Source organism: Zea mays, chromosome 5 (assembly GCF_902167145.1).
Source record: "Zea mays cultivar B73 chromosome 5, Zm-B73-REFERENCE-NAM-5.0, whole genome shotgun sequence".
NCBI lineage: Eukaryota > Viridiplantae > Streptophyta > Magnoliopsida > Poales > Poaceae > Zea > Zea mays.
Window position 1 is genome coordinate 137522255 of NC_050100.1, and position 72089 is coordinate 137594343.

Sequence of the window (72089 nt, forward strand, 5' to 3'; positions counted from 1 at the left end):
TCGATATGTTGGTCTTGTGTTGCAATTCCGCTTGAAGTTGATTTACTCGTGCTTCAAGATCCCCTATTGGATCATTGCTCCCGCTGCTACTATCCTCATGTCGAGGGGCAAGTTGATGTCGGGGCACACCGATTGGGCCAGTTGACTTGCGTGCTGTTTTCCTTGTGCGCGGCGGCATCTTTCTAAGGGGGAAAATTTTATTAGTATAATTCTTAGCATGATGCATGTGTAATTACAGAATCAACCTTAGTTGATTCAACCTTTTATACATTGCACTCTTCCTATCTGGTCTTTAAGATAAACTCTTCAAATACTTAGGTAAGAAAGGAAGAGAGTTTCTAGGTAAGACCTTTAGAAAATCCTTTTGAAGATGCCTCATAATATCTGCAAAGAAGGGCTACGCTCCGATACCAGCTGTGACAGAACCTCCCAAGTAATTAGGCCCACCTACAGTTGTCCTTGTCCAACGGACCTCAGACAACCCTGTAGGTGCCCCTGAACTACTTGACAAGTTCGGTATCTTCTTTCTTACCTTTCCAGGAACGTTTCACCCGTCTTGCAGACATTACAGAACATCGGAGATATCAAAATGCGGAAGGGATTACATAAACTTACATTTATTAAAAAGTAAGCTCAAGTTGTTTATTACAGACCAGAAATATAAACGAGTGCAGAGTAGTATTATTACATAACTGAGGGAGGCAAAAACTCCTCCTGATAAGTTTTTCATAAAAGTTTTCTTATGGAGGACCATGTCCTCCCGCATCTTCACTCTTGCTTTTCCCCATGGGGAACCACCTTGGTACAGAAGCAACAGAAATCTGCTACTTCCTCACCTAAAAACAACGAAGGGATAAACCCTGAGTATGGGATTACTCAGCAAGTCTTACCCGACTAAGGAAAAGACTCTCAAGGGTATGCTGGCTTAAGGGAGTCAAGGTAAGGCTTTTCAATAATCAAAGACTCTGTTTTGCAGAAATGCTTACTAAAGTGGATCCTTAAAAATCCAGTTTTATTTGTCAAGTTAAGTAGAATTACCTGTAACTAGAGTTCCTTCTACCCTAGTTCAATCACTGGTCCTGCACTAGCCAATTTCTTAACAAAAACCCATCATCTTTAGTGGATTGCTACGTGTAAGTCAGTGACCAAGTCTTCATAACCGCGAAGGTACGGCGATCCGAATCGATTATACTCAGCTGAGGATCTTCGATCACACGACATATGTAGCACTTAACCCTTGCATATGTCAACCCGCCACCGGGGTTCTTAAGACCAGATCAGGTTCACGCAAACCGAGAGCACAGAGACACCACCGTCCAGCCTCTTGCTACGGAGGGTACACGCTACTCTCGCCACCGCTCCACGCCCATTTCGTGTTATCTTATTCTGGCCTTAGTCTGCCCGAGGCAAGGCTTACCCATGACGAGGCATGTGACCAGTTAAATGGTCCTCGGTCATCAAGCCTACATCGACAAGGTCCTTAATCGACTCAGACGGAGACACTACACCGAGACTCTCTTCTCGTGCAAGTCACCCGCTCGGTCTCAGCTTAATCATTTCAACCCAAAAACTTGGTACCTGGCAGAGGTACATCTTTTCCGATGTTGAATCCATCACGGCCGTGATGGATTCACCATCAAGTTTTATTTTTGAAAACAACCCTCCCACTTTGCCAAACATCTTTTGTAAAACAAATTCTTTTGTTTTTCTAGAGTAATACTAAGCATAGTAAAACCTTTTTGTAAAAACAGGGTTTCAAGGAAGGTAATCAAGTTCAAGGAAGGTAATGGAGGAAGTGTTTAAGCATTCAACTCCTATTACCTAATGCAGCAAGCAAGTGAGAAAGATTTAAAAACATCAAGGGAGGTGGCAAATGCACCGGGGCTTGCCTTCGTTCGTAGGTGAGTCTGGCTCGGATCCACAAATATCAAAGTAGAAGCAGTTTCCTGCCTGAGAATCCGAGGGTGGTGGTGTCTTTTCTTCAGTGACTTCCACTTCTTCTTCACGTTCTAACATAACCATATATATACATATATAAGAATGAATGCCATGTAATGCTCATGAGAGTGCGAAGATAATAAAGATTTATTATCTAAGTCTTGAATACAACTTTCCTTCACGGAACTCCGAGAACTTAGGGTTTTCGGAGTCAGTAAAGGAGTTCAAAGGGCAGGGGGTAGGGGTTTTGGGTTCTAATTATCAAACAAGGTTCAAGTCAAACCAAACTCTACCCAAGGCTTCTAATTAATGTGGGGAGTTCATATAAAAATTTTGAACATTTTTGGCATTACTATTAATTCTCTAAAATTCCAGAACTATTTCTTTAAGCTATTTTAAATGCCCTAAAATTCCATGTTTAAACTAAAAATCATGAAACTATTTTTATTAAATTCTAGGGAAAATAATAAGCCTAGGAAAATTGGTTTCACAATTTTAGGAATTTTCTACCATTTTCTAGAGTTTTTCAAAGTTCTGTTGAAAAAGAAAAAGGAAAAACAGAAACAGGGCTGGGCCGATTCCAGCCTAGGTGGCCCAACACTAGAGGGAAAGCGCGCCCGCGCGCGCTGGCTGCTTTGCAAAAATACCCTCGGGGTTCTCACTAACTGGGATCCGGTCTTCCAATGTTTAACACAGTCGCTGACAGTTTGCATAAAAGTCCTCCCACTTCTATCTATTCTGGGTTTAAAGTCCCCGACGGTGCATGGCGCGGCAGAGCTCCGGCGAGCTCCTGGACCGGCCGATTGGGGCAAGGATAGGTACTACTGAGCGGTCTACAACAAATTCACGGCCTATCAATGGTTTCCCCCAATCAATTTCATATTTGGTGATCTATTTCGCTCTGCCCACGAGGACAGCGAAAGCTATAGACATTAGTTCGTGTTCCCAGTGATTGGTGGGCTTCTAGTTTAATTGGATGGTTTGGAGAGCATCACCAACATACAGGGACATGAGAACAACGCGCGAATTGGATGGTGCCTTACCAGAACGGACTGGCCACGGTGGAGTGGTGCTTTACGGTGGCGGAGACCAATTTGGGGGAAAAGGGGAATTCTCCGGCTATGGTGGGCAATCGAGGGGAAGAACGGGTGTGTGGGCTTCGTGATGACTTAACGCAGCTGCCCGGTGGCTCAATTTATAGGCAGCTTCGTCGGTGGCTCTTAATTTGGCCGGGCCGTGCGGGTGGCCGGAGATAAGGAAGAGCACTGTCGTTGCGACTTCGTGTCCCCCGCCGTGGCAATCTCACTGGCGTTGATGAGACAGCAGTAAGGAGTCACGATGATACGACGGGGTGCTCGGATACGTGGCATAAGGCCGTGCGACGACGGTTTACCGGCGAACCCATCGAACTTTCCACCGCGGCATACACAGTACGGTGGCCGGACTTGTTTATGGCTGGAGTTATCCACGGCGAGGATATTATGTGACCCAAAGTGCTATCCAACTTAGTCAAGCCCAAATCGCGGCAACAGCAGCACGAATCGCGGCGGCAGGTCACCGGCGGTGAGGACCGTTGCGCTGGCGATCTGATCCCCTTTGGTCTACTGTACCATCGCGAACTGCCATCAGTGCGCCTGACAGTCAATGTTTGGGCTCAATTTTCTCTCAAATTTCCATGGCAACCTATCCGAGGCTCTGTAGCAAATTTGTAGAGCTACAAACCAGCAACACTTCGACTATAGGGGTTGAACTCATTTGAGCACTGGATCAAGGTTGAATTCACACTCAAAGTTGACCCTGTTACACTGAAAAGCTGAATTTCAGAATGAAACCAGCCTGACAGTCAAGCTTTGAGCATAATTATCTCCAATATTTTCTCAACAACTATGCTCACACCCTTAAGCAAAGTTGTTCTCCTTAGTTTGGTCTACAATTTTGATGTGGTGACCTAGGGCAAACTCTTAATAATTTGGAAGATGTAGAGCTCCAAAGTTGAGCCAATATCACTAAAAATCAGACTTAATCATTTGAGAAAAAGTGTGGCTTTTTGCAGATAAGCCCAAAACTTAGGGTTTAGATTGAAAATTCACATATGAGTGACCCAAATGACTTAAGACACTTATTTAACTTGGTTTTTGCACTTTAGTCCAAAAGTGGACTAATTTTGCACATAGGCCCCTAGGGTTTGGATTTAGGGTTTTCCAGGGTTCCAATTAGGGTTTTAGGTATCCTAGGGGTATAAATATGATTCAAGTTCATTCTTGGGAACATTTTATGACTATTCCCCTAAAGCCTTTAGGTTTTCTCAACTTGGGTTATGTTTTACCCCTTTAATCCCTATTTAGGGTTAAGTTCCCTATCCAGGGTCCTATTTGCAAAATGCTATAACACACAACTTGTTTGAAATTTTTACCTAGTGAATGCACTCTAAGTGTATCAAACATGTGCAATTTCCAATGCTTATGATGCCATGCTCAAGTTTTAGTTACAGTAACACCAGGGGTGTTACACTGAACCAGTGAGTACCTCTGAAAATGACCCACATAATTGATGGTATTGGTTTATGATTAAAAGCCACTTCATTTTGACTGAGCCAAATAGACCAAAATAAAGCTGAGATTCCAGAGAGTAAAATTTTTTTGTATCCTGGACCCGTATTGCTTTCGCAAGACCCAATAATGTCATTAATGCTAACGGGCATGTCTATTTTTAAGGCATAGTAAATTATTCTCCATATGATGCTGGCCATATAGCAGTCAAAAAGAGATGATGAATACTCTCATTTCGGTTGCAAAAGCTACAAGTCAAGCTACCTTTCCAGGATCTTTTGGCTAGATTATCTTTAGTAAGGATCGCTCCCCGACATAAATTCCACAAAAAACTTTTATTTTCAAGGGGATCTTAAGATTCCAGAGCTTCTTATTCCGTTCGTCATTAGGATTATTCATCAAACAATGGTACATAGATTGGACAGAGAAAATTCAATTCTTATGACCATCCCATACAAATTTGTCGCTAGACAGATTCAAAATAACATTAGATAGCAAGTTTAACATGTTGTGCCATTCCATCAATTTAATCCCCCTAATTGTTCGGCGAAAAGATAAATTAAGATGCATAGCTAAAAAACGTCTACCACTAATGCTGATTTATTCCGCACTATATTAAAGAGATTCGGAAATTGCTCACAAAGAGGTCGACTGGTTAACCATTTATCCTTCCAAAATCTGGTAGTTTGACTATTCCTCACTTCGAAGCGCCCCCATCTAAGGAGTTGATCCTTAGTATTCATTAGACCTGACCAGAATTGAGAATAACCCGGTCTTTTAGATATTTGAGTAAGGGATTTAACTCCTAGGTATTTATTTTTAAGTAATTGTTGCCACATCACATCCTCATTGAGTAATTTGAAGAGTCATTTGCTGAGTAAGCTTATGTTTTTAACAGCCAGATTAGAGACACCTAATCCACCTATCGCTTTGGGTTGACAAACAATATTCCATCTAGCTAGCCTATACTTCCTTTTACTGACTCCTCCCTGCCAGAAGAATCTGGACCGAATATCATCCAATTTCTTCAAGACGTCTACCGGAATCTCGAAGAAAGACATCATAAAGATAGGAAGACTACTAAACACATAATTGAGTAAGACAAGTCGACCACCTGAAGATAGAAATTTGGCCGTCCAAGTACTAAGTCTCTTTTTAAATCGGTCAACAACACCTTGCCAGTCACTATTTCTCAATCTTCTATGAGTCATAGGAATCCCGATATATTTGAAAGGCATTGTCCCAATTCCACACCCAAATAAGTGAGAGTATTGCACTTCATATTCCTTAGCCAACCCATAGCAAAATAACTCACTTTTATGAAAATTTATTTTTAGTTCTGACATTTGCTAAAAAAGTGTCAAAAGAAGTTTACATGCTACTTCCTTATTTTGTCTCACATAATCACTTTTAGTATGTTTAATTTTAGAAATAATGTAGTCTATCATCTTTTCAATTCTTAATTTTTTATTTGGTATGTAGAATGAAATAAGCTGATCTATCACCATCACATTTTATATATGCCAATAATTAATAATAATATGAGAAATGTGTTTATTATATCAAATTTGTGGAATGTACTTAGATGCATCATCATATTTAGAATGCATTTATTTTTCAAACCAAACACGCCATTTATGTTTTCCACTTTATCTCCATTTATGTTTTCCACTTTATCTCACTAAGATTTTTGGCTTCTGTCTATCGCTAACTTTTAATTAAAATTTACTTAGTATTTTGAGAACATTTAAAGGAGTACACCAAGATTTCACGATGAGAACAGCGCCACCAACACCACCGTGTAATCCGTACGTCGTGCGTTACACGTAGAGATTTGTCTTTTTCTCCATGATTCTATAAAATAAACCATAAAGTTTACCTCTTGCATGAACAAGTCATTTAACCCCCACAATCTCTCACCCATATTCTTTCACATCATAAAATACATTAGCCCTTGTTCAGTTATTAATATTCCATGTGGATTGAAGTGTATTGGGTGGGATTGAGATCGATTTTGACTTCCTATGGATTTAATCCAACTCAATCCCACCCAATCCACATGGATTAACACAAAAACAAACAAGCCCTTGTAGAGAACACGAGCATCCCATCCTACTAACCTCCAACTCGCTAGTCGCCACCGCGCACCACCCATGACGTCGTCTTTACCTTCCCGTCAGCCAGCGCCTCGAATCGTTGCCAATTCTTCATCGTCATGTGTCTCTACATATAGTGGGGCAAGAACAGCTGAGGAGGAGGAGTAGGAGGCGCCGCTGGTGATGCATGGCTGGACAGCCGGGGACAGGAGAAGGAGACGCTTCAGATCCCAAATTTAGTTTTATATTGGTAACTTCGATGATAATATATGTTTAATGTAATATTTGTGCCATAATATTTTATAGAATATTTATGTGTCGTCGACAAGCATTGTACTGTGTCTATTATGGCCATGTTTGTTTCATATTTTTTTAGCTTCTGGCCACCAGAAGCTGTTGCAGACTGTCCAACATCCAACTTTTCACCAGAAGCCAATTGTGAAGGAGGTGAGATTGGAGCGGAACAATAGAAGATAGGAGATAGGAAATTCTTGCTTGCCTTATTAAAACAGCCGCCTGCTTTATATATAGCCAGGCCGACCTAACAAACTCCTATTTATTCTCTATACTTATCTTCCTATACAACTTCCTAACAACTTATCCCTATTTGCTAGCAGCGGACAGCTCTGATCTATTGCTGGTCGTGAGCTTATCTTCTAAACAAATCTCCTATTTTCTAGCTACTAGCAACTGCCAGCTATTCATGCTCCCTGATCTGTTGCTGGACGCGTGGCCGACGCTGATAGCGGTGACCCCACATGACATTTCTCCCTCCCTCGATGAGCAGCAGCTCGTCCTCGACCTGGAAGCTGGGGTAGCGCTCGATAAAAGCGTCGGCATCTTCCCACGTGGCTGATGCGGTGGGCTCTCCTTTCCAGTGAACCTGAAGCTAGCGGACACCCCAGGCCAAGAGGGAGCGTAGAACGTGATCTGGTTCTGGAACAACAGCCCCATTGTGGATTTGCGGTAGGGCCGATGGATTGGCCGGCGGCGTGCCCACGAATTTCTTCAAGAGTCCGACGTGGAATACGTCATGGAGGTGGGCGCGAGGTGGGAGCTCTAGGCGGTAGGCGACGTCGTTGATGATGGTGGTGATGCGGTACAGTTCGTAGAACCGTGGCTTGAGCTTCCCTGACGTGGGCATGTGAGGCAACACGGTGGTGCAGACGGAGCCACACCCAATCGCCCACGACATAGTGGACATCTCGGTGATGGTTGTCGTAGAAGCGCTTGTAGACGGCCTGGGCCTGCTCAAGACGGTGACGTATGTCAGCCAAGAACTCATCCCATTCCACCATGTGTTTGGCCATTGCAGCTACCCTCGTTTCGTCGGGCTCATACACGCGGATGGAGGGTGGGTCTCGGCCATAAACCACCCGGAACGGAGTATCGCTGAGCGCCGACTGGTAGGCAATGTTGTAGATGTACTCTGCCCAGGGAAGCTAGCCTAGCCACTGGCAAGGTCGATCCCCTGTGAAGCAGCGCAAGTACATGGTGATGACTTTATTGGCGGCCTCCGTCTGGCCGTCGGCTTGCGGATGAAAAGTCGTGGTCATGTGCATCTTGGCTCCGGTGAGACGCATCAATTCCTGCCAAAAGATGGATGTGAATACGGTGTCCTGGTCGAGACCATGTACCGTGCAGGCGCACGATCTCGGCGAAGAAGACCCGGACCACAAACTTTGCCGTGTATGGGTGTGCAAGTGAGATGAAGTGGCAGTATTTGCTGAAGCGATCCACCACCGTCAGGATGACATACTTTCCTCCCACACGTGGAAGCGCCTCGACGAAGTCCAGCCCGATGTCAGCCCAGTCCGCTACTGGCACTGGAAGGGGCAACAGCAGGCCGACTGGAAGGTGGTCTGATTTGTTGACATGTGGTGTAGGCACGGACGTAGTCCCTCGTCAGAAGCTGAATGTTTGGCATAAGTTGATTCAGTAAAAGTGAAAATCTGCACACATTGCAGCTACCTGAGCTTATAGTTGTTCCGGAAGAGGCATGGTTAGAGTTTGGTAATATAAAATTCATGCCAGAACAAGAAGGAAAACTCCAACTAAACAATGGACTTTCTGGTTTGTCAGCACAAAAGACCAGCGGTAAGCCTGATTTGTTTGCATATTATAAGGAAAAAGAATTATCATTTGCAGGTAGTGACAAAGTTGCAAATTCATAAGAAAACAAATCAAATGGTGCTGTTAAACATATGCAGCCACCATGTAGGCATCAAGATCCCTGGTGCAGACTGATTTCACAATATTCATGGTGCGACTTCTCTTATGTCTTTTCACTTCTCTCTCAATTAGTACTCTCGTCATCTAACCGTTGCTTGCATTGGGTTAATTTGGTTTATTGAATTTTAGAGATGTAATTTCAATTGAAATAGCTATGAACTTTGATACGCTTGTAGCAAATAATGGTGCCATGGATCCACCCTGTCTTGAAGCTAATTGCAATAGACCAATATTTTAGTCTTGACAACTCACAAGAAATGATGTGCCCACAAAAGAAGCAAGAGGAACAAATCGAAGAATCCATTTCTCCAACCTAGGTGCCAAGTGATCCTTTATTTTAATCCGGCTTTGACTAATAGTTTTCTGCCTGCTCGAATTAAAGTCTGAGGCTGCTTGCCTATGATTTTTTTAGAAAAAATATTGTCTTTAACTTTTCTATACTATTACTGATTTGTTCTTTACGTTATTTGTAGGTTTGTTTACTAGCGCCATTAGTAGGTTTGTTCATCTTGGCGTACACAAAATCGGCTTTGCCAATTCATGGAGACATGTTCACTATATTATTAATGGTGTTTCCATAGTTTGTAGGTGCCCTTTGTGCTCACTGTATAACAACCATCGCATACTTACGACGTGTTGTAAGGCTGATAAGGCTACTACATTTCCGTAAATTTAAGTTATTTACCTTCATGATATTTGTTTTTTACTCAATACGATGTTTAGTTGGGTTTACTAGCACATTATGTTTTCTGTCAGAAAGCTGCATATGAATTATATGAACATGTTTTCAAAAATTAATTACTATGGTTCTTAGTTCCGTGACTGAAAAAATAATTTTCGGGTTACTTTAGGAATGAACTGAGAGCACCTAGAGGGGGGTGAATAGGTGATCCTGTAAAACTTAAAACTTAACACCACAAACTAGATTAAGAGTTAGAACAATGAAATCAAGTGAGTAGAGAGGAGAGCTCTTGTGAAGCACAATAGACACAATAAGGACAAGCACAAGAGACACGAGGATTTATCCCGTGGTTCGGCCAAGTACAAAACTTGCCTACTCCACGTTGTGGCGTCCCAACGGACGAGAGTTGCACTCAACTCCTCTCAAGTGATCCAATGATCAACTTGAATACCACGGTGTTCTTCTTTACTTTACTTTTTCCCGTTTGCGAGGAATCTCCACAACTTGGAGTCTCTCGCCCTTACAATAAGAATCACAATGAAGCACTAGAGTAAGGGAGGGAAGCAACACACACTCAAATCCACAGCAAATACGCAGACACAAGACCAAGACTTGAGCTCAAAAGAGTATCACAAGGTTCTCACTAGAACGGAGCTCAAATCACTAAGAATGTCGAACAAGTGTGCAAGAATGAAGTGTGAATGATCAACAATGCTCAAAGGTTGCTTGGTTTTCTCCTCCATGCGCCTAGGGGTCCCTTTTATAGCCCCAAGGCAGCTAGGAGCCGTTGAGAGCATTCCAGGAAGGCAATTCTTGCCTTCTGTCGCCTGGCGCACCGGACAGTCCGGTGCACCACCGGACACTGTCCGGTGCGGATTTCTTTCCTTCTTTGGCGAAGCCGACCGTTGGCGGTTCAGAGCCGTTGGCGCACCGGACACTGTCCAGTGCACACCGGACAGTCTGGTGCCCCCTCCTGACCGTTGGCTCTGCCACGCGTCGCACGCGGATTACGCGGCCGACCGTTGGCCCAGCCGACTGTTGGCTCACCGGACAGTCCGGTGAATTTTAGCCGTACGCCGCCGACAAAGTCCCGAGAGCGGCTAGTTCGCCAGAGTCAGCCTGGCGCACCGGACACTGTCCGGTGCACCACCGGACAGTCCGGTGTACCCAGACTGAGCAGACTTTTGGCTGCTTCGAGCCAAGCTTTTCCAATTGATTTTTCTCTGATTCTAGCACTTAGACAAACAAGTTAGTACACAAAACCAATGTACTAAGTCTAGAATCATACCTTTATATTGATTTGCACCTTATCCACAATTTGGCATAGTTTATCACTTAAGCATTTGTGTTGGACACTCAATCACCAAAATACTTAGAAATGGCCCAAGGGCACATTTCCCTTTCAATCTCCCCCTTTTTGGTGATTTATGCCAACACAACAAAAAGCAACTAAAAGAAGTGCAACATCAATGCAAATGAAAACACAAATTTGTTTTGTCTCAAATTTGGTATATTTGGATTATCCTTTGCCACCACTTGGTTTTGTTTTTGCAAATCAAACTCAATTCCCTATCTCTAAGTCAAACACACTTGTTGAGGCATAAAGAGGGTTGTTCAAAGACAAATTGATTCAAAGATTTCAAAAACTCTCCCTATTTCCCATAATCAAATATTCTCCCCACAAGAGATCAACTTTTGACAAGAAGAGACATTTAGAAGTTTGACAAATCAAAAGTCCTAACTCTACTATTTTCAAATTTCTCAAGTGGTAGCTGATCCATTTGTTGCTTTGGCCTTATTTTCTCCCCTTTGGCATTAAGCACCAAAACGGGATCAATCTTGGCCCTTTAACCCCATTGCCTCACCAAAATCTTCAACTAAGAGTAAAAAGGCAATAAGAGTACAAAGATGAACTTGGAATCAGGTACTCTTTCATCGGAGTGCAGTGGAAGTCTTGCATGGTCCAAGTCCACCTTTTCCCTTTCATACCTCCTTTGAGACTAAATTAAGCAAACTCAAGCACACAGTTAGTCTCAAAGGGTCAAGTTGTAGCACATCTCCCCCTAAATATGTGCATCACTTGCAAATGGACTTGTGAGGTCCGGGGAGTGCTTGTACAACTTGAGCACCATAAATAAACAACAAAATGCATTAAGGAACATGATCAAGGCATAAAACACATGTATGTTATAAATCAATCCAGGTTCCGCGAATCTAAGACATTTAGCTCACTACGCAGCTTGCAAAAGGTCGACTCATCTAGAGGCTTGGTAAAGATATGAGCTAGCTGGTTCTCAGTGCTAACATGAAACACTTCGATGCCTCCCTTTTGCTGGTGGTCTCTCAAAAAGTGATGCCGGATGTCAATGTGCTTTGTGCGGCTGTGTTCAACAGGATTATCCGTCATGCGGATAGCACTTTCATTATCACATAGGAGTGGGACTTTGCTCAGATTGTAGCCAAAGTCCCTGAGGGTTTGCCTCATCCAAAGTAGTTGCGCGCAACACTGTCCTGCGGCAACATACTCGGCCTCAGCGGTGGATAGGGCAACGGAAGTTTGTTTCTTAGAACTCCACGACACCAGGGACCTTCCTAAGAATCGGCACGTCCCCGATGTACTCTTCCTATCGACCTTACATCCAGCATAGTCGGAGTCTGAATATCCAATCAAGTCAAAGGTAGACCCCTTTGGATACCAGATCCCGAAGCAAAGGATCGAAGGCAGAAGTTGTTCTCTCAAATAAGCTGTTTTTTCTGTGTGTTTTTCATATATTAGGTAGGCATATACTCATGTTATGATTTCTTATTTCAGCAATAAAATTTACAGAAACATTTTTAGTGAATAGACACAAACGTTCCTGATTACTCAGACCGACCATCCTAATCTAGAAATATTCTAAAAGGCAAGGCTTATATTTTTTGAACGACGCAAGAGAGCTGCATGTCATTTCATTATTATTAAGAAGAAAAAGGGGGAGACATGAATGTAAACTCCCTAATAGGTTACAAGGAGGACAGACGCGCCACCAAAGCCACCTAGGACCTAAGAACGAAGACCCTAGGCTATGCTGGCAAAACAACTCTAGCTGAGTACCACAACACACATTCGGAGGACATAGCCTGCACAACCTTTGGGGTGCAGGGAGTAGCACCCTCAAAAATGCGATATTATACACATTTGTATATAAGTTATTGTGATATTATATATTCCGTTGCAACGCACGGGCACTCACCTATATTAACTAATGTGTTAACTAGATTACTATTGGGTGTAAACAGACTGAAGACTTAGCATTGCCAATAGTATAGCATTTCATTTATCTAGACATGGCAGACTGAAGGCATACAGATTGAAACCAAATGCGTACAGTTGTTTGTCAAGCGGCAGATAAGCACCGGCTATACACCATTAGCTTGGCATCAAACAGAACAAATGTTGGGTTGTTAATCTTACCAGGTAATAATTCTACAAGAACCCAAACAAGTCGTGGGTAGGGGTGGATATCGAGCCAGCTCGGCTCGGCTCGACTGAGCTCGAGCTGGCTCGACTCGACTCGTTAAGCAACCGAGCCAGAGAACCAACTCGGCTCGGCTCGTTTGCAAGCTCGAGCTGGCTCGTTTAGCTCGCGAGCCACAATAAAAAATAGTATACATGTATATATACAACAATATAATCAATCTCTACTATTACTTATGTTAGTAGTGTAGGTGTCCACACACCCCCACGGTTCTGCCTCTGCTTGCCCCGCTTCCGTCAATCACGCGTCTCGCCCAACCGCCCCGCAGCGCTCCCACCCTTGTTCGCCCAGATCTGGATCCCGTCCCCGTCATCGGCGCCTCCTCCCCCGCGCGTCCGAGACCCGGTTCCGTCGCTTCCCCGTCAAGCTCTCCAGTCTCTCCTCACCTTCCTTCCCTCCCCCTCCCTGCTCGGTCCATATGGCGGCTTGACAGTGAATCGGATCTTCCTCGGCCTCCTCTCCCTGCGCCCCTCTGGTCACCATGGAGCTCGCCGCCCGGACCTCCAGCCACCGCGCCTCCCGTCGCCGACCGTCAAGCGCCGCATTGGGCGCTCCTCCCCAACCCTGCCATCCGCGGATCTCCCTACACGACCATGGATCTCCCCCTGGCCACCGTCCGCGGATCTCCCTGCACAACCTATCTTTGAAGCAGTCGCGGCGCGAGTTTGCCGCCTGTGTGGAGGTTGTGGCCGCCGTCGCTCAGATCGACCTCTGTTTCACGCCTTCGTCTCCGCTGCCCTCAGCCCCCTTCCGCTCTCAGATTTCGGCATCTCCCGGACTCACTACCGTCCTTCTCTCCTCCCGCGCAGATGCTTCGCGGCGGCGGCGAACCGGATCCAGGGGCTCGCTAGGGCCTTCTGCGGCGCGCCGGCCTCGCGAGTGGATGTGGAGGCCAACGGGACGCCCAGCCCACAGGTACTTCCTTCCCTCCCCCTCCCTGCTCGGTCCATATGGCGGCTTGACGGTGAACCAGATCTTCCTCGGTCTCCTCTCCCTGCACCCCTCTGGTCGCCATGGAGCTCGCCGCCGTACACGCGGCCGCAGAGGGCATGTCGCCGTTGTGTGCCTCCTCCTCCACTGCGGTGCGTGGGAGGGAGAAGAGGTGCTCCAGTCAAAACGACAACTGAGCAGGTTTCACCATGACCCCATTTGATAAGTTGTACTACCTTTTAGTCTGATAAAAGAATTGTAGCTACGCTAGATGCGGAATTGAGGAGACCTGTTGTTGTAATCCAAGCAATGTATGTGTCAGGTCCTAGCTCTCTAATGGACGAGCCTATTTCTGGTTTTTCTTGTCTCTTTGAATAGGATGTGCTTTACTAAAGCACACGAACTGGCTATTGAACCAATACAACTTGGTGGGTAGATTTAGAGTTCATAATAGATTTAGAAAAATCACAAAATACATTCGAAGGCATAAAAAGTCATTAAAAATGTTGTTGCCATAACTAAACGTCAGGTTAGGATTTCACTGCTGAGGTTCCTCCTATATTTTCTGTGTTCAGTTATTGAACCATTGCGAAACTCTCAACCATGAGGTAACACCAATTTTGAATTAGTGATTCATGTGGAAATAGCTGGCATTATTTGTTCAATAGCAGTGTTACTATAATTGCTCAATAGCACTGCTGAGGTTCCTCCTATATTTTCTGTTGCCATAACTAAACTTCTTTTATGGTTCTCAAGAAGTGTTACTTCAGGGCTGCAGGTACTATAGAAGCCCTTGGAGAAACTCTGCTAATTTGTTCCCGTCCAGTTTTTTACTATAATTGCAACAATGTAATCACACACTTATACAACATTTTTTAGGAGAGATGAGTGGGGGAGACTAGGAGAGTGATGAGTGTATTCTGTGATTGAGACGGACTCCACCTAGGTAATTGTCTTCTCCCTACCTCCCCTCGATCTGCAGTCCATCCACGCCTCCATACCACTAGGTGTAATTTAACAGCAACACATTTGATGGATTTGGTTATAACATTTTTTCACTGTGAAATTTCAAAGAACCTAAAAGAATTATTACAATTTACTTTGTACACCTACACTTGTCTCACAGTAATGCTTATGCAATATACTAAGTTCCACTGTACTCTAAAGGGGTGAGCTGATGATGTAATTCCTCTCCCCATAGAATTGGTTCCTTTCAGAAGAAGTACAACATTGAGAATATGTTGTGGTCTCCCAGACTATTTCCCTATCTATTTTTGCATATGGTTGTCGTGTCCATGTACATTAGCAATCTGCTCATGGCGATGTGAGCTTATGAGACATATGCTCTATATCTGGAGTTTTAGTCATCTTTAAAATTAATAGCTCAAGATTAATAGTTTCATGATCCATATAATATGTTCTATGACTTCATGCAGTGATGATGGGGTTTCTTGTTTTGCTTTATGCCCAAGACAAAATATTGTTAGCTCTTCTTTACTAGAGAAACCACATCTTTACTAGAAAACTAGGGAGCTTCAAAGCACATTTGTGTGCTGTCCTAGGTGAGATAGTGTTGAATTTTCATGCATCCGTACATGATCTGTTGTAGTGCTATAGTCTGGTTGATGGATGCCATTAATTGCTTGAGAACAGTGGTATCTCTTTTTTCATTTGCTGCTACCTTGCCACAGAAAACTGCTTTTTACTAGAGAATTAGGGAGCTCCAAAGCACATTTATGCGCTTACCTAGGTGAGATAGTGGTGATTTTTCATGCATTGGTACATGATTTGTTGTAGTGCTATAGTCTGGCTGGTTGATGGATGGCGTGAATTGCTTGAGAACAATAAGTGGCATCTCTGTTTTTCTTTTGTCGCTACCCTGTCATAGAAAACTGATTCGTGGTGAAATGGGGACTTCAGAATTGACCTATTTTTTTAGTTTGATTCAGGCAAGGCATCATTTAATGGTGTTGTTGAAGAATTGAAGAAAGTCACTACTCGAGTTGCACATGTGCTCTCTATTTCAAATGATGGTGGAAGCACAACTGAGATTGTCCATGTGCTGCTTAGTAGGTTCTACTGTTTCCTACAATAAAAATCACTTCCCTATTACTTGAGATATTTTAGAGTATTTGTGTGTTTGTCAAATCTGTTATGATGGTCAGTGTTGGCCGCCTTATATTAGGCGGGCCTACTGTAGGAGACATAAGGTCAAGATGTTTGAGATAGTCTGATGAAAGTATGATAATTCTTTCAGTTTAAAATTTGTTGGGGCATCATTTGCTGATTTGCCTATTGATCCTTCAAAGGCAAAGCTAGAATGGCAGCAATGTGTTCCTTTTTTGCAGATCAATTATGTTTACTGTTTTCAGTTTCTGAACCATTGTCCAATTAATGTCTTCTTTTATGAATAACCAATGGCAATTTTGGTTTATGGATTTCATAGGTACCAGACTATAGAAGGATACCACCCTTTATGAGAGAGCGTCTCTCGTCCATACAAGGAAACAATTCGTGCCTTTTTGGTCTACATTCATAGTGAGATTTGTATCTCATGTGATGTCTTCTCCTTTCTCCTTGTATGAAATAGATCATATATTATTCTATTTTTCTTGGCAGCCTGTAAATGCTTGTGTTTGTTTGGGTTTCTTCACGTGCAAGGTTTTCCTTTGTTGTTCCAAGCTGTGTATCGATGTCGCTATAGGCCACAGCCGCCACCAGCGCACAAAGAGACCATGTCTCCTCCCCTCCCTTAGGTGCGACTTCTATTTTGAAATCCTTTTGTTATCCCCCACAACTCTTTGTTCTCCTTTATGTCACAATCTCATGAAGTCATTATAATTGTCTTATATATTTGTTACAGCCGCCAATTTTGATTATTTGATGCTTTTGATGGTACACTTCAAATATTCATGCTTGTTACTATCACGTTGAGTCCAGCATATCTGGTGTTGGGGCTATTTCCCTGCATTATTGTTGTTAGCATCTGTAGCATTGCTAGATTACATTGTAGAGAGTCTTTGCTCTGTAGAGATATTTATCACAGTTATGTTCTTTAGCACACATACATAGTTCTATAATCTAAAATAGAGTAAGCTCAATGCAGTTCTGTGACAGCAACAAGACCTAGGCATGGCGGTGAGGGATTGTTTTTAGATTTAGAGACCTCCATGAAGTAAAACTAGAGAAAGGAAGCATCCTATCGGACGATGTACCAGTCACAAATATACAGGGTCATTTTAAACCATATTGTATATTGAACGGAATAATATATCAACTCATGGAAGAAAGATCCCTGTGCTCCATTTCACCATATCCAGATGCCATCTTCCAACAATAGCAATATGGTTATGCAGGTAAAATTAATGTCCATCGGCTACATCAACTCTCAGTTTTCCTTATATGTCATATATAAAGTATGGACTGTTTTTTCTTCCACCCGATGCAGGAGCTCATAGAGTGAAATGCCCAAGACAGGGAGAAGTTTGGCTTCGTCTTCATGATTTGCGTCTCTGGGAGGACTGCACCTGAGGTCTTGGCCAAGCTTAAGGTCTGAACACGTCATGTTCATTTTTAGATTCAGTGTCCACTTCATATTTTTCCAATGAATTTCTACTTCGAGAAGGACTAAAACTTACAAAATTGTGTTAGATCCTTAGACTTGGGTAATTACTATTGACTAATGAGGTGTTGTATCGCCTAGACCTCTAGAAAAGTTAAAACACCTATGCATTGTTGTTTAGGGATTGATGATAATGCATGATAAGAATAAGAACATTCTGCCAATAATAAGTAGCTTCATTGTTAAAATGAAAAGCTCCACATGAATAGTTTAATTTCAGGTTTGAGTTCACCAACTTTATTTGTATCTTCATCTATTCACAATGAGACTAACTTTGATATTTTTGACTAGAATATTTCTTTTTTTCCGGCTTTGACTGGTGACTAGAATATTTATATCTTCGGGCTTCGGAGTGTCAAAAGAAACACTGGATTCACCAACAGCATGATCTCTAATAACCAATAACTAGATCTCTGGAAGCACTATTGTCAATTTTGCATAAGTTACAAACATGAAACATTACACCAAACTGTAATGCAATAAACTCCCTGGATCAGAATACAATTATGTTCCACGATAATTCAATTATTTTGCTAATAAAATAGAGTACTTGACCTTGATCAGAATGCTGTAAATAAATAGCTACCTAGAATGTGCTTATTGAACAGCTACCTGCATTTTCTTTAATTAGATTAGATGACATCAAATATGTATCTCATTAATTGTGATATTCAACCGACAAGCTTGTATTTTCTGCACCTATGTTAGCAAAATCAATAGACTTTGATTATTCATGATTCGGTATGATGAATGAACTGTTCGACTAAACTTTGTAGATTACTGATGAAGGTGGAAGAGATTTTGACACATCCGTAGAAATGAAGTTCTACTAATTTCGCTTACATACATAGGCATATGACTTGTGCTTGTTTTCTACTTGATAATACTGCTTGCTTTTTTTTACACAGCTGGCGTTAATGACACAGGTTGTATGGTCCTTGATGAACAAACAATACCTGGGGTCATAGAAAGCGGAGATCAATGTAAAGCCAATTACTGAAAATGAAAAGCCAATTACTGAAAGCGGAGATGAAATCTCTTATGAAGGAGCAAAGGCAAAAAGTCCAATATCTTTATTATCGGGACTACGAAGGAGATCAATGTAAGTTCAGTTTGGTCCATTTTATCTATTTTCCTTTCTTATGGTATGGAGTCAACAAATGGAATTAAATAGAGCCCATGCTAAGTTTGGACCAAGTCATCACGAGAGAAAGGAATTTATTGGAGCACCTATAAAATTGGATGTGGAAGCTCATGCTCACATTCAGAAGCATAGGTATGCCAGTTTTTTCTTAATCTGTGAGAAGATATCTTAGGCTCCAGATCAATGCCCACATTATTCTTATCCACAACTTCTCAATATGTTGGACTGTAAAAGAGCAAAAGCGCCTAGCTGCATAATCCTGCCCAAGACACACCCAGTTGACTGACACGTTTTACTATAAAAACATTGTTTTTTACTAACTTCTCCTTGTAGCAATGTAAACCGCTTACATTTCGTATGTCTAAGACAAAAACAAATTATTTATATACTTCTCATAGTGTAAGCCCGCTATCATATTATTTGTGATGCAAAATTGTGCTGGCTTTGCTTTACTATAATCTAGCTTAGAATGGCAACTTACAGTTGGATAAGCATAATCAAAGCAGACAGTTAGCAACAAATTTCCTTGTGCTAGATATTTTGCAATTTTGCAACACTAAAGATTTTGTATTTATTCAGTCTAGATTTGTCTTTGTAGCTTTATAGGCAGCACTGTTCGTCGATTCAAGCTGTTAGTTAAATCAATCAGGGTCCATCTCAAAAGTTTCATGGTGAAAATCATACACTTTGTGACATGTGTTATGTCCCTATCTTGTTTCAGTGACTGCATCTAAACTGTGAGATGTGTGCAAGATTGGGTTTGTTGTATTTGGAGTTCCTCATAGAAAAATCATACATATGCTCTAGAGTTCCTCATAGATTTGGTGCACGTGATCTGCCATGGATTTGTTTAAGGTGAGCTCCCTTTACTTATTTTGGCGTCTTGCTTGGCTGGCTCGGATTCGTGTTATCGGTCGACCTATCACGGAGCTGAGAGAGATTTGGTTCTTTCTTCGCAGATTTAGGGAGATCGGTCGTGTTCGCGCTGCGAGATTCGATTTTTTATGCCTGTTTTATTCACGAGGTTAGCTCTCCTCAGATCTCAAGTCTTCCCGTGTTCTTGATCCCTTTTTTCCCGTTGATTTCGTCTCCTCTCACTTTCTTTCTGTTCGATTTTGGCGCCTGCAGATTGCAAGAACAGGACTGCTAGGCAAGATGAGTAAACCTGAAATTTAGGTCTAGAAATTCACTGCTATCAGTCTCAGGAATAGGCTAGGTTGAACTTATACATGAGATATCAACATGTCCAGGTGCATTGTCTGAATTTGATTAGAAGTGTGTAATGTTAGTTCTTATAAAAAAGCAACTCAAAAAGGGCCAAAGTTTGGATGTACCTTCTGGGTTATTGATGCAGATATCTTTATCACTATATGTGCTTGGTTTGCTCAGTGGCACATTTAATCTAGAGAATTTCAGTCTCCCTCTGTAAAATGGTGGAGCAGAATGACTTCTAAATCTACTACACTTGGAAGTTTTGGGTCTCTGATTTAGTCCAGAGTTGTGTTGATTCAACAAATCTTGAGTAAACAGGTTGCCATTTGCCATATTCAAAGAAGGAACATTCAAATGACAACCATTATCACCTGCTGTCTCAGGAGAAATATTGACTGACAACCTCATGTCAACATTTTCAGGATAATGTATTTGCTTATACCCTAACTTGTAATCAATACTGGCAACATTGTCATCCAGGCGGCATGAATTAGTGATCCTTCCAGAGAAACAGACTATGCAAAACAAATGTCATATTAATAATCTAGAAACAACTTCGAGATGGGTTTTATCTATTGATGAGGAACCTGTTAAAAAATGTTTGATTCGTCTGTAGCTGCAAGGAATGCTAACTTTTTTTTTGGTTCGTCTCTATGGAGGACGCCATTGTCAGTTGTAAATATTGGCGGCATATTAGGAAACAAATTATCCCTATTTTGAGTTACACACACATTTCATGTTATTAGTGTGAATTTGTGAGATATTGAGGTTGATGATATATATGTTGTTCATTTTCATGTAATCGTTATGCACTAACAGTTATCGAATAATTTATACACCGTCGCAACGCACGGGCACATACCTAGTTGCTAGTTAATTTTATACTAATTTAACACTATAAAAGACTAACAATACTCATAATTTTATATATCACATCATTTAAGCCATAAACTAACATAGTTCATCACTTATTAATTCATCCAATACAAGTATAGACTTTGTTTTATAGATAAATGCTAGCTCATTCGAGCTAACGAGCTGGCTCGAGCTCGTGTCGAGCTGGCTCATTAACAAACCGAGCTGAGAAGTTAGTTCAGCTCGTGATAAAATTAAAACGAGCCGAGTTGAGCCGAGCCGAGTTGGCCACGAGTCGAGCGAGCTCACGAGCCACGAGTATTTTATCCAGTCCTAGTCGTGGGAGCTGCTGTACGCTGCCTGCAATCTACTAGGCCTAGAAAACAACTGAAATTGTCACAGCGTCGTACTAGAGTGCAGTACACGAAAAAGAAAAACCTAATCTGATTACACGCAGCATAAAAAGTGTCCGCACCAAAAACTTACACGCAGCATAAAAAGTGTCCACAGGACAGGATAGCTAGGCATCTGAACCACTCGGGAACTTTCTTTTATATATAAACCTTATCATAGGCTACATCCACTACACCAGGATATCCTGTGAAAGCAAGGGGTGCAAGCTGCCAAGTATAAATCCTTCTCAGCCATGCCGGAATCAAAGCTAAATCTTTTTAGATCTGCTGGGCTTAAGCACACCACAACCAGCTTAGATGCGGGTGCGTCTCTGTTCACAAAGCAGCTAGAACATGATGAGTGCTAAATCTTTCTCCTCAAAAGCAGTTAGAACATGACTATATTGACAGATGCTGATTGCAGCGGCATAAGAGCATCTCCAACAACTCCCAATAATTCTAATTCAATCATTAGTTTAAGAAAAAATAGAAAAAACAACCATCCAACAGTTCCTTATCAAGACTCCCTATTCACCCGCACGCCAAAAATATTCCCTCCCCGGCGCAAATATACGCCACCGCGTCTCGTCCTAATTCCCCGTATTTTCACTTTCCCGCGTGATATTCTGTTCGCGCGCATCTCTTCACGCTTCCTGCTCGACGTCGGTGCTCGGCCGGAGCTCGTCCAGGAAGCACGAGAAGTCTGCGTACAACACTGCAGTTGAAGGTTATTGAATCCTGCTTTCATGTTTTCATCATCACATACAGATTGCACCTGAGTTTTTTTAATATCGTATCCAACTGATACTACAATCTGGGGCATCGGTTTTTGTTCAGCAGATACTACATTCTGGGGCTGATACGTACAAAATAATCAAGATGCACTATTGTTTCATTTCGGTGATGACAGAGCAAATAGAATGAAAAGTTTAGTGAGAGCTTTTTTGATGAAAACCAACAGCTACTTACATAATTCAAACAACTGAATCAACTTGACGCACGGAGGCGGTGCAGGTAGGTTTGAGATGGCATCTACATACGATATTTGTGGGCCTTGTGCATTACAATTTTGAGAAAACTTGGGAGCTATTGGAGACGGTATCCATGGATTGGAATTAAGAGATTTAGGGGATCCCAATTTCCTTATATTGGGAGATTAATTTCTGGGATCTCTTGGAGATGCTCTAAGGCCCAGATTAGTGGGTACCAATGCCACTTCCTGCTCGTTGGCAGGATGAATCAGACCAAGGATGACAATTAGTGGTACTAATACGGATTATTTGCAGGAGCCTTAGCCGCGCTGATGCTGGTCACGAGCCCGAGGAGAAGAGCTCGCCGCGCTGATGCTGGTCACGAGCATGAGGGGAAGAGCTCGCCGCGCTGGGCTCACCGCGCGGAAGAGAGCAGAGGGAGATTTATACCATTATAAAACGCGACAGGTTCGGCTTCAACGAAACGGATGCGTAGGCAAGGGCTTCGATCATTTGGAGATTCACACAATGCACTCGAGCTCTCTCTTACTTGTGTTTGACAGTGATTAGTCCTCCACGCGAGGATCAGTCAGGTCGGCCATCGCTCCCGTCTTCAGCGCCGTTACTGCTCGGGACGCCTGAATGTGGCGGAGGTCAGGTCCGCGCTCGACACTCGACGGGCTCACGGCGCGCTCGAGTCCGGCAAGCTGTACGAAATGGTGTACGCCGGGCGAGCAGCGGGGGTGCCTCGTCCGTGTCCGACGGCTACTCGGCGTCGATGTGCCTGGACGGCTTGCTGGACCCAGCCGCGGTGCGCGGCAAGATCGTGGTGTGCGACCGCGGCGTGAACTCGCGTGCCGCCAAGGGCGACGTGATCCGCCGGGTGGGGGCATCGAGATGGTGCTAGCCAACGGGCCGTTCGACCGCGAGGGCCTTGTCGCCGACTGCCACATCCTGCCGGCAATCCCCGAAGTTCCAGCTGACGTTCACGCGCTGCTCCTGCGTGAAGGCCAGCTTCCTCCGGGTGGTGGCACCGGCGGACAGCCCCAACACCGACGGCATCAGTAAGACCGTCAAAGCCGCCGCCGGCGACTAGTTGATCGGACCAATTGAAGTCCAAAATCGCTGCTGGCCTGCTTATGCTGATGCGTGTTCATTGCATCATACAAATTTCCAAATCTATAATTAGTATCGTTATTGTTGAAGAATATTCGTGGCTGCTGCTAGTATTTGACTAAAGCAGTTCTTCACGCTTCCCTGCAGGGGACGATTGCGTCTCCATGGTTGGCAATTGCTATGACGTCCGTGTGAAAGACATCTCATGTGGGCCTGGCCATGGCATCCTGCTCTTCCATTCCAGGAGATGACTGGCCGCTGCTGCATCGACTGGAACACCTTGTGAGCACAGGCCACTGACCCGCATTTAGCATACATGTCGATGAGCGCGTTGTTGACACCAACGTCCGAGTCGTCTCCCAGCTTGATCACATACCCGCGAACTTTCCTTCCTTCGTCCAGATCGGTGAGGCTCGCACAGGCATTAGCTGCCGTTGCAAATGTGTAATTGTTAGGCATGACCCCGTGCTGCCTGCGAGAAACGCGTTAGACGCTGGAGCCGAAGCCAAGCCGCACCGAGAGCGCATAGAGCTGCCGCGCATGCCCGGTGCCCACGGGTGCCAGCGAGATCGCGCCGAGCGCGCTCGCCAGCGCGAACTCGTTGGGCGGGCACCCGACGAGGTGCATCCGGCGGAGCAGCGAGAGCGCATCGCGGGGCCGGTCCACTGTGTGAGCCCCGCGATGGCGGCGGACCACGAGACGACATTGCGGCGGGGCAACCTCAACTAACTGTAACGACGCTGAAGACGGGAGCGGTGGCTGACCTGACTGATCCTCACGGTGGAGCATTAATCACGGCTAAGAGAGAGCTCGAGTCCATACTGGTGTGTGCATTGTGTGGATCTCCAAATACAAGCCTTCGTCTACGTCTCTATTTCGTCGAAGCTAAACGTGTCGTGTTTTATAATGGCAAAAATCTCGAGCAGAGGGGATGAGAGGGAAAGCAGAGGGGAAGAAAAGAGCAGATGGAAAGGAACTAACCGCGCCTCAGCAGATAGGAAGGAACTAACTGCTGGTCACTGATGATGGGTTTGGTTACGAGTCAGGATGAGATGGGACATAACAATCCCACACACTAGACTGTTTGATTGAGTGTGAAGGTTCAGACGAGACCGTCTCTAAAAAAAATATTATCACTCGAATGCTGTCCCGGTTCATCCCTCGGAATCAGACTGACAATACCGTCCTCAGGACAAGGCACCTCAGAAGCCCTTCTCGTCCGCGCCGCCTCCTTGACCCCGCTGGCCGGCGAGCTGCTCAGCGCGGTGAGTCCCCTCTCCCCTCTACTCTCCTCTTCCCCTCTGCTCTCCTCTTCCTCCATCCGCTGACCGGCGAGCTGCTCAGTGACCAGCAGTTAGTTTTTTTTTCCACCTCCCCAGCCGCCGCCAGCCCCTGGCCGCCGCCACCTCCCTGCTCGCCCAGCCGGCCACCGCGCTGCCGTCTCTCCCCCGAACCGGCGCGCTCGGGCTCCACCGCGCCGCCGGCTGTGCGCCCCCTCCCTCCCCTTCCCGAGCCGGCGCGCTCGGGCTCCTCCGCGCCCCCCGTCCAGCCGCCGCCGCCGGCTGCGCGCCCCCCTCCCTCCCCTTCCCGACCGAACTCCCTACAGCCGCCGGCCGCCGTTCCCCCTCCCCTCTACGCCGACGTCCCCTGACGTCGGCGGCGGCTGTTCCTCTTCCCCTCACGCCGGCGCCCCTGCTCCCCTGCAGCAGCCTCCGGTCTTCCCATGGCGCATCTTCCTCCCCTCGCCGGCGCGGACGTCCCCACCGATCTGGGCCCGAGCGCTATCGCTGCTCTGACCGCGGGCACTGCTGCCGGCCTTGCCGCCGGTCCGGGCGCGAGCGTGCCTCCCCGAGCCGCACCACTTCGCAAGCTGCGCTGCTCGGCTGGCTCCTCCCCAGTGCGACCGTCGCGCCCCCACGCATCAGCACGATCGCCGGCGATGATGCCCCCTACATCGACGGCCTCGGACCTCTTCCTGGAGCCATTTCCCCCACGCAGCTGCGCTCTCGTCGACCCCCACCGGGCTTCACCCTCACCACTCCCGCGCCGATGACCCCCGCCGCCGATCCCCCGACGCCTTATATCCCCTTTCTGCTGTGCGAAACCGAGCCCGAAGACGCTGAACCCTAACATAAGTTATTAAGTCGTCTTGAGATTGATTGGCTCTCCTAAAAGTGACGTATCATGTATTATGGCTACTAACTTCGACTTTTTTGCGCAAAAATTATCTGGCTTCCATGTGTACACTCCTTTACCAGATCCGACCGACGAATGAAACTTGGTACAGTTATTTATTTGAAATTTTAGTACCTGTTGCCCTTTCCAAATGATTAATTCATATAAGAATTTCTTTTGTTTCAAATCATTTTTGTGTTTGAATAAGTGAAGTTGTGACATGGTAGGATAGTATGCTATGTTTTGCCGTGCTGCACGCCAACTGATACATTTTGGACCTAATACATGTGTAAACCTGTGTTGTGGATAGCTGACAAGCGAAAGAAAGAAATTATGTGCATATATTGTACTTTTTATATGGAATGCTATGATAATATCATCCTGTTTTCCTAACTTTGGATAGCGAATACAATAAAAGGTTTAATGTATTATGAACTATGTAATGGGCTGCGATGCATATTCCGTTTTGAAGCATTCAGTGAGGTGCTCTGCTTTTCAGGGTATTTAATATTTTATTGGCTCTGTAGGCTTTTTTTTGCATCCACAATGCCGCAGCTTGGCACATGTTCATTGCCTGGAGCTGCAATCTATGGCACTTCAACTAGGAGATTTGGAGGTAATTATTAGACTCAAGGTCCCCTATGTTTTTTCTATTTTTCATTGTTATAATCTGAGTTTTGTCTGTTTGCTATGACACATTAAGAGATTGTCGACTTTAATGTACAGTTGGAAACAAAAGGATTAGCTGAACCAGAAATGTAAATACGTAATAACAAAGTTTTGGCAGGTGAAATCAAGTAGGATTTGTCAGTATACATCTAGAAGCAGGGCATATCATGAGATCGACATACCTCTACGGCTCTACGAAAAGTTGGCCATGGCCACTCAACCTTATGTTTTCCAAGGCCGTACGGAAAATGTTATATGTCTCTGAGCAATGATTTTAAAGGCGTCCAGATTAGCTATGCGGGTGCATAGTGTTTGCCTTGCTGTCCTAGGCGCCCGCTATTCTTGTTTAGGCATGCAGGCCTTGGCAAAGAGCTGTGGACAGTCACCTTATTCGTGAAAGAGCCTTGCACGTGCAAGAAAAGAGTGGCCTTGCACTCAAGTGGGAAGAAAATCACTCCCATGCAGTACATTCTGCCTTCTGCGTGGGGAGAGAGGGACTTATGGATTCTGTTTCTTCCCTGTGCGTTCATGGCAAGTCCCCACATCGATTCCCCATGTGATGTGTTCCTGTGCATCCATGAGTCAATTGTGGTTCTGGCTGTGCTCTCCATAAGTTGATTCCGGATGCACATCCACACCTGCCAGGACCCAAGGTGAGGATTAGTGGACGACTGCTCTGCCGCGTCTAACCACAAACTCCACCCTGCTCTTCACTGGCTCCTAGCTTCACGCTACCTTCCCACCAGGCTCAGATTGAACCATGTATGCCTCTGCTCCTCCTGCTCTCCCTATGCGTTGTTTCTTAACGAAGTTAAGATGCTTGCATGCTAGTTGTTTGCTTAAATTAGCCTAAAAGGTGAATGATACTGCTTGAGTGCTTGTGCTTTGTTTTATACTTGCTTAGTAAAGTGGTATGTTGGTCATGTGATTTTATATGCTAGTATGGTATTGATGCTAAGAGTTAGCAACGTTAAGGTCTGATATTTTTCAGAGTTTTTTTTAGTAAAATTACATGTTTGTATGGTATCACCTAGGCGAGCATCTTGCATCTTATTTGCCTAGGTGGCTCGAAGGAGGTTGCTTGCCTTGTTGCCTTAAAACCATGCTCCGAATATTTCTTCTCTCTCCTGTCTCAGTGTTAGTAAAGGTAACCACATTCAAAAAGCTTCATGATCTGCTAGTTTGTAATATCGTACTTCTGTTAATTTCATATTGGAAGGGCAGGCCTGGTGTGGTGAGAGTTGTCTCACTGAGTCACTAGGTAACAGGTTCGAAGCATCCTCACCGCATTTGGTGAGGGAAGGCTTGCCTCAGTTTATCCTTCCCCAGATACTACTCATGTGGGACCTTCTGGCACTAGGTCTGCCCTGTTATTTTTATATTGTTTTATTAACTTATCTTTAAAGTTGCTGCCTTATAAATGCATTGTAACCCAAAGAAAGTTGTGGTAGTGTCGGTTTGTGGTGTAGTATATGGGTCCAAGTAAAGCATTTTTAGTTTGACTGGTAGCGTAGCTCTTATAGGCCTTGCCTTTTGCTCTAGAGATTCAACTGCTCTACTTCAGCCATGAAAAGTGACGAACCGAATGCAGAGTATATTTAGATCGATCATGCATAATCTCTGATAGCACACCCTTTTTACGAGACAGTTGTTAAGTTCACAACAACAACAACAACAACAACAAAGCCTTTTTAGTCCCAAGCAAGTTGGCATAGACTAGAGTTAAAACCCAACGGAAACCACACATCAAGGTTCAGGCATATGGATAGTTATTTTCCATGCACTCATGCTCAAAGCTAAATCTTTGTGTATATTCCATCCTTTCAAATCTTCTTTTATTATCTCCTCTCATGTCAACTTCGGCCTTTCCCTGCCTCTCTTTCCAGCTATCGCATCTTAGGATCCCACTACGCATTGGTGTTTCTAGAGGTCTCCGTTGGACATGTCCAAACTATCTCAACCGGTGTTGAACAAGCTTTTCTTGAATTGTTGCTACCCCTAGCCTATCACATATATCATCGTTTTGGACTCGGTACCTTCTTATATGGCTACAAACTTCATCCACACCGCTTTGATTCTAGGCTAACATCATCAAAATCTTGTAGCATTGTTCCTAAAAACTGAAAGTTATTTTTTCTATGCACTATTTGACCTTCCAAACTTACATCTACTTTCTCATGTGTAGTAATACCGAAGTCACATCTCATATATTCGGCTTTAATTCTACTGAGTCTAAAACCTTTGGACTCAAGAGTTTCCCACCACAACTCTAGTTCATCTATAAATAATCATTTTAAATAAAATAGAACAAATCGGTTGTTATCAAGTATTTTGCTTTATTATTTTAAAGAGTATGTATCGAGAAGGGCAGACCTGGTGTATTGGTAAGAGTTGTTTGGCTCATTGAGTCACCGGGTTGTGGTTCGAAGCAGCCTCTCCGCATTTGGGGGGGGGGGAGGCTTGCCTCAGTTTATTCCTTACCCATGTCCCACTCATGTGGAAGCCTTTGGCACTGGGTCTGTCCTTTTTAATTTTAAAGAGTATGTACTAGTATCCTATATGACAGGCTGATACAACACTTCTGCTTTTTATGGGACAGTCATTGAGTTCAAGTGTAAATGCTCTCTCTAGAGTAAATTGTACATGTTTATAACTTGTGAATTGTACATGTCTATAACTTGTGAATTGTACATTTATTAGGTCCATGGACTTGTACAAGTGGGAGAAAAAGCTCCAACGCTTAATAGAGGGTTACTTTGTTTAGGACTAGGTGATACATCCATGCATGCATGTCTAGGTACCTAAAGATCCACTTTGGTAGGAAGCATTTGATCTTGGATTCTGTGGTCTGCAAGTCAGCGCATGCCTTCTGAGTTTTGGTGATCCTCTTTTACATAGCAATTACACTATGTATTGTTGAATAATGTTTCCTATTTTTACTGATTGATAGGTTTGGAGTTTCAGCAACATAAAGTTAATCACATCTCATTTGGTCGGAAAGCGTCTGTTAAAGCAACATTGAAAGTAAGTGTATTTAATTAATTGTTCCCAATTTTGATCTTACATGTAAAATCGAACTTAAGGAATTGAGAACTAATCCAAGTCAACCTTCGTATCAAAGCATATGTTGCAATTTTTAAACATGATACAACTATTTCATGGTGGAACTTCTGTGTATTTTAACACGTGTTGTCATCGTCTCTATTTTAATATAAAATTATGTTAAACCATCAACTAGGTAATTATGCAAGATTGACCTTCACTGCTAATTTGAGATGAATGTGCCAATGAGGACTTCATTCTATTTGTTATGCGAGGAGTGCATATATATGATAATTTTGTATGTTCAGTGCCGCATACATTATGGATTTATGATTTTTCTAGACATATTACATCTTTTCAATGTGCATAATTTTTTAGACATCATCATACCAAGATTTGTTACTAAACGATCAGCTGTGTGTGTGTGGTAAGTAAATCTGAACATGCACTGTAACCGTCATTGTGAAATTCAAAATTGAACATGAAAATGCTACCTCACTTATATTGTCTATGATGTACACTGTGAGATCCTTTGTTTAACCACCTCTCGTGTGACAACTGTTTACTACAGACTGTGAGATGCAATGCCACTCAAACACAAAGCGTCCAAAAGAAATCTTCAAGTGCAACTATTCAGCGTGATAAGAAAGGTTCAAATTCAGAGTTCTCATACTACATTCAGTTGAGTTCATTTTTTGCTTCTTGTCTTTGAAGCAGGTAACTGCTGTTGCTCAAAGACAGGAGTCAAACTCACCACATTTGCTTAATTTTGACTCTGCTATTTATAACCGTTCCAGGAAATGTACAAGGGCCAAAACTGGATGACGGAAGCGGTGGGTTCCCTCCATTCCGCTTTGGCAAAGGTGGGGGTGGTGGTGGAGGCGGGGGAGGTGGCAGCAACTACTTTGGCGGATTCCTTCTCTTCTCATGTGTGTTGCTCTTGGACTACCTGAAGGAATTCGAGAAGTACCTGCTTGCTCAGAGGCACCGAGCTGGAGATGATGGCGGCAACGGGCTGTTGCAGGCATGATTGCTTTCCGCTGGTCTCACTGGCACTAGCAGCTACTAGTTTCTGATCTGAAGTGCTTCCTTTTGAACATAACATGTGTCTCTGGGTTAAAATCCAACTGCAATTGATTGTTCTGGGAACTTGCTCTGCCATTGATCCGTGTGGTGTCAAGTACTGTGGAAATCGTCTGCTGCGTCCACTCGAACTTTCTCACCTCGTCTTCAGCAAGGTTCATAGGAAGTTAGGAACACAGTGGTTAAAACTCCAAGCTCTTCGGAGGAACTTTTTTTTGGTCATAATAAGGAAAACATCTCCTAGGATGATGGGAAGTTCATAGTCAGCCGCGGTCCTGACATTTTAGGGGCCTAAGACAAAATTTAAAATGGAGGACCTTATTATATAAATATTATCAATATAAACACTCAAAATACATCTTAAAATGTATATATCAAATAACAAGTAAATAAAAAGATATACATTATGATGTTACCTTAAAAAAATTTCTGACATGTTTAGATGCGAAGTCATTGATGATGGTGTCAATATCAATCTCATCCAATAATATCTTCTCAATACATAAGATAGCTAAACCATTTAACCTTTCCTGAGACATTTTATACCTTAAATAATTCTTCAACAACTTCAACTTTGAAAAGCTTCTTTCAGCTGATGCTACAGTAACATGCATGGTAAATAAAATCCGATAAGCAATAGAAATATTAGGATAACAATCCACTTCTCTGATATGCTCAAAAATCTCCATAGCAGACATTGATTTATCTGATAAAGTCAACCGCAGAACACTGAGCTCTGAAATTAGATCATTTAAATCAACATCACATGAGCCATCGAAAGATAAAGTACTTGCAAATTTGGTACAATGGTCTCTTAATTCAATAGTCTCCAGCGACTTCAAAGTTGTTGAGGTCATCAAAAACCCAAAGATACCTTTGAATGATTGGAGTTCTTCAAATCTACTTTTTAATGAACTAGTTGCAATATCAACCATCACCAAAAAGTAATTAACTTCAAAAGCCTTTTGAGCTTCTAGATTTTCTTCCTCATTGCTAGTTTCATCATAGTGTTTCTTCCTAGTAGCGCGACGCTTTACTGGAAATGATGGTTGTAAACCAAGTTCGGATGCAATTTCTTTTGTAGTGATCAAACTAGAAGCAAATCCTTCATTTCTATAGTTTTCAAAGAAACATATGGTGTCCTCTATGCTCTTTAAGGTACCATCAATGCACATGGATGGTGACTGCAACTTCTTGCTCACTTTGCTGACAACAAATAAAATATCATACCAAATAATCATACCAAGTATAAACTCAAAGGTTCCAAGCACTTCAAATAAATTTTTGCATCACTCCTATCCTTGGCTTCAACATCCTTATCTTTACTTAATTGAAGCAAAGCTGATCTAATTTTAGGAGCTTGAAATCTAATTGCTTTGACACTTTTGATGCGACTCTCCCAACGTGTATTGCTCCATGACTTCACACTCAAGCTTTCAACATGGTTAATCAAAACGTCCCATCTTTTGGTAGAACTAGAAAACAATACATATATTTGTTGCACAATCCCAAAAAATGAAATAGCTTTGACACAAGATTTAGCCATATCACAAAGAGTAAGATTAAGGCTATGGCAAGCACATGGCATATACAAAGCTCTTGGATTTATATCAAGCAATCGTCTTTGCACCACCTTGTTCTTTCCTTTCATATTAGACCCATTATCATAACCTTGACCCCTGACATCTTCTATATTTAGACCAAAGTACTTAATGGAATCAATCAATGAATTGAAAAGCCCCTCACCAGATGTGTCATCTACCTTTATGAAACCCAGAAAATATTCCTCAACTTTACCACAAGACATGTTAACACATCGAACTAACAAACTCATTTGTTCTTGATGACTCACATCTGGGGTACAGTCAAGTATAACAGAAAAATATTTGGCCTCTTTAACAGTCTTGATGATAGATTTGGTAATATCAGAAGCCAAAAGATAAACCAACTCATTCTGAATTTTATGACTAAGATAATGATAGTGAACCTCATTGTTTTTGATACGCCTAATGTGATCTTGCATTACCAAATCAAATTCAGCGATCATCTCAACAAAAGATAAGAAATTACCATTCTGATCATTATAAAGTTGCTCACTGGATCCTCTAAATGCCAAATTATGCTTACCAAGAAATTTGACAACATCAATTATTCTTAATAAGACTTGCCTAACACGCTCTTTCTCCTTTGTGATTTGGTGCTGAAATTCTTTATCGATTGTTTCATGTTTATTGAGTCTAGTTCTCAGTTCATTCTAAGAGTTCATGTTGGTAATATGGTCCATACTAGCCTCATGTTCTTTAAGCCTATCATTGATATGTTTCCAATCTCTAAAACCATCATGCGCCAGTGAACTCTTACACTTCTCAAAATTGAAAATCTTACAACAAAAGCAAAACACTCTATCAACATGTTTTGAATAAACCAACCATTTTCTATCATGAACTTCTCCATTGCTCAACTTTCTAGAGTAATGCTTATATGAAAAATGCCTCCCATTATCATCCAAAGGAAATACAATATTTTCTTCTCTTATAGCCCCCTTCTCTACTAATATGTCCCTTGACTTTATTATCAAGATTATTCCAATTCCTTGGATCACAGATGTCCTCAATAAAATCTGATTGTTCATCAACATTAGCATTTTCAGTAGGAGATGAATTAAATATAGGCTCATGACCACTCACATTGTTATCATCCATGTTGATGTCAACATTTTCATCTCATGGAAGACCCTGATCTTCTAGATTAATATTAGGTTGTTCCTCCACAACCACTATAGCCAATTCATATGTATTTGTTGAAGTTCTTGGATTACTGGTCAAAAATCTATCCATAGCTCATCTCTGCGATTCTATAAACTCTTCTGTCCTTTTTTTCTCTTTCTTTTTTCACTGCCAGATGCATATTTTCTAGACGACATGACTGAAACAGAGAAGTTAACAGATAAATATTTAAAATCTAAAATCTAATCTACTTATCTACAATCTAGTATTTCAATTATTATTGACTTAGGGCAAAAAAAAATTTTACCTCGGCAATCTCGCCCGACGGCGGTAGGCGAGAGGCGGCTGCAGGAATCCTCAGCGGATCAGCGTAGGCGTCGGCTGCGGTTTGTAGACGTCCTATTCGCGCGGCAGAACTGCAGATCCAGAATTCCAGTTTCTAGACTCGCTTCGCTCTGGCCTCTGGCGTCCTCTGGCGTTGAATAAAAAAATCTATTGGCCGCCTGCCTGCCTGGCTGGATGTCTCGCGTCCTCACCTCGTGGCCAGAGGTGAATAAAAAATCTGTTGGAGCCGGCAACTAGTCTCCTATAGTCATATATATATATATATATATATATATATATATATATATATATATATATATATATATATATATATATATATATATATATATATATATATATATATATATATATATATATATATATATATATATAAGTACTATCTACTATGGTGGGGGCCCACGAAAATATGAGGCCCAGCGTGGCTGCCCCATCTGCCCACCCTCAGGGCCGGCGTTGTTCATAGTATATATATGTAGGTCTTCTGATTCGGTAAAGAATGAACACCAGGGTTATAGGTACCGAGAGTAAAAGTTAGTGACGCTTAAAAAGATCCTGTAATTCATCTGTTAGGGTCAGTTTGGGAACCTCATTATTCCAAGGGTTTTTCTATGTAATTACTCTCTCACCCCTCTGTAATGGGCCAGACCCAGTTTACTCAGTCTATTAATACAACACCCGAACCCAGTTAGGGTTAATGGTTTTCCAACATGGTATCAGATTAGGGTTTTTTTCCACCTCCCCAGCCGCTGTCAGCCCCTGGCCAACGCCACCTCCCTGCTCGCCCAGTCGGCCACCGTGCCACAGTCTCTCCCCCAAACCGGCACGCTCTGGCTCCACCGCGCCGCCGGCTGTGCGCCCCCTCCCTCCCCTTCCCGAGCCGGCGCGCTCGGGCTCCTCCACGCCCCCGTCCACCCGTCGCCGTCGGCCGCCGTTCCCCCTCCCCTCTACGCCGACGTCCCCTCACGTCGGTGACAGCTGTTCCTCTTCCCCTCACGCCGGCGCCCCTGCTCCCCTGCAACAGCCTCCTGTCTTCCCATGGCGCATCTTCCTCCCCTCACCGGCGCGGACGTCCCCACCAATCTGGGCCCGAGCGCTATCGCTGCTCTGACCGCGGGCACTGCTGCCGGCGTGGCCGCCGGTCCGGGCTCGAGCGTCGCCTCCCCGAGCCGCACCACTTCGCAAGCTACGCTGATCGGCTGGCTCCTCCCCAGTGCGACCGTCACGCCCCCACGCATCCGCATGATCGCCGACGATGATGCCCTCTACATCGACGCCCTCAGACATCTTCCTAGAGCCATCTCCCCCACGCAGTTGCACTCTCGTCGACCCCCACCGGGCTTCACCCTCACCACTCTCGCGCCGATGACCCCCGCCGTCGATCCCGCGTTGGTCACAACCATCGCCATGATCCAGGCCACTGTGGCTGCCTCGCAGGAACGCGAACGCGCCGCGTCCCTCGCTCTAGAGCAAGAGCGTGCCCTGGGCGCCGCTCTGACCACCCTGATGGCCACCGCGCAGCGCCTACTTGTCGGCCGCCCGTCGGTCGCTCGTGAGGACCCCCGGTGAACTCAGAGGCCCTTCCCGCCTCTGGCCTCGACGCCGACCACATCACTGCTCTCCATGCTTAAGCTGCCGGACTGCACAACATCCGGTCCCTCGTGTCCGTTGTGTTGGAACCGACGTCCTCCCTCTACCCCCGTTGGCGAGGACATGTCCTTCTCACACTGCGGTGGTACGTCCTCGATGACGACGCTCCGCTGTCTCCCTCCTAGTGCCTGATGGACAGTGTTGTCCTCTCGTGGCTCCACAACACCATCACCGTGGAACTCCAGGACATCACCCACGACCAGGTGGACACCGCCCGTCAGGCGTGGCTCGCTCTCAAGGACCAGTTCCTCGGGAACTGGGATGCACGGGCGCTCCACCTCGACACTCGGTTCCACCTGTTCTCTTAGGGGGACCTCTCCGTGGGAGAGTACTACCACCAGATGAAGGGCATGGCGGACCTCTCCACGACCTCGGTGAGCCTGTCGCCGACCGAATCCTGGTGTTGAACCTTCTGTGTGGCCTCAGCCCTTGCTATGGCCACCTGAAGGCTCTCATCAAGAGGATCGTCCCCTTCCCCACCTTCCATGCTGTGAGGAACGAGCTTCTCCTCGAGGAGCTCACCATGGCGTCCGAGGCCCCTGCTCCGGCTTTGGCACTCTGCAGCACCCCACCCAGCGGTCAGGCGCCCTCCAGAGGCCAGCCCCCCGCCCTCCATCGACCGGGGCCCCCACCAGACCCGCACCTGCCGTCCCTGCGGCCCCTCGTCAGGCGTCTGCCGCCGACGGAGGTCGTCGCTCTCGCAAGGGTGGTCGTGGGGGTGGCGGCTCCTCTCGCGTTGGTCCCTCCGGCCGGGGTGGCAGCCAGGCGTGGCCGTCATTTTACAACCCCTGGACTGAGACCATCGCCATGTGGCCAGGTCAGGCCCCGAGTGCCTCCCGTCCCCCGGCGCGACACTCCTGACTGCATCACCCTATGATGTGCTTCCCACGCTTCCCTTCGGTGTGCCTGCACCGCATCCGGCTCCGCCCCAGCTCCTGCACCTGGGGACCCCCATGACAACTTTGTCCCCGCTGGCTGGAGGCTGGGACAACGCCTCCCTCACCACCGCTTTGAGCACCATGGCGATGACCCCTCCTTCCTCCGATTGGGTGATCGACTCTGGTGCCTACTACCACACCACTCCCACTTCAGGAATGCTCTCTTGCTCCCATCCCCCTCATTCTTCTCATCCAACCTCGATCGTCGTTGAAAACGGTTCCACTCTGCCAATCACCTCAGTAGGTGCCTCGGTTCTCCCTGGACCGTTCTACCTCAACGACGTTCTCGTAGCCCCCACATCACTCATAATCTCCTTTCTGTTCGTCAGTTCACTACTGACAACTCCTGTTCCATTGAGTTTGACCCCTCAGGTTTCTCTGTGAAGGATCTGGCCACCAGGACTCCCCTCACCCGTTGTGACAGCTCGGGGCCCCTCTACACGCTTCGGCCTTCCACCTTCGGAGCGTCTCCGCCTCCTGTCCTAGTCTCCACCACCTCCTCCACCACTTGGCATCGTCGTCTCGGACATCCCGGACCTGACGTCATGACCAAGATTACCAGTAGCCTAGATCTTTTACGTAGTAGGGGACATTTTGAGGGCCTCTGTCATGCTTGTCAGTTAGACCAGCATACTCATCTCCCATTTACTACTTCTCGGGCTAAGCAGGCTTTTGACCTAGTTCATTGTGATCTCTAGACCTCCCCTGTACTCAGTCTTTCTGGTTATAAATACTATTTGGTGATTTTGGATGCTTTTTCCCATTTTATTTGGACTTTTCCTCTTCGGTTGAAGTCTGACACGTTCACCACCCTTACACACTTCTTCGCCTGAGTCTCCACCTAGTTTCACCGCCCGGTCCGTGCCCTGCATTGTGACAACGGCCGCGAGTTCGACAACCACACCTACCTGCACCACGCGTGGCCCTGTCGATCCTGCCTGCGCCACGTGCGGCCCCGTCGACCCCGCCTGCGCCACACGTGGCCCCGGCGACCCTGTCTGCGCCACACGCGGCCCCATCGACCACGCCTATGCCACGCGTGGCCCCACTGACCCCTCCCGCACCATGCGCGGCCCCGTCGCTGACCACGGCTCGCTTCGCCGACCCCGCGCTTGTCTACCACCACCGCCGCCACGTCACTACCTCGGCACCTGCTGACCTGGGCCCGTCGACGAGCGCGGTGCGCTTCACTGACCCCGCCGTCGTATATCACCGTCGCGAGTCGGCCACGCCCGCGGCCCCCGACATCCCGGCAGACCACTCTGAGCCACCGGTGTATCACCCGGTCGACATCCATCGTGACCCCGGGCACGTCCACCCGATGGTGACCCGGCGTGTCGCCGGCGTTCTTCGACCTGTCGACCTGTTGATCTTGGCAGCTGATACGACTACCACTCCACCAGATGCCTCCCCGGTTCCCTCCTCTGTTCGCACCACTCTCGCCGACCCACACTAGCGACGCTCTATGGAGGAGGAGTACGCGACCAACATGGCCAACCACACCTGGGACTTGGTGCCGTGTCCACCAGGCACCAACGTGGTCACTGGCAAGTGGCTATTTCACCACAAGCTTACCTCGGATGAGTCCCTCGACCGCTACAAGGCCCGTTGGATCCTTCGGGGCTTCACCCAACGCCCCGGAGTGGACTACGACGAGACCTTCAGCCCTGTCATCAAGTTCGCCACTGTTCGCGCCGTCCTCTCCCTCGCCCTCTCCTGGGACTGGGCGATCCATCAGCTCGACGTCAAGAATGCCTTCCTCCATGGCACTCTGACAGAGACCGTCTACTGCAGCCAGCCCACCGGCTTCGTCGACGAAGCTCGTCCGGATCTGGTCTGCCGGATGAACCGCTCCCTCAACGGCCTCAAGCAGGCGCAGTGGGCCTAGTACAGTCGCTTCACCTCCTACTTAGCCTCCATCGGCTTCGTCGAGGCCAAGTTGGACACGTCCCTCTTCATCTACAGACGTGGCGACGGCACTGTATTCCTTCTGCTCTACGTCGACGACATTGTGCTCATGGCATCCACCACCGACCTTCTACAACGCATGATCGTCGCCCTACAACGGGAGTTCACGATGAAGGACCTGGGGCCCCTCCACCACTTCCTCGGCATCACCGCCGAGCGCCGGCCCCAGGGTCTCTTCCTCCATCAGTGCTAGTACGCCATTGACATACTGGAGCGGGCTGGCATGTTCGACTGCAAGCCCTGCTCCACGCCTGTCGACACTCAGGCGAAGCTCTCAGAGGACGACGGGCCCCCGGTCGCCGATGCGATGTCCTACCGGAGCCTGACCGGCGCGCTCCAGTACCCCACCTTCTCTAGGCCTGACATCGCCTACGCCGTCTAGCAGGTAAGCCTACATATGCACACCCCACAAGAGCCTCATCTCATCGCTCTCAAGAGGATCATGCGCTACCTCCGCGGCTCCCTCAACTACGGCCTCCTACTCCGACCATCCCCGACATCGGAGCTCGTGGTCTACACCGACACCGACTGGGCTGGCTGTCCAGACACGCGCCGGTCCACCTCTGGTTACGCCGTGTTTCTAGGCGCCAACCTCGTCTCCTGGGCCACCAAGAGGCAGCCCGTCGTCTCTCGCTCCAGTGCTGAGGCCGAGTACCGCACCGTGGCCAACGGCGTGGCAGAGGCCTCCTGACTACGATAGCTCCTCCATGAGCTCCACAGTCCCCTCCAGCGCGCCACCCTCGTCTACTGCAACAACGTCAGTGCAGTCTACCTCTCCACCAATCCCATGCAGCATCAGCGCACGAAGCACATGGAGATTGACCTGCACTTCGTCCGCGAGCATGTCGCCGCCGGTGACGTTCGGGTTCTCAACGTCCCCACCACGCTGCAGTTCGCCGACATCTTCACCAAGGGTTACCGTCAAGTGTATTTTTAGACTTTCGCTCCAGTCTCAACATCTGTACAGGATAGAATTGTGATTGCGGAGGGTGTTAGAATACCCGTTTAGGGTTTGGGGTTTTCCTGTGTAATTACTCTCTCACCCCTCTGTAATGGGCCAGACCCAGTTTACTCAGTCTATTAATACAACACCCGAACCTAGTTAGGGTTAAGGGGCTTTCCCACAGTAAGCACTCTGTGTTCTCTTGTGTGCTTCATAATAAAATTATCTCCCGGCTTGACCTCATCTGACCATCGAGCTTGATGCTTGGAGTTACTCGGGGAGCAGATCCTTCCAAACCGGACTCTCCCTTTGTACCTTTTCTAACTTGCAGGCCACTCAGACCCAGATCTGATCTTCAGACAATATGTTTCGGTTCTGATAGGTGACCAACTTGGGGTTTGTTGTTTTGCTCTCAATCCATTTGGATTGGGTGGAATTGAGTGAATTTTAATCTCAAACAATTCATAATCTTTCATAATTTTTTAATCCATCCAATATACATAGGATAAGAATATCCGAACAAGTTCTTGTGGTGTCTTATCTTCTACTCCAAAACGCGAGTGGAACCCCACATGATAGTTAAGAAATAAAAGAAACTCGAACTAAACTCTCCTGCTGCTCCTGTTCTTTTACCCCAAAAACCTGCTGTTCCAATCCCCAATTTTCCGATTCTAGTTATCATATTATCATATTCCCAGATTGATTGGTGATCCTAACACTCACTAGTAGATGTCTAGATCTAAACATGCCAATAGGCGCATTATCTACTAATTCCGCAACCTTTTTTTCCCTTGTCTGGAGTTAGAATCCAGGTTGGAAGAAGTAGAGCAAATGCTACACCAGTGCTGGTACGAAATTCCCGGGCTAGTCAACTGCGAGTGTTCGAGTCCAAAGTTGCCGCCAGTCACTACACATGTTCTGTGAACGCAAGACCTGGACCAGCAATGGCCAGATGAGACCACGAATCCACGACCCACGCACGAGTCACAGTCCGCAAAGCGCAATTCAGTTTTCAATTTTGATGCAGATTCCTGACAACCGTATGAATTCGCTGGACTTGACCAGGAAGACAGGGTCTCTCGTCTTGGGTCATATCATTTCTTCGTCTGCATTTTCTGGCCTTTGATTTCCTGGGCCATTCTGCCCGCACCATTTTAAATTATTTTATGCTATTGTCGTCGTTTTGGAAACTGGGAGATAATAAAATTTTGTTTTCGATAGGGGTGCTAGCGCTGACCGACTTCGAATGGTGAGTCGCTGGGACTCTGTCATACCCGAATTAAGGGAAAACCCGGACGCAAATCAAATGTATGCTAAAATCAAGTTTCACACATATGATGACTCATGGTACAGAAACGAATGTCACATCTTTACTATATAATAGGAGTTCTGTACAAAATAGCTAAATAATTGCATCATATGAAGACAACGATCCTCCGCAACCATAGTTGACTAGGAGACGACGTGTAACGCCCCAAAATCCTATTTTGGGTAAATTAGGAAAACTTATTTCGTGACTTAAATAAATGTGTTTTCAAATAAAAGATTATATAGAAGATTCATATTTGAATTAAATTACCCTTCTTAAAATAGTATATCTAAGAACTATCCCCTAAAAGAAAAGTAAAACCATCTTAATCTAGCTTTCATATAAGAAGTTATGTTCTCTTAAAAGTAATTATGTGAAGTATATAGATTTATTTTATTGTTTGGCTATGTATTTGAACTATTTTCTTAAGCTAAATAATATGGGGAGGTATGCTGTATAAATCACACTTTATTGAATAGTATGTTTTGTTGCATGGACAAAAGAATTAATGTAAATAAATATATAATTTATACTTGCATTGTCAATGCTGAGATTTCTATTTAATGCATCTAATATATGTTTGAAGTTCATAATCAAACTTGGATTTTAAATTAAAAAATATATAATGAAAACTGAAATAGAAAAGAGAAGAAAATAGAAAATAGAAAAGAATAAAACCCCTTGCTGGGCTGAATTCGTCCCTTGGCCCAACAACCGTCACTCTACCGCTGCCCACTCGCGCTCAGGCTGGAAACATATCGCTTACATGTGGGTCCCGCTAGGCAGTCGCAGGGCATTGGTCAAGCATGACTAGAACTGCTAATGGGTGGGTCCGCCATGTCGGACTCATCCTGTTCGTGGAGATCTTTGCAAGCACCGTAGGACCCGCCAACAACTCCACGACGATCTCTGACCATTGCGGGCGTCCCTCGAGTATTTAAGCCAGCCCTCACGGCCCCCTTCGCATCCGGTCGAATTACCAATCCCTGGTGCCAAATACCACCGCAATGGCGTGCGCCAAAGTGGGGGATTGTGGAGGGAGTGGGGAGCCGCCCGCATAGGTGCTCCGACTCGTCATCGACTGAGTCCTCGGATGCTGGTCTGGGGGGCATTGCCGGTGTAAGCCGGACCTCCTAAGGGTGTCTCCACATGCGGGTATTGACTAGAGCTCGCGAGATTCGTCATCAGAGCTTGAAGCACGTCGTGATTCCGCCCTGCGCCATTGTCGGTGTCTAGTGTCTGACCGTACACCCGGGGATACCCTCGTGGTGCTTTTGGGTAGGACGGTGTTGCTGATAATAGCTCGATGGTTCGTGCCTATTTGTCACTTGTTCTCAAATGCTATGAGTTAAGAACAAGGTAACACAAATGTTAATGGTTAAAGACCTTCGTCCTTCGAAGCATTATCTCCCTTAGGATATAATGATCTTCAGACGAAGGTTATGAAGGATAAACCTTCATCATCTCAATATGTAATAATAAAAAGCAGGAACATATGAGACATGTAAAGAACATGAACAATCATATCAAATCATTAATTATTTATATTCTCATTATATGATCATGAACAAACATTAATGATATTGAATTACATTAGTACCTTCGGCTTGACAGAAGGTAAGAATCCAAGAGTGACGTGCGAGTGATTACAAGTCAGCGTGAACAGTCTGGGGGTACTGTTCATCTATTTACAGGCACGAGACGCAGCCCGGATAAAATTACATTCATGCCCTTGATAACTAATCATGACTACAACACGAACTATCAGGGATTATGCAGTCTTTTCCTCTTTAAATTGGTGCCACCCTTCATCTCAAGCGTGTCATCCTACCGAAGCTCCTTCAGTTGTAGCTTCGACATTCATCTTCATGTCACACCTGCTTGCTTGTTATCTTGTTGAAGGTGTTTTTGCTTAGAGGACCTTCGGCGGAGAAGAAGGCCCCCAAAAGTAGCCCCTTCGCGGTGCTAGATCGTTTTTCGTAACGAGCTTGATCCGCGAAAAACTCGAAGGCTTCAGAATGCCGAAGGTCCGAAAAACACCTTCCCTGAGCTCGTTGCCGAGAAACAATTATAATACTCCAGGCGTCGAGTGGTCCACCGTTCAGCGAGTGCAGACGATCTGGCGGTTTACCTTCCCACTTGCAGCACTATATAAACAGACGGGTTGGTGAAGAGTTACCACAGCATTCATTGCCTTTGCACTGTTGTGATGTTAGCCGAAGCTTTCTGTACTGCGCTTTCAAGCGAACACTTCATCATTTAAGGTTAACTTTGTCAAACGGGTTAGCTTCGTCAAACTATAAAAAGTCCACCAAAATGGCCAGAGTGCGATCAACTGCAAGGGTGTCTCGTGAGGGAGAAGAAACTGAGGTCACTGAGACAGCGCCAATTTCAGAAGTCATGGAACGATCAGGTCTAGTTGTGACGGAGGGAGCTATTGACGAAGGTGCTCCTGATGCCGAAGCTGAACAGACTGTTGTTGAAGAAGAAAATGTTGATGAAGGTGAAGAAGATTACAGTATTTTGATCCCAACAAAGCCAGTCATTCAGATTTTGAGAAATCTATTGTGTCCGAAGACGACATGCCCATGATGATGAAACTAGGCTATTTTGGAGAAGCTGAAAGCAAACTTGTTCGATTTGCCGGAGCAGAAATTACCCTAGAGCCGAAGAAGGACGGAGTTGTGGTTCTCAAGAGCTTCTTCAGAGCGGGATTGCGATTTCCCCTGAATGAGATGATAGGGGAAGTCCTAAATTTTTTTGAAATATACCTTCATCAGCTGACTCCTAACACTATCGTTAGGCTCAACGTCTTTATCTAGGCCCTTCGAAGCCAAGGGATGAACCCAGATGCCGAAGCTTTCTGCCGCTTGCATGAGTTGCACTATCAGACAAAGGCCAGGGCAGATGGTCTTCACGAAAATTTTGGTTGTTACAATTTTGTGTATCGCAAGGATACGAAGGCACCAGTCCTCAGCTACCGCACAAAGTGGCCAACCGGCTGGAAAAATGAATGGTTTTATATGAAGGCTGATGAGAAAAACAGAGAGAAGCTAATGACCATAGTCATGAGTACGCTGTCTTTAAACTTTGGAATGACCAGGCCCCTATGCAACATGCAACTGGGGTCACCATGTCAGTTGGCCGAAGTAGAGTTCAGAGTGGTAGCTGAGCAAATCAGTACCAGGGATCTGGTGCAGGAATACCTGGCCAACCGGACGTATCCAACGTCAAGTGGCTCGGGAATGCCGAAGATGAAAGAAACGAAGAAGAAGCATGAACTTGTTCGACTAGCTTATCGTTTCAAGTTTGAAAAACAATTCAAAAAGCTGTGCAAAGAATGGCTGGACATGATCTAGACAATGTGCAATGAAATACTTGGAAATTATACAAAAAAGGAAGACCAACTGATGACCACAGCCTTCGGCACCTAGCCCAAATGAAGGTTGAACCGGGTGATGGATGCCTTGAAATTTGAATATCCTGATTATGAAAGGCTTGATAAAGGTGCCGAAGGTGTGAAAAGAAAGAGAATTGTCAGTATTCTGAGCAGGCAAGCTGCTAGAATGGTAAAGGAGGATGAAAAAGCTTCAAAGAAAAGAAAATCCACTCTTGAGCTGAAGGCTACTGCTTCGAAGAAGAGGAAGGCTGAAAGTCCAGAGCCGAAGGTAACCGAGGCAGCAGAGGATAATCCTTCGACGCCCCTGCTGTCGAAATAATAGAAATTTTAAAGGTAATGACTGAATCTTTACCCATCAAGCTGCTAAGTCCTCTGGGGCCAGAACTAACGAAACTTTTACAGAAGAAGGATGAGCCTTTGGCTACAAAGAAGAAGGCGGACGGGCAAAAAAAACGAAGAATCGTTACTGTTATGCAAGCCATTGAACGGACACACCGTCGGCCTCGGCATCCAAAATAACACCCATTGCAAGTGTCGAGGCCATTGCCGAAGCTAATACCTCTACCGAAGCTGCAACTGCTGACGAAGCTGCCAACCTTGAGAGTACACTGTCTGGGATTGATAAAATGCTTTCGGATATGGCTGCGGAAGAAATAGCTGCAGCTACAGAGAAGGTCATGGCCATAGTGCCTGACAAAGGGAAAAATATTGCCCATGCTGCTTCGGAAGAAAAGGACTTCGACCTTTAGAATCTGGTCGGTCAAGAGTTATCCGAGGTCGAAAAGAAGAAGCTACAGGAGTATGGGATATCCTGTGGCTACCAGCTAGGAGCTATGCTCTTTGGTGGAATCGATGAAGGGGCCTTAGGATGTATTCGAGACTGCGTTGGGCCAAAGATAATCGACACTCTATCAAAGAGTGTCAGTTTCCTAAAGCTTGAAGCTGATATCAGCGGCTACCGGCGACAACATATCGTCGGCAGTTTGTTCTACTCCAATTTCAAGGTAAAATTCCTATCGCTAGGTTTCTTTTATTTTTGTGATGAAGCAAAGTTTTCTGATGAAGGCTTATTTCTACAGAGTATGCTGCTAAGTAAGGCACTGAGGATGCAACAAGACCTCGAAGACAAGAAAAACGAAATCATAATCGAGGGCTTGGAAAATAAAATTAAAGACTACGAAGCTTCTCTTGAGAAGAAAGACTTCCTACTTCAGGCAATGGAGGGCTCCCTCGTGGAGCTTCAAACTGAAAATGCCAGATTAAACGAGGAGCTTCTCCGGGCTCAAGAAACTTTAAAGAAAAATTCAGAATGCTTCGAGCAAGAGAAACAAGAACTGCAAGCAAAATGCAAAGTCGAAGCTGACAGTAATACGAAGCTGCAGGAGTCTTTGAAAGAGCTTCAGAATAAGTGCTTGGAATTCGGTAGTTGTTGCGTGCAACGGTTGAAAAAGGTCTTCAGCTCTGTTGGGGCCAGCTCTGAAGATATTACCCCTTCGGCTGAAGACATACCAAACACCTTCGATCATATTGAAAATGAAGTTGATGCTCTTGATGAAGTGATAGCCAGGCATGGTGACTTCTGTGCCTTGCTAGCTTCTCGCGGCACAACTGCAGCATTTATGATGGCTGGTTGCACGCACGCAAAGACGGTAAATAGATCAACCTTCAGTCTGTCTCCAACAGATTTGGTTGATATCCCCAGTGAAGCCCAGAGCATCGAGAACAGGTTTATAACTCAGATTTGGGCTAAGGGTGGGCGAGAGTTGGCTGGTGTCGAAGCCCAAAACTTGCTTAAGCCGGTATAGAACTTATACCTGTTGCTTGCTTTATCTCTTGTAATTTTCTTTTTTACCTTATACTGTTTGTTTGTCTATAGGATGGTGGTGCCGAAGATTGATAATCTGAAGCATGTTCCGAAGGCTGCTGAAGCTTCTCTTTAGGCTTGCATGTATAGAGCTTAGTAACATTTGTATTAACTTTGTAGAAAAAACTATAACCGAGGATTGAACAATGCTATGTATAACTGTCCATACCTTGTAATATATTTTTACCTTTTCATCCATGTACAAATTGCTTTGCTGTGGACGAAACTTGTATTTTTTGAGCCGAAGGCGAAAAACACATTCCCTTCTTTTCGTACACAATGAAGCATGCCGTTGCGTCACATGTATACGTTTGAAACGAAGCTTCTTTGTGTTCATCGAAGCACTGTCGTCGAAGATGGAGTTTTTCTGTTCATGCTTCATGTTATGATGATGATGATCCTACAAATGTCTAAATGAATGTCTGTATGAATGCAATGAATGATGTAATGTAATGTGCAAATGAATGTCCCAAACACACACGAAGCCACACCCAGACTCTGCATCCCCTTAGGAACGACTTTGGAGTCTTAAGCTCTGCATCCCCTTAGGAACGACTTTGGAGCTTCTTCACCTTCTATTTCGATGGCATTTAAGCTCTGCATCCCCTTAGGAACGACTTTGGAGATTCTTCACCTTATATTTCGGTGGTATTTGGATCTGCATTCCCTTAGGAACGACTTCTGAGCTTTGGAACTTACGCTGCGCTCCCTTAGGAACGACTTCTGTAGCTTCGAAACTTACGCTGCGCTCCCTTAGGATCGACTTTTTGCAGCTTCGTCATGCTCCGCATCCCCTTAAGGGCGTCTTTTGAGCTTCTCCCTGTTTTCTTTTTGCACTCGATGGCGCAAGCTCTGATTTTACATATTACATCTTTGGGGGATTTTGGCCCTTGTATTGCGTAGGGCTAAATAAGAATGAAAAATTACAAGCTATGGCCCCATTAAAAACCTTTCTCCCCTCCTGAAAGGAAAAGGGTGCCATAGAAAAAATGAAAAAAAGATTACATCAAATTACACATAGTACCGTCGAAGCTCATCCGCATTCCAAGATCTAGGTATGTCGTTGCCATCCATATCCTTTAATCTGTAAGAACCGGGTCTTGACGAAGATACTACCAGAAAAGGGCCTTCCCACTTCAGTTGTAACTTGCCCACTGTATCTGGGTTGGCCACTCTCCGAAGCACCAAATGCCTTGGCTTGATGTTTTTCAATCGAACTTTACTATCATGCCATCTTATTGTTTCGGCCTAATATTTATTGATGTATTCTATGGCTTGAAGTCTGGTCCCTTCTATAGTATCTTTTGTTGTTTGATAATCAGCTTCGTCTTCCGCCAAAGCTATTGTTCTTATTGATCCTGTCTTTGCTTCTTCTAGTGTTATTGCTTCGTCACCAAACAAAAGCTTGAAAGGTGTAAAACCTGTTGACCTTGACACAGTTGTGTTGTGGCTCCACACCACTTTAATCAACTCATCCGGCCACTTTCCTCTGGGCTGGTCGAAGATTAATTTCATTATTTCTGTCATTATAATGCCATTTGCTCTTTCTACTAGCCCATTTGATTCTGGATGCCTTACTGATGCAAAATGAATTTTTGTACCAATTCGGTCACAGAAATCTTTGAATGTTTCGGCATCAAATTGTGTTCCATTGTCCACAGTTATTGCCTTCGGCACGCCGAAGCGGCAAACAATGTTTTGCAAAAGAATTTCTGTACTGTGGCCAAAGTTATTGTGGCTAAAGGTTTTGCTTCGATCCACTTAGAGAAATATTCCACTGCTACAACGACATATTTCAAATTTCCTTATGCAGGTGGAAGTGGACCTAACAAATCCAGACCCCACCTTTGCAGTGGCCAAGTTGGCTGTATTAACTGGGTTAGAGATGAAGGTTGTTTCTGGTCTCTTGCACATCTTTGACAATTTTCACACTTTTGAACTAGATCTGCTGCATCCGAAGTTGCCTTTGTGACGGAACCTTCCAAGTCATTAGGCCCACCTACAGTTGTCCTTGTCCATGGAACCTCAGACAATCCTGTAGATGCACCTGATCACTTGACAAGTTCGGTATCTGCATTTTTTGCCTTTCCCAAGAGCGTTTCACCCGTCTCGCAGATATTACAACACATTGGAGGAACGAATGAGCGGAAGCAATTACAGTAACTTAATTTACATTAAAATATAGAAAGAGTGTTGTTATTACTGACCAGTGATATAAGAGTGCAAAAGTAATATTATTACAAACCCGGGAGGCAAAAACCCCTCCCGCTTAAAAGTATAAAGTTTTTAAGGAGGACGACATCCTCCCGAGGCTTCACTCTTGAGATTCTTCCTTTGGCACCACCTTAGAGCAAAAGCAACAAAAGTTTGCTGCTTCCTCACCTACAACAACATGGGTTGGAAAACCCTGAGTACGAAGTGTACTTTCGCAAGTCTTACCCGTCAAAATAAAAGACTCTCAAGGATATGCTGGCTTGAGGGGGGGTCAAGGTAAGGCTGAATCAAGAATCAAGACTCTGTTTGCAAAAATGCTTACTAATAGTGGATCCTTAAAAATCCAGTTTTATTAGCAAGTTAAGTCATTACCTGATTCTAGAGTTCTTTCTACCCTAGTTCAAGCACTTGGCCTATACCAGCCACATTTTTATCAACCCTTGTTGTTCACTGGAATGCTACGTGTAGGTCAGTGACCAAGTCTTCATGTCCGAGAAGTAACGGCGATCCGAATCGATTAATACCCAGCTGGGGATCTCCGATCACATGACATATGTAGCACTTAACCCTTGCATATGTCAACTCGCCACCGGGGTTCTTAAGACCAGATCAGGTTCACGCCAACCGAGAGCACATATACACCACCGTCCAGCCTCTTGCCACGGAGGGTACACGCTACTCTCACCATCTCTCCACTCCCATTTCGTGTTGTCTTATTCTGGTATTAGTCTGCCCGAGGCAAAGCTTACCCATGATGAGGCATGTGACCAGTTAAAAGGTCCTCGATCATCAAGCCTACATCGACAAGGTCCTTAATCGACTCAGACGGAGACACTACACCGAGACTCTCTTCTCGTGCAAGTCACCCGCCCGGTCTCAGCTTTATCATTTTAAACCCAAAGTTTGGTACCTGTCAGAGGTACATCTTTTCCGATGTTGAACCCATCACGACCATGATGGATCCACCATCCAGTTTTATTTTTGAAAACATCCCATCCCACTTGAAGTATCATCTTTTGTCAAAACAAAACATTTTATTTTTCTAGAGCAAGACTAAGCATAAGAAAACCTTTTTATAAAACAGGTGATCAAGGAAGGGTAATCAATCTTCCAAGGAAGGAAATGCAGCAATTGTTTAGCACACAAGTCCTATCACCTAATGCATCAAGCAAGTGAGAAAGATTTTAAAATAGCAAGGAGGTGGCAAATGCACCGGGGCTTGCCTTGTGTTATAGGAGAGTCGGGCTCTGCTCTTCAAATATCGAAATAAAAGCAGTTCCCGACAGGTGGGTCTTCAGGTGGTGGTGGTGCAACCCCTTCTTCTTCAACCACTACTTCTTCTTCGTTCTCTATATATATCATATATAACCATGAATGCTCATGTAATGCTTATGAAAATGCAATAATAAAGGTACATCATATTAGTTATTGAATACAATTTTCCTTCATGGTACTCCAGGAATCTAGGGTTTTCGAAGTCAGTATTTTAGTTCATAGGGCAGGCACTACTTAGAAAATTAGGGTTTTGGGGTTTAGGTATCAAACATTGTCCAAATCAAGTCATACTCCACCCAAGGTTTCTAAATATCATTTTAAACTTATCCCAAAAGTTTAGGGATTTTTGGAGTTATTAATAAATTTCTAAAATTCCAGAGGTATATGTTTAAGCCTTTTTAGATACTAGATAATTCCTTGTTTGGAACAAAAATCTTAAAGCTACTTTTATTAAATACTATAGAAATTTAGGAGTCTAACAAATTGGTCTTATATTTTAGCATTTTTCTACACTTTTCTAAGAATTCTTTAATCCTGGCAAAAAAAGAAAAAGAGAAACTAATGAACAGTGTTGGGCTGAATCTGGCCCGAGCCAGCCCAGCATAGGCAGAACGCGCCCGCGCGATGGTTTTGCACCGAGGCCCTCAGCGGTTTGAATAACTAGCGAAGAACCCTGCGCACAATTTGTTTGAGTCACTAACAAATGCAGATAGGCCCTTCTTCTTCTTTTTCTTTACAACCCGTGATCCCCGACGGCGAACGGTGGCAAGCCGAGCTCCGGCGAGCTTGTATTGGCCAGAATAAGCAATGGCTAGCCTTTCCCTTTGCTAGACACCAAATTCAACCCTAAACGACCATTTCCCTCACTTAATTGCAAGATTTGAGCTCTAAATCACACAACCCACGGTGACAGCACGATTACTAGACAACATGGAGCGTTCCCGGCGATCTACCCCGGTCTAGTGCAATTGTTTGGGCCGATGAGCTTCAAGGACATATCAGAGCACTGAAACAAAGGAACAGAGAGTGGGAAATGGACCTGTAACTCGCTGGCCACGGTGAGAGTCTTTCACAGCGGCGGAAAACCGATTTGGGGGAAGTGAGCAATTCGAAGGCTCTGGTGAACAATTGAAGGCACGAGTTGATGGATTTTGTGCTTGACTATCTAGCGGAGCCGACGACACACTCAATTTATAGGATCTGGGGGCGGTGGCCTATGAATTGGAGATGGCACGGTGGTGGCCGGAGAGGGAAAGAGTTACTGGCGTAAGCAAATTGTGGCTGTTACCATGGCAAGACCATCGGCGACGACCTGGCTGTCTAAGGTGGCTTAGTGCGACGTGGTAATTAGCCTGAGGCATGGCGCGGCCGTGGCGAAGGGCGCACACTCCGGTGATGGCCGCTTGGCCACATCGCCGGCGCAAGTGGGCAAGAGACAGAGTGGCCACTGAGTCTTGTGTTCATCCGCGATGAGATCTTTTCACCGTCGAGCGTAATCCACTTGCCCGAGGCATGAATCGCGATGGCCGGCGTGAATCCGGGCGCAAAGGCCAGTTGCGGCGAGGGGGGCTGAACATAAGTTCTTTATTTACTGTACCATTGGATTCTCATTCAGTCAGCCTGACAGAGCAACTTGCAGGGAGATTTGTTCCCAAATTCATGTAGTGACTCGACCTGCTCTCTGTATCAAAGTTGTAGCCCTATGATCCAGCTACAACCTTGCTATAGCAACCATAGTCAAACAATTACTGGATCTTAGTCGAATTCCCTCCCAAAGGTTGCCTAACTTCACTGTTAATGAGACTTCAGGCTTAGGGCTGACTGACAGCCCGACTTTGGGCTCATTTTATTCCAATTTTTGTATGTCAACAATGCTTGACCACTTAAGCAAAGTTGTGCTCCTATAGTAGCTCTAGACTTTTGATGTGTTGATTTAGGGCAAATTCCCAATGGATTGAGAGTTACAGAACTCTAAAGTTGATCCCACTCCACTAACCTTCAGACTTAGCCACATATGATCCATAGGGTAATTTTTGCAAATAGGTCCAAATTCCATAATTTGTTTTGCAAATCCACAAAGGTGTGAACCATATGATTTGAGGTGCCCTAATACCTTGGTTTTTGCACTTTGATCCAAAAGTGCACAAATTTACACATAGCCCCCTAGGGTTTCAATTTAGGGTTTTCCAGGGGTCCTTTTAGGGTTTTGACCTATTTAGAGTTTTGGTGCTATCAAAGTCCATTACATGTGATATCTTATGATCATTTCTAATAAGTTTTGGGATATGCTAATGCTCATGATGTTATGCTCAAGTTTTAGTGACAGTAAAACTAGGGGTGTTACATCCTTCCCCCCATAAAAGAATCTCGTCCCGAGATTTAAAGTCCTAGGGCAAGTAGTGGAAAAGGAAACACATCACATTTTTATTTCCTTATTTCTTGTACAAGGCAGAGGGTGGTATGGGGTCTACTCCTATTTTACAACAATTATACATATCTCATAAATTACATGAAGCTAAAAAGCCTAGGAAATTCTTTTCCAAAAAGTCTTGAGTTTCCCATGTAGCTTCATCTTCCATGTGTTGGTTCCATTGTATCTTATAAAATTTGAGAGTTCTTCTTTGGGTAACCCTGTCCTTTTGATCCAGGACTCGAATAGGATGTTCTGAATATGTTAAGTCTGGTTCCAAGGTAACATCCGTCACTTCAATGGTTCGATCTGGAACTCAAAGACACTTCTTCAATTGGGATACGTGGAACACATTGTGCACTGCAGACAATGTTTCGGGTAGTTGGAGTCGGTATGCCACTGGTCCACATTGTTCAAGAATGGAGAACGGACCAATGTATCGGGGTGCAAGCTTTCCCTTTACACCAAAACGAGATACCCCCTTCATTGGCGATACTTTCAGGTAGACATAATCTTCAACTTGAAAGTACAGGGGTTGTCGTCGTTTGTCTGCATAACTCTTTTGTCGAGCTTGTGCTTCCTTCAAATTATGTATAATTCGTTTAACTTTTTCTTCCATTTCTTTAACCATATCATGCCTGAAAAACCATCTTTCTCCTGGTTCAGACTAATTCAATGGAGTACGACACCGTCGTCCATATAAAGCTTAAAAGGGTGCCATCTTGATGCTCTCTTGATAGTTGTTGTTGTATGAAAACTCCGCCAATGGTAAACATTCATCCCATTTCTGTGGGAATTCCAGAACACATGCCCGCAACATGTCTTCAAGTATTTGGTTTACTCTCTCAGTCTGCCCACTGGTTTGGGGAGGATAGGCCGAACTGTGAAGCAGCTTAGTACCCAAAGATTTGTGGAGTTCTTCCCAAAATGTGGATACAAATTGTGGTCCGCGGTCTGACACTATAGTTTTTGGGATCCCATGCAAACTGAGAATACGAGCAATATATATCTAGGCATAAGTGATGACCGGGTAGCACGTCTTGACTGGCAGAAAATGAGCTATTTTCGTAAGCCGATCAATTATAACCCAGATAGAATCAAACCCTTTTGTTGTCCTGGGTAATCCCACAATGAAGTCCATGCTAATGTCTTCCCATTTCCAGGTTGGGATAGGTAAAGATTGCAATGGACTCGCAAATTTCATGTGCATGGCTTTGACACGTCTACAAGTGTTGCATCTCGCCACATAGCATGCAATTTCGATCTTCATTTTTGTCCACCAATAATGTTGCTTTAGATCATGATACATCTTAGTGCTTCTGGGATGAATGAAATAGCGACTAAGATGTGCTTCATCTAAAATTTGCTGGCGAACAACATCATTCTTGGGCACAACTATGCGGTTGTTAAACCATACTATGCCTTGATCATCCTTTCTGAAACAGTTTGCTTTACCGGCTTCCATTTTCTCATGAATGTGTTTCATACCCTCATCACTTCTTTGTGCATCAATTATCTTTTGCAGAAGGACCGACTCAAGCTTCAATTGATTTAATGTTCCATGTTGAATCATTCCCAGGTTTAACTTCTCCATTTCTAGGCATAATGTGATATCAGAGGTTTTCACTGTAAGACAATGGCAGGAAGCCTTGCGACTTAGTGCATCTGCCACCAAGTTGGCCTTGCCTGGGTGATAGTGAATTTCCAATTCATAGTCCTTAATTAGCTCAAGCCATCTCCTCTACCTCATATTTAGTTCTGACTAGGTAAATATGTACTTCAAGCTTTTATGATTTGTATATATATGGCAGATATTTCCTAGCAGATAATGACACCATATTTTAAGGGCATGAACCACGAGAGCTAACTCTAAGTCATGAGTGGGATAATGTTCCTCATGCCGGCGCAACTGTCTTGAAGCATATGCTATAACTCGACCCTCTTGCATTAAGACACATCCGAGACCACTGCCTGATGCGTCACAATACACATCAAAAGGCTTTTCAATGTCCGGTTGAGCTAATACCGGAGCAGTGGTCAATAACACCTTCAGCTACTCGAAGGCTTCGTTGCATCTTGAGGACCAATTAAATTTCATATCGTTCTTCAATAGACTTGTGATTGGCTTCAAAAGTTTAGAGAAATCCGGGATAAATCGGCGGTAATGGCCAGCCAGTCCAAGGAAACTTCGAACTTGATGTACAGTGGTTAGCGGTTTCCACTCTAGAATATCCTTGACCTTGCTGGGATCAACCGCAATCCCCTTTGCAGATAGTACATGTCCCATAAATTGGATTTCCTCCAGCCAAAACGCGCACTTGCTGAATTTAGCATATAGTTGATGCTCCCTTATGCGCGTTAATACGATTCGTAGATGCCGAGCATGCACCTCTTCATTCTTGGAATATATCAAGATATCATCAATGAAGACCACCACAAATTTGTCCAACTCGGGCATAAATACCGAGTTCATTAGATATGTGAAGTGGGCAGGAGCATTTGTTAATCCGAAAGACATAACCAAATATTCGAATAATCCGTACTGCGTAGTAAATGCGGTCTTGGGTATATCTTCAGGTCGGATACAGATCTAATGATAGCCCGACCTGAGGTTAATGTTGGAAAATACCCGAGCTCCGATAAGCTGATCGAATAAGATATCAATCTGCGGAAGAGGGTACTTATTCTTGATTGTGACCTCATTAAGGGGTCTGTAATCCACGCACATCTGAAGCGTTTGATCCTTCTTCTTGACAAAGATTGTGGGACAACCCCAAGGTGACGAACTAGGTCGGATGAATCCCTTCTCCAGTAGATCTTGTAATGGAGTCTTGAGCTCTGCCAACTCATTTGGAGGCATTCGGTACGACCTTCTAGAAACAGGAGCCATACCGGGCTTCAGTTCAATCACAAACTCCACATCTCTTTCTGGAGGTAATCCAGGCAGATCTTCTGGAAAGACGTCTGGAAACTCAGACACTACCGAAATATCTTGGATTTCTGGTATGATAGCTTCATAAACTCTACCAAATAGTTTAGCTGCAATAGCTATAGGGATGGACAAGAGAACCTCTTCTTGGCCATAGCTCAACCTGATGGTTCTCAAATCAGTGTTGAGGTCTTGAGGATAGCTTTGTGCTGGGCTAACCAATTCATGCCCAGAATTACATATATATCTTGGCCTTTCAGAACATTCATGTTAGTGGGAAAGTCCCGTTCAGCCAATGTTACGGGCACATGGAAACACACTTCTTTAGTGAATATTTGTCCCCCAGGCGAATGAATAATAAACCCTTCCCTTGATTCAGTGCAAGGAATGTAATATTTCTCCACAAATTTCTTGCTTATGAATGTATGCGAAGTACCAGAATCAAAGAGAATGACTGCTGGGTGATTGGCCACAAGAAACGTACCCATCATAACCGGCTCTCCCTCCGGTGTAGTGGTCACTTGTGTGTAGTATATTCGCCCAGTCTTCTTTATATTCTTGCCTGCTGTCACACCCGGGCTTTAAGGGACAAAGCCGGGTGCATCTCATAAATGCGCCAAGAAGACAACATATACAATAACAGAGTGTATAGAGATAAATGTCATAAAACATCAGAGTATTTATTACATAGCAGAAGACTTAATACAAAATAAAATAATAAATATAAAACGAACTAAGGATCGTCGGCGCTAATGTCAACTGAGAAACGCCACCTAGATCAGATCATACTCCTCGCCTTGTGGCTCCTCCTAAACCACCTGCTCTTCTCCTATGGGGGGGTGTGAGACAGCAAGAGTGAGCTCACACATGTTCATCGCTCAACAAGTTGTGGGGAATGTGGCATGAACTCACCAAAGGTGGGAGTTCATGAAGTGTAAGGCTGATCAATGATATAAGGCTGAAGCTGAGCATTGCTTTTAAGTTGGTCAAAATTTTATTAGCAATTACTAAGTGTAAGTAAATACCGAACCTTAGAAATAATAAATAAAAGTAATAATAAAATAATCCCAAATGCAATGAAATGACAGATTAAGTTTAAGTTCCATAAATTAATCATGTGAGTGTCCGAGCCGCTCATGACCGTGAGCACGGCTAGTATACCAGTTTTACACTCTGCAGAGGTTGCGCATCTTTACCCACAAGTCGTGTTACCCATTTGCCACGGAGTTGATCAGACTCCATACACCTCTACCAAGGAAGCGAGGCAGGGTATCACTACGAGGCCTTTACAAAGTTCCACTAGCTTCAGAAAACCCGCTACAGTTTATAGGAAGCTCCAGTGCAGGAATCCCTCGCCTGACCGCCATCGCAGCAAAATCAACCCAAGGACCTCCCTACATTGACCACTCCCCTACTGCCCTTGCCCCTTTCGGGTAAGGTAGTCATCCACTAGCTTTCCTAGTTAATCAGCCAAGGGCGTCCCATTATACCCTTGTGGTAGCACTGTTTTCCCGGGTGGTTCTCCATGTTCCCATTAACATAATGATCTTATCATGAATAATAATAATAAACAGATAATAAAAAGTATAACAATGAGTGATGAATATCTTTATACCCAAAGCCACATAAAGCAATAACATATACTACCCAAAAAGCTTGTAGTAAAACCAGTGGTGAAACAAGGTATAAAGATAATCAAAATCTAGGGTATCCTATTGGGTCCCAGCAAAATTAACCTATGCAGATCATTATGATTAATAAGAACATGAATAGGTAAAATAAGTGATCAAGGGCACAACTTGCCTTCCACGAGCTCCTGCTCAGCAGTCTCTACCAACTGAACCCCAGAATCCTCTGTAGCTTGCTCGTCTACTCGCATCAACACAATACATACATAGTATAGCAAGAATTAACATTACACCAACCATGTAAACAAAATACACAGCAATAATCTAGACATGAAAATAAGATCATAGGAACTGGAATTATTAGTTTTGGAGTTATATATTTTAAGTTATGAATTTTCTAATGTTTTATGTGCTTAATACAAGATTAAGTGCTAGATAATTTTTAAATCATCTTTCATGTTAAAACAGAGGTACTAATGGTTAGACAATAATATTATAAAAATTTAGGAACTGGAATGGACCAAATTGGAGTTCATATGAATTTTCTACAAATTAAACAAGTTTCTGCAATTTAAATATGTACTAAAATCTATTTCTAAACTATAATTCCTCTGACTTTCTAATCTCGGGACTGGGCCTCAATTACAGAAATGCGCAGGGGCTTCCACGGAAAATGTCCTAAGACTCAGGCAAACACTGCCGCGGACCGCGGGTTCTATTTCAAAAAGCCTAGGGTTTCTTATGCAAGAACGCCAGACCGAAGGGATATGGTGGGAATCTGGCCGTCCGATTGGGACTCGATGGCCGAGATTAGATCCACACCAAGCAGCAACTGGTTTCACCCATCGCGTCAGATTCGAGATCGACGGCCAAGATTTAATGAAACGGGGAGCTAATCCTATCCATCCATCGCCGATCCAACGTTGCAAGCGAAGCGGTAAGCCACATTTAATCTTGCCCGCACACACACGATCCAACGGTCCTGGCGCGTTCGCTCGAACCCGACCCAAGCCACGGCGGAGCGCCAGCTCTGGCACGGCGGTGCCATGACTGCACAACGTTCCTAGAGCTCGGCTACGCTATTCCTCAATTCAGTAAAGCATAACATGGAGGAGGGGACGACGAACATGATGGGGCTCGAATTACCTTGGTGTGGTGCGATACCAGCGCCGCCCGCGCGACGTTGCGGCACCGCGGCGGAGATTGCACTCCATGAGCAATTGCGGATCGTTCCGCCTCCGACTTGGCCCACAAATGCCGTGGATGCTTTCTCACAAGCGCGACGCAGGACCCTGACCCGATCACAGATATCCGACGGTGGCGGGGAAGAGATTCCGCGGCGGCGCCGGTCGTCTAGGAGTGGGTTCGCCGCTCTTCTTTCTCTCGCTAGCTCGGTAGTGGTCAGAGACAGGGAACGGATGAAGGGACGCGCCCGGATGCTTTTATGGCCCGCGGTTGGAGGGTTCAACGGAAGCGCGGCTGGTATGCGCGAGCGGCCCGAAGCCATCGGAGCGCTCCCGTCATGCGCGGAGCTCTGTTGCACAGGATAAGTCTGACCGCGAGGGCCCATCGGCAGAGACAACAAACGACGCGAGAGCGAAGGACGGCTGGGAGGCTGACAGCCTGGGAACGGGATGTCAGCGCAGACCACCGCGAAGGAGTCGCGCGAGGTATGTCTGGCAGGAGGGGTCTAACCGTTGGCGTACGACTGACAAGGCGGGCCCGCTTGGCGGTGTGTGCGCGAGAGGGGCTGCCAAGTGGAGCCCACATGTCGGCGCCACGGGGTGGAGTTGGGCCGTGCGGGTGAGGAAAGCCTAGTGGGCCAAATTGCGTGGCCGCAACCCGTTTAGGTTCTAACTCCTTTTCTGTTTTATTTTCTTTTATTTCTCTCTTTTCTCTATTTCCAATTTCCATTTTCAATTCAGATCTAAATTCAAATATTGTGCCAAATTATCTTCAAATCATATTGGGATATTAGAGTATCAACTTTAGAAATATAATTATATATATATTATTTGCATTTTCATATCCTTTCTTTTCTTCTCCTTTTTCTTCAAATCCTCTTCTCGTTATTATTTTATTTTTTTATTCATATAATTATTGTTTTAAAATGCACAAACAAAATCCAATATGATGCAATAATTTATTTGTGTCTTGGTAATGAATGATTTACTCATTTTTAGACATGAGTAGCCACATGCGATGATAAATGGAGATTTACACATATTCAAAGGAAACAATTCCTCCTTTTACTCTTCCTTACAATTTGGATATTACAAATCCTACCCCCCTTAAAAAGAATCTCATCCTCGAGATTTAGGAAGGACTAGGGAAAAGATGGGGAAAATCTATGCGAAGCTCTTCTTCTCTCTCCCAAGTAGCTTCATCTTCACCATGGTGACTCCATTGCACTTTGCACATCTTTATCACCTTATTTCTTGTAACTCGAGTCAAAGTGTCAATAATCTTGATCGGGTACTCTGTGTAAGTCAAATCACCCTGAACACTGATCTCTTCCATTGGTAACTGTTCCTCAGGGACACGGAGACACTTCTTTAGTTGAGATACGTGGAACACATTATGCACATCCGATAGACTATCAGGTAACTCGAGTTGGTATGCCATCTCTCCAACTCTCCTAAAGATCAAGAATGGTCCAATATAGCGAGGGGACAATTTGCCCTTAACTTTGAATCTCCTCATTTCACGAAGTGGTGACACCTTGAGGTACACATAATTTCTTTCCTCAAATTCCAGTGGTCTTCTTCTATTATCAGCGTAGCTCTTTTGTCTTGATTGTGCAATTCTCAAATTCTCCCTTATGATTTGCACTTGTTCTTCTGCCTCTTGTATAAGTTTAGGCCCAAAGAACTGTCTTTCTCTAGTCTGATCCCAATATAGTGGAGTTCTGCATTTTCTGCCATATAGAGCCTCAAATGGTGACATCTTCAAACTGGTCTGGTAACTATTATTATATGAAAACTCCGCATATGGTAAGCTCTTATCCCAACTTCCACCATGTTTAAGAGCACAAGCTCTTAACATATCCTCCAGCACTTGGTTAGTCCTCTCAGTCCGTCCCTCAGTCTGAGGATGGTAGGTCGAACTAAAATTCAACTTCGTATCCATATTCTCATGAAAACTTTTCCAAAATCTGAAGTTAAACTGTGATCCTCTATCCGAAACGATCTTCTTCGGTACACCGTGTAGAGACACAATCCGAGCCATATATAACTCTGCCAATTGAGATACCTTATAAGTAGTCTTGACCGGAATGAAATGAGCCACTTTGGTCAGTCTATCCACAATAACTCATATCGAATCATATCCTCTCGGGGTGCGAGGCAATCCAGTAATGAAGTCCATATCAATCTCTTCCCACTTCCACTCGGGTATCTTCAGTGGGTGCAATAGTCCAGCTGGTCTTTGATGTTCGACCTTAACTCTTTGACACACATCACACATAGCCACATGTGCAGTCACATCTCTTTTCAATCCATACCACCAGTATTTCTGCTTCAAATCCTGATACATCTTAGTGCTACCAGGGTGTATAGAGTAATCAGAATCATGAGCTTCTTTCAATATAGTCTCACGAAGGCTATCAATCTTCGGAACACATATCCGATCCTTGAACCATATAGTGCCTTGTTCATCTTCCATGAATTTCTGGACCTCGACCTTCAGTAATCAGATCCTTAATCTCTTGTATCTTAGCATCACCAATCTGTCCTTCTGCGGATTTCTTGCTCCAAGTAGGTTCTACATCAATAATAACTCCTTTAATGTGAGCAACTACCCCCAGGTTAAGTCTCCTGAAATCCTCAATAATCTCCTCAGGTAGTTGGGCAACAATAACTGAACGAACGTGCTCCTTTCGTCTCAAGGCATCTGTAACCAAATTCGCCTTGCCCGGGTGATAGTGAATTTCCAAATCATAATCCTTAATAAGCTCCAACCAACGGTGTTGCCTCAGGTTGAGATCCTTCTGAGTGAATATATACTTCAAACTCTTATGGTCCGTGTACACTTGGCACTTGGTCCCCATGATATAATGTCTCCAAATCTTAAGCGCATGCACAACGGCTGCCAGTTCCAAGTCATGAGTGGGGTAGTTCAATTCATGCTTCCGCAACTGACGAGACGCATAGGCGATCACATGTCCTTCTTGCATGAGCACACATCCCAATCCTTGGCCACATGCATCACAATAAATGTCAAATCCTTTCTGTAGATCTAGCATAACCAACACCGGTGGCGACATCAATCTTTTCTTCAATTGATCAAAGCTGTCTTGGCACTTCTCGTCCCACTTAAATTCTTTGCCCTTCTCCAAAAGCGAAGTCATAGGTTTAGCAATCTTAGAAAATCCTTCAATAAATCTCCGATAATAGCCTGCTAATCCCAAGAAACTTCGAATCTCAGTAACTATAGTGGGTACTCTCCACTCCATTATCTCCTTAACCTTAGCAGGATCCACTAAAATTCCTCCATTAGAAATAATATGACCAAGAAATGGCACCTCGCCAATCCAAAACTCGCACTTACTAAACTTGGCATATAGTTGGTTATCTCGTAGCTTCTGTAGCACCAACCTTAGATGTTCCTCATGATCACTATCACTCTTGGAATAGATAAGAATTTCGTCGATGAATACCACGACGAATCTATCCAAATACTCCATAAACACCTTGTTCATCAAATTCATAAAATAAGCTGGTGCATTGGTTAATCCAAACGACATAACAGTGAACTCATATAATCCATATCGAGTCGAGAATGCTGTCTTGGAAATATCCGATGGTCTAATCCTCATCTGATGGTAACCCGATCGGAGATCAATCTTCGAGAATACTCTAGCACCTCTCATCTGATCAAATAAGTCCTCAATACGGGGTAACAGATACTTGTTCTTCACAGTAACATCATTAAGTGATCTATAATCCACACACATTCTTTGTGATCCATTCTTCTTCTGTACAAACAGAACCGGTGCTCCCCAAGGTGAGGAACCCAAACGAATGTACCCAGCCTCTTGTAATTCCATTAATTGCTTCTTAAGTTCCTTTAGCTCTTCTACGGACATCATGTATGGCCGTTTAGAAATAGGGGCAGTCTTAGGTAAGGGATTAATGACGAACTCAACTTCTCTATCTGGTGGCATCCCTGGTAACTCCTCTGGAAAGACATCCAGAAAATCCCTAACCACACGGATGTTGTCACCAACAACTTCTCATATACTAAGAATGCCACTAATATGGTGGTGGTAGTTACTGCAACTTCAACTTCAAATCTTTGTCCTTTGGAACTGGTGAGTTCTATGGTTCCCTTAGCACAGTGTATATACTTCCTTTGCCTTTCTTAACCATGACATACCAAGGATCACGTCTATAGTGCTATCTTCTAACACTATAGGGGTAGTCCATCTGGGTTAGAAACACAGGGTAAGAAAGGAAGAATTGTAGACAAGGCGAGTAATTACAAGGAATGTTACTGCGGGGGATTTATTAGCTAAGTAGATTAGTGTGTCACCCACTAAAGCTAATACATTACCTTATAGTGGTACATGCTAAGATGCCCATATATAATATCTCAATCAATCAAAGAAGCAAATCAGTCATTGATCATCAGAACAATCAACCAGCATTTTTTTAATAGAGAAAATAATTTTAGTTTTGTCTCAGGTTTCCTATCTCTTAAAAGATCATAAGTGTAGGATTCCAGGGTGTGAAATCCATCTTGTCTCAGAGTAGAAAAGGTAAGAATGATCAGAGTAGAACAGTAGAAGGTGAGACAGAATCAAGATAAGATAAGTGGAGAATGAATCAGAGTAAGGTAAGTAGATAAGGGTTTTGTCCATTTCTATCTAGGTTTCGTCCTACAGTCAACATTTCCTCTGATACCACTTATGTCACACCCGGGCTTTAAGGGACAAAGCCGGGTGCATCTCATACATGCGCTAAGAAGACAACATATACAATAACAGAGTGTATAGAGATAAATGTCATAAAACATCAGAGTATTTATTACATAGCGGAAGACTTATTACAAAATAAAATAATAAATATAAAACGAACTAAGGATCGTCGGCGCCAATGTCAACTGAGAAACGCCACCTAGATCAGATCATACTCCTCGCCTTGTGGCTCCTCCTGAACCACCTGCTCTTCTCCTGTGGGGGGGGGGTGTGAGACAGCAAGAGTGAGCTCACACATGTTCATCGCTCAACAAGTTGTGGGGAATAATGTGGCATGAACTCACCAAAGGTGGGAGTTCATGAAGTGTAAGGCTGATCAATGATATAAGGCTAAAGCTGAGCATTGCTTTTAAGTTGGTCAAAATTTTATTAGCAATTACTAAGTGTAAGTAAATACCGAACCTTAGAAATAATAAATAAAAGTAATAATAAAATAATCCCAAATGCAATGAAATGACAGATTAAGTTTAAGTTCCATAAATTAATCATGTGAGTGTCCGAGCCGCTCATGACCGTGAGCACGGCTAGTATACCAGTTTTACACTCTGCAGAGGTTGCGCATCTTTACCCACAAGTCGTGTTACCCATTTGCCACGGAGTTGATCAGACTCCATACACCTCTACCAAGGAAGCGAGGCAGGGTACCACTACGAGGCCTTTACAAAGTTCCACTAGCTTCAGAAAACCCGCTACAGTTTATAGGAAGCTCCAGTGCAGGAATCCCTCGCCTGACTGCCATCGCAGCAAAATCAACCCAAGGACCTTCCTACACTGACCACTCCCCTACTGCCCTTGCCCCTTTCGGGTAAGGTAGTCATCCACTAGCTTTCCTAGTTAATCAGCCAAGGGCGTCCCATTATACCCTTGTGGTAGCACTGTTTTCCCGGGTGGTTCTTCATGTTCCCATTAACATAATGATCTTATCATGAATAATAATAATAAACAGATAATAAAAAGTATAACAATGAGTGATGAATATCTTTATACCCAAAGCCACATAAAGCAATAGCATATACTACCCAAAAAGCTTGTAGTAAAACCAGTGGTGAAACAAGGTATAAAGATAATCAAAATCTAGGGTATCCTATTGGGTCCCAGCAAAATTAACCTATGCAGATCATTATGATTAATAAGAACATGAATAGGTAAAAGAAGTGATCAAGGGCACAACTTGCCTTCCACGAGCTCCTGCTCAGCAGTCTCTACCAACTGAACCCCAGAATCCTCTGTAGCTTGCTCGTCTACTGGCATCAACACAATACATACACAGTATAGCAAGAATTAACATTACACCAACCATGTAAACAAAATACACAGCAATAATCTAGACATGAAAATAAGATCATAGGAACTGGAATTATTAATTTTGGAGTTATATATTTTAAGTTATGAATTTTCTAATGTTTTATGTGCTTAATACAAGATTAAGTGCTAGATAATTTTTAAATCATCTTTCATGTTAAAACAGAGGTACTAATGGTTAGACAATAATATTATAAAAATTTAGGAACTGGAATGGACCAAATTGGAGTTCATATGAATTTTCTACAAATTAAACAAGTTTCTGCAATTTAAATATGTACTAAAATCTATTTCTAAACTATAATTCCTCTGACTTTCTAATCTCGGGACTGGGCCTCAATTACAGAAATGCGCAGGGGCTTCCACGGAAAATGTCCTAAGACTCAGGCTAACACTGCCGCGGACCGCGGGTTCTATTTCAAAAAGCCTAGGGTTTCTTATGCAGGAACGCCAGACCGAAGGGATATGGTGGGAATCTGGCCGTCCGATTGGGACTCAATGGGCGAGATTAGATCCACACCAAGCAGCAACTGGTTTCACCCATCGCGTCAGATTCGAGATCGACGGCCAAGATTTAATGAAACGGGGAGCTAATCCTATCCATCCATCGCCGATCCAACGTTGCAAGCGAAGCGGTAAGCCACATTTAATCTCGCCCGCACACGCACGATCCAACGGTCCTGGCGCGTTCGCTCGTACCCGACCCAAGCCACGGCGGAGCGCCAGCTCCGGCACGGCGGCGCCATGACTGCGCAGCGTTCCTAGAGCTCGGCTACGTTATTCCTCAATTCAGTAAAGCATAACATGGAGGAGGGGACGGCGAACATGATGGGGCTCGAATTACCTTGGTGTGGTGCGATACCAGCGCCGCCCGCGCGATGTTGCGGCACCGCGGCGGAGATTGCACTCCATGAGCAATTGCGGATCGTTCCGCCTCCGACTTGGCCCACAAATGCCGCGGATGCTTTCTCACAAGCGCGATGCAGGACCCTGACCCGATCATAGATATCCGACGGCGGCGGGGAAGAGATTCCGCGGCGGCGCCGGTTGTCTAGGAGTGGGTTCGCCGCTCTTCTTTCTCTCGCTAGCTCGGTAGTGGTCGGAGACAGGGGACGGATGAAGGGGACGCGCCCGGATGCTTTTATGGCCCGCGGTTGGAGGGTTCAAAGGAAGCGCGGCTGGTATGCGCGAGCGGCCCGAAGCCATCGGAGCGCTCCCGTCGTGCGCGGAGCTCTGTTGCACAGGATAAGTCTGACCGCGAGGGCCCATCGGCAGAGACAGCAAACGACGCGAGAGCGAAGGACGGCTGGGAGGCTGACAGCGTGGGAACGGGATGTCAGCGCAGACCACCGCGAAGGAGTCGCGCGAGGTATGTCTGGCAGGAGGGGTCTAACCGTTGGCGTACGACTGACAAGGCGGGCCCGCTTGGCGGTGTGTGCGCGAGAGGGGGCTGCCAAGTGGAGCCCACATGTCGGCGCCGCGGGGTGGAGTTGGGCCGTGCGGGTGAGGAAAGCCTAGTGGGCCAAATTGCGTGGCCGCAACCTGTTTTATTTTCTTTTATTTCTCTTTTTTCTCTATTTCCAATTTCCATTTTCAATTCAGATCTAAATTCAAATATTGTGCCAAATTATCTTCAAATCATATTGGGATATTAGAGTATCAACTTTAGAAATATAATTATATATATATTATTTGCATTTTCATATCCTTTCTTTTCTTCTCCTTTTTCTTCAAATCCTCTTCTCGTTATTATTTTATTTTTTTATTCATATAATTATTGTTTTAAAATGCACAAACAAAATCCAATATGATGCAATAATTTATTTGTGTCTTGGTAATGAATGATTTACTCATTTTTAGACATGAGTAGCCACATGCGATGATAAATGGAGATTTACACATATTCAAAGGAAACAATTCCTCCTTTTACTCTCCCTTACAATTTGGATATTACACCTGCTGCATTATTTGTCGTGTTTCCCTTGCCTTGATTTGAGCTCCCTGAGCTCTGCTGATTGTTGGATTTGTTCTGCCTCGGATATGGGCAGTCTTTGATAAAATGTCCAGACTTCCCACAATTGAAGCAACCAGTTGAGGAACTAGGGAGGGCAGGGAAACGAGCACCAGGGGCACTCGGCTGACTTGTTGAAGTGGGGGCAGTGGCAGGGCGGATGAAGACAAGCTATTTAAATGGGTAGGAAGGTGGATGAGGTGAAGAATGGTTTTGATTGAAAGGTCGGATTACCAAGCTTGGTCGCTTTTCAGGCCCCTGACTGGACCTGTCACCTCGGAATCCCTTCGACTTCCTAGGGCCTGTGTTCTTAGCTTCAACTGCCAGCGCTGTGCTGACAGCCTTGCTGTAGGAGAGATCAAGGCAGGTGGCCATCTTTCTTTGAAGCCGGTCGTTGAGGCCTCTCATGAAACAATTCTTCCTTTTTAGGTCAGTATTGACTTGATCAATTGCATACTGGGATAAATGATTAAATTTGTTGAGATACTGCATGATAGTATCTCCTCCTTGCTTGAGTAGCATGAATTCTTCCTGTTTCATGTGCAGCAGTCCTTCTGGAATATAGTGCTCATGAAATGGTAATTTAAATTCATCCCACGTGACCTGATGTCCGGCAGGTTGAATGGCCACATAATTTCCCCACTAAGTACTGGCAGGGCCTCTTAACTATTGAGCCGCGAACAACTACTTCTGGGTTTCGGTGTAGAGGATGAGTCCAAATTTCTGCTCTATAACCGGTACCCATTCGTCGGCTTCCAGGGGGTCTTCGGCTTTGACGAAGAGCGAGGGACGGGTTTTCGAGAAATCTAGGTATGAAGTCTCATGGGGTCCCTGCAGATAAGCCCTTCCTCCTTGTTGCTAAAATTGATTTCCCGCCATTTCACGCAGAAAGCGGGTATTGTCAGCGGTCGCATTGACCAAGGCAGCGATAGCCTCGACCAACGTTGGTGGTACCGACGGTGGATTGGGCGTGTCTTCCCGACCACGGGAAGTACCAGCACTGTCATGTGCACGAGTCCTGGATGGCATCTGAGGCAAAGAAACATTTTGGGAAATATAACATGCCAATATACACCATCATTTTACATTACCAAGATGTAATGATACAGACTCATATGTACAACATGACTTCATTACCTATTTTACATTAGTACTATATCTAAACTATACTACTCTAGTATTTATCGTCTTTGGTTGCTTCACTGTCTGTTGTAGGGGACTGCTCGTCAGCCAGGTTCATAGAAGGAGGGGGCTTGAAAAGGTCCAATTCCCCACCAAGTCCTTCACCTGCTGTTCCTGAGGGTCCGGCTCCCATTCCAACAGGGTCGACAGGTACGTCTGGGTGCAGTCGCGAATACAGTACATGGACTTCCTCATGTAAAGTATTGCAATACACCTACAAGCTATCAAGGGCCGTGCTGAGCTCATCCACACGGGCTTGAGCTTTGGCTTCCCGGTCCTAAGCAATTGAACGTGAATTGACAGCCCAATCGATTGCCAAATTCTGTTCAGCAAGCTCGTCTTGCAGATGTCTGACGTCAGCTCTTAACTTATTTATACGCTGACCATCTTCTACCCACACCCTGTTTTGGTGACGTAGCTCCGTCCGAAGCTGCTCCACTTGGGCTTCTAGGTCTCCAATGGGGTCGTTACTACCGCTGTTGCTCTCTTCATGCCTTGGAGCCAGCTGGTGCCGAGGTATGCCAATCGGTCCAGTGGACTTACGCAGTTTTCCTCGTGCGTGGTGGCATATCTCCATAAGGGGGAAAACTTTATTAGTATAGTTTTTTAAACATGATGCATGCATAATTACATAATCAACTTTTGTTGATTCACAACCTCTTATACATTGCACTCTGTTACCTGGTCTTATAAGATGAGTACTTCCGAAAGTAGTAAGATAAGAAAGAAATTTTCTTAGATGAGTATTTGAAAATTCTTTTTGAAATGTATCATAATATCTGAAGAGATGGGCTTCGCTCCGATAAGAGCTGTGATGGAACCTTCCAAGTCATTAGGCCCACCTACAGTTGTCCTTGTCCATGGGACCTCGAACAATCCTGCAGATGCACCTGATCACTTGACAAGTTCGGTATCTGCATTCTCTGCCTTTCCCAAGAGCGTTTCACCCGTCTCGCAGATATTACAACACATCGGAGGAACGAATGAGCGAAAGCAATTACAGTAACTTAATTTACATTAAAATATAGAAAGAGTGTTGTTATTACAGACCAGCGATATATGAGTGCAGAAGTAATATTATTACAAACTCGGGAGGCAAAAACCCATCCCGCTTAAAAGTATATCCCCTTAAGGGCGTCTTTTGAGCTTCTCCCTGTTTTCTTTTTGCACTCGATGGCACAAGCTTTGATTTTACATATTACATCTTTAGGGGATTTTGGCCCTTGTATTGCATAGGGCTAAATAAGAATGAAAAATTACAAGCTATGGCCCCATTAAAAACCTTTCTCCCCTCCTGAAAGGAAAAGGGTGCCATAGAAAAAATGAAAAAAGATTACATTAAATTACACATAGTACCGTCGAAGCTCATCCGCATTCCAAGATCTAGGTATGTCGTTGCCATCCATATCCTTTAATCTGTAAGAACCAGGTCTTGACGAAGATACTACCAGAAAAGGGCCTTCCCACTTCAGTTGTAACTTGCCCACTGTATCTGGGTTGGCCACTCTCCGAAGCACCAAATGCCCTGGCTTGATGTTTTTCAATCGAACTTTCCTGTCACGCCATCTTATTGTTTCGGCCTAATATTTATTGATGTGTTCTATGGCTTGAAGTCTGGTCCCTTCTATAGTATCTTTTGTTGTTTGATAATCAGCTTCGTCTTCCGCCGAAGCTGTTGTTCTTATTGATCCTGTCTTTGCTTCTTCTGGTGTTATTGCTTCGTCACCAAACAAAAGCTTGAAAGGTGTAAAACCTATTGGCCTTGACACAGTTGTGTTGTGGCACCACACCACTTTAATCAACTCATCTGGCCACTTTCCTCTGGGCTGGTCGAAGATTAATTTCATTATTTCTGTCATTATAATGCCATTTGCTCTTTCTACTAGCCCATTTAATTCTGGATGCCTTACTTATGCAAAATGAATTTTTGTACCAATTCGGTAACAGAAATCTTTGAATGTTTCAGCATCAAATTGTGTTCCATTGTCCACAGTTATTGCCTTCGGCACGCCGAAGCGGCAAACAATGTTTTGCCAAAAGAATTTCTGTACTGTGGGCGAAGTTATTGTGGCTAAAGGTTTTGCTTCGATCCACTTAGAGAAATATTCCACTGCTACAACGACATATTTCAAATTTCCTTATGCAGGTGGAAGTGGACCTAACAAATCCAGACCCCACCTTTGCAGTGGCCAAGTTGGCTGTATTAACTGGGTTAGAGATGAAGGTTGTTTCTGGTCTCTTGCACATCTTTGACAATTTTCACACTTTTGAACTAGATCTGCTGCATCCGAAGCTGCCTTTGTGACGAAACCTTCCAAGTCATTAGGCCCACCTACAGTTGTCCTTGCCCATGGGACCTCGGACAATCCTGCAGATGCACCTAATCACTTGACAAGTTCGGTATCTGCATTCTTTGCCTTTCCCAAGAGCGTTTCAGCCGTCTCGCAGATATTACAACACATCAGAGGAATGAATGAGCGGAAGCAATTACAGTAACTTAATTTACATTAAAATATAGAAAGAGTGTTGTTATTACAGACCAGTGATATACGAGTGCAGAAGTAATATTATTACAAACCTGGGAGGCAAAAACCCCTCCAGCTTAAAAGTATAAAGTTTTTAAGGAGGACGACATCCTCCCGAGGCTTCACTCTTGAGATTCTTCCTTTGGCACCACCTTAGAGCAAAAGCAACAAAAGTTTGCTGCTTCCTCACCTACAACAACATGGGTTGGAAAACCATGAGTACGAAGTGTACTTTCGCAAGTCTTACCCGTCAAAATAAAAGACTCGCAAGGATATGCTAGCTTGAGGGGGGGTCAAGGTAAGGCTGAATCAAGAATCAAGACTATGTTTGCAAAAATGCTTACTAATAGTGGATCCTTAAAAATCCAGTTTTATTAGCAAGTTAAGTCATTACCTGATTCTAGAGTTCTTTCTACCCTAGTTCAAGCACTTGGCCTATACTAGCCACCTTTTTATCAACCCTTGTTGTTCACTGGAATGTGATGTGTAGGTCAGTGACCAAGTCTTCATGTCCGAGAAGTAACGGTGATCCGAATCGATTAATACCCAGCTGGGGACCTCCGATCACACGACATATGTAGCACTTAACCCTTGCATATGTCAACTCGCCACCGGGGTTCTTAAGACCATATCAGGTTCACGCCAACCGAGAGCACAGATACACCATCGTCCAGCCTCTTGCCACGGAGGGTACACGCTACTCTCACCATCTCTCCACTCCCATTGCTTGTTGTCTTATTCTGGTATTAGTCTGCCCAAGGCAAAGCTTACCCATGATGAGGCATGTGACCAGTTAAAAGGTCCTCGATCATCAAGCCTACATCGACAAGGTCCTTAATCGACTCAGACGGAGACACTACACTGAGACTCTCTTCTCGTGCAAGTCACCCGCCCGGTCTCAGCTTTATCATTGTAAACCCAAAGTTTGGTACGTGTCAGAGGTACATCTTTTCCGATGTTGAACCCATCACGACCATGATGGATCCACCATCCAGTTTTATTTTTGAAAACATCCCATCCCACTTGAAGCATCATCTTTTGTCAAAACAAAACATTTTGTTTTTCTAGAGCAAGACTAAGCATAAGAAAAACCTTTTTATAAAACAGGTGATCAAGGAAGGGTAATCAATCTTCCAAGGAAGGAAATGCAGCAATTGTTTAGCACACAAGTCCTATCACCTAATGCATCAAGCAAGTGAGAAAGATTTTAAAATAGCAAGGAGGTGGCAAATACACTAGGGCTTGCCTTGTGTTATAGGAGAGTCGGGCTCTGCTCCACAAATATCGAAATAAAAGCAGTTCCCGACAGGTGGATCTTCTGGTGGTGGTGGTGCAACTCCTTCTTCAACCACTACTTCTTCTTCGTTCTCTATATATATCATATATAACCATGAATGCTCATGTAATGCTTATGAAAATGCAATAATAAAGGTACATCATATTAGTTCTTGAATACAATTTTCCTTCATGGTACTCCAGGAATGTTGGAGTCAGTATTTTAGTTCATAGGGCAGGCACTACTTAGAAAATTAGGGTTTTGGGGTTTAGGTATCAAACATTGTCCAAATCAAGTCATACTCTACCCAAGGTTTCTAAATATCATTTTAAACTTATCCAAAAAGTTTAGGGATTTTTGGAGTTATTAATTAATTTCTAAAATTCCAAGGTATAGGTTTAAGCCTTTTTAGATACTAGATAATTCCTTGTTTGGACCAAAAATATTAAAACTATTTTTATTAAATACTATAGAAATTTAGGAATTTAACAAAATTGATCTTATATTTTTAGCATTTTTCTACAATTTTCTATGAATTCTTTAATCCTGGTAGAAAAAAAGAGAAACTAATGAACAATGTTGGGCTGAATCTGGCCCGAGCCAGCCCTGCATAGGCAGAACGCGCCCGCGTGCGCGCGCCCGCGCGACGGTTTTGCATCGAGGCCCTCAGCGGTTTGAATAACTACCGAAGAACCCTGCGCACTATTTGTTTGAGTCACTGACAAATGTAGATAGGCCCTTCTTCTTTTTCTTTACAACCCGCGATCCCCGACGGCGAACGGTGGCAGACCGAGCTCCAGCGAGCTTGTACTGGCCAGAATAAGCAACGGCTAGCCCTTCCCTTTGCTGGACACCAAATTCAACCCTAAACGACCATTTCTCCTCACTTAATTGCAAGATTTGAGCTCTAAATCACACTGTCCATGGTGACAGCGCGATTACTGGACAACATGGAGCGTTCCCGACGATCTACCCCAGTCTAGTGCAATTGGTTGGGCCGATGAGCTTCAAGGACATATCAGAGCACTAAAATAAAGGAACAAAGAGTGGGAATGGACCTATAACTCGCTGGCCACGGTGAGAGTCTTTCACGGCGGCGGAAAACCGATTTGGGGGAAGTGAGCAATTCGGAGGCTCTGGTGAACAATTAAAGGCACGAGTTGATGGATTGGGTGCTTGACTATTTAGTGGAGCCGACGACACACTCAATTTATAGGATCCGGGGGCGGTAGCCCGTGAATTGGAGATGGCGCGATGGTGGCCGGAGAGGGAAAGAGTTACTGGCGCAAGCAAATCGTGGTTGTTACCGTGGCAAGACCACCGGCGGCCGGAGGGGGGCTGAACAGAAGATCTTTATTTACTGTACCATTGGATTCTCATTCAGTCAGCTTGACAGAGCAACTTGCAGGGAGATTTGTTCCCAAATTCATGTAGTGACTTGTCCTGCTCTCTGTATCAAAGTTGTAGCCCTATGATCCAGCTACAACCTTGCTATAGCAACCATAGTCAAACAATTACTGTATCATAGTCGAATTCACTCTCAAATTAAAGGTTGCCTAACTTCACTGTTAATGAGTATTTAGGCTTAGGGTTGACTGACAGCCCGACTTTGGGCTCATTTTATTCCAATTTTTGTATGTCAACAATGCTTGACCACTTAAGCAAAGTTGTGCTCCTATAGTAGCTCTAGACTTTTGATGTGTTGATTTAGGGCAAATTCCCAATGGATTGAGAGTTACAGAACTCTGAAGTTGATCGCACTCCACTAACCTTCAGACTTAGCCACATATGATCCATAGGGTAATTTTTGCAAATAGGTCCAAATTCCATAATTTGGTTTGCAAATCCACAAAGGTGTGAACCATATGATTTGAGGTGCCCTAATACCTTGGTTTTTGCACTTTGATCCAAAAGTGCACAAATTTACACATAGCCCCCTAGGGTTTCAATTTAGGGTTTTTCCAGGGGTCCTTTTAGGGTTTTGACCTATTTAG

General features: G+C 44.5%; 1 protein-coding gene across 3 annotated transcripts; it reads left to right on the forward strand.

Moving 5' to 3' along the window:
- Nucleotides 1-21945: 21945 nt before the first annotated feature.
- Nucleotides 21946-30362, forward strand: LOC100304071 (uncharacterized). 3 transcript variants are annotated; one of them, XM_008645667.4, is made up of 6 exons: nt 24349-24522; nt 25516-25538; nt 25960-26048; nt 29052-29125; nt 29715-29793; nt 29941-30362. In XM_008645667.4, exons 3-6 carry the CDS (start codon nt 25979-25981, stop codon nt 30171-30173), a joined length of 456 nt encoding a protein of 151 aa, XP_008643889.1. In that variant the 5' UTR covers nt 24349-24522; nt 25516-25538; nt 25960-25978; the 3' UTR covers nt 30174-30362. The 3 variants fall into 3 exon arrangements, with proteins under 3 accessions (XP_020409021.1, XP_008643889.1, NP_001278537.1); XM_020553432.3 differs by lacking the exons at nt 24349-24522; nt 25516-25538 and adding an exon at nt 21946-23539; NM_001291608.1 differs by lacking the exon at nt 25516-25538 and having other exon boundaries at nt 24430-24522; nt 29941-30302.
- Nucleotides 30363-72089: the final 41727 nt, after the last annotated feature.

Bases quoted from the DNA above. Each gene is read 5' to 3' on its own strand.
- LOC100304071 (XM_020553432.3), top strand. From the start codon at position 23,463: ATGTGGGCCTGGCCATGGCATCCTGCTCTTCCATTCCAGGAGATGACT. The intron at 23,540-25,959 runs GTGAGCACAGGC...TTGGCTCTGTAG, and splicing joins TGCATCGACTGGAACACCTT to GCTTTTTTTTGCATCCACAA. The intron at 29,126-29,714 runs GTAAGTGTATTT...TGTTTACTACAG, and splicing joins CTGTTAAAGCAACATTGAAA to ACTGTGAGATGCAATGCCAC.